We start from the raw sequence: 72,089 nt of genomic DNA on the forward strand, positions 1-72,089 counted from the left end.
GTTGTGCCACTTTACTAGGCCCCATCTCCAGCTGTTCAACTACCTTGACTTGCTCCACCAAGACCGAAAACTCCCTGATCCGGAGTGGTACTAGGAATCGACGTAGCTCATGTTTCAGTCAGCCCTCATATTTCCTGCACCTCAACTCCTCTGTGACAGCGGGCAAATATAATCTCGCAAAATACTCAAACTTGTGTGTGTATGCCTACACAGTCAGGTTCCCCTGCTGGAAAATGAGGAATTCAACTTCCCTCATGTTTGGCGTTATTAGGGAAGTATTTCTCCAAGAATTGTGTTCTGAAGTTAGCCCAGGTTACCTCCTCTGCCCGTGTCTGCATCAACTACTGCATCCCCACCAACCAGTACTAAGGATCCGCAACCAGCAAGAAGGTGATGAAGGTCAACTTCTGTGCATTAGTGCACTCTATAACTCGACAGATTTTCTTGCACTCCCTCAGCCATGCATATGCTTCGTAAGGGGTGGCCTTGCCTAAGAATTTGGCTGGTCTGTGCCTCATAAAATCCTCCATCATCACTGGCCGAGTAGGCGAAATCATGGCTCGAGGTTGTGCTGCCACCGGCTGCATGACATCAACCATCAAGTGGATAGCGTTAGCGATCTCGTTCGCTCCCGCATAATTCCTACGCCGCCTGTTAATCATAGCTTGAGAATGCCACATTTTCAGTTGTTGATACCAAAAAACTCCAGTAAAGACTTGCATAACCAAAACTTAACAATCAATAACAACAAAATAGTCTCATAAACGAAACACGATAAGCTCACTCCCCAAAAACCCCAAAATATTTTGAAAACAAAGTTCTGATACCAAATGTAACATTTCTTCTGAATATTACGAATTTAAATAATAAAATAAAGAAATAATAAATAAGCATCATTTATTGAAACATCATTTCCAAAAAACGCGGGAAATTAAACATTTATTACCTCAGAATTTATTCCAAAATTCATACTTATAAAAACTCAATTAAAATACCAAAGTCTAATAATATAAAAGTTTACAATTCAATTAAAAACCATAAACTTAAAAACATCGGATAAATCTTTTCTTCCATATAGCCTACGCTCCGGCTCTAAGCCTCACTAGATCCACCTGCAACATCATTTGCTCTCGTGTACTGCGTACACGATCATCACCAAACACAAGCAAATAGGATGAGCTAACAGTTAAACAAACACATATATAAAACATATATACATACAAACACACCAAAGGAATCCTATCCTTTGATTCCATATCACATGGCCATCACCATGTCACCTATGGTTTACTTCTTTAGATTAATATCTCAAGATGTCTTGTTGTCACACCTACAAGCCACAACTTGTAGAGCAGTGTGGGAAACCAGCTACAAACCATACTCTGTAACACCAGGTGGAGTTCCCAATACGAACATAGTTTGTAATGTCCCAAGACTACCAAACTCATCCGCCACATACTGAGGAGGGCAATCTATCTAGACCCATTCGTACGAGCCATAACTCGCACACTCACACCGGCAACACTCGTCAACCCGAGCCACAACTCAAGAGTTCCTCGTGTTCATCCGCCATCCTGATCCACAACTCAAGAGATGTCATTCTGAGCCATAACTCAAGGAATGCCACTACTTAACCCCTATCCCAAGCCACAACTCAAGGGATACGTTCTGAGCCACAACTCAAGGAATACCAGCAAGTCGACCTTCGAGACATCACTAAAGCCTTATAGACCACGTATATCCAAAGCAAGCAAAACACGAGCCTTGCCTCTACATTATCGTCTAGCGCTGCTCCTAAGCCGCCAAGCAAAATTCACTTCCAGACTGCTTGGCCAGGGACACATGCCACCAGGCGCCAAGCGCCTCAAAACCCACTAACGTTGCAGACATCGCCTAGCGGGACCACCCTCACCGTCAGGTGCTACGCGTTCCAGAACCCCAATGTGTTTGTAGCTACCGCCTTGCGTGTTAATTACCACCGCTAGGCACTACATCAGTACTTGCACAATACTGGTTTTGCACCCTTCCACAAAATTCCAGCACTTCACGTTTGCAATAACTCACATCCAGAATAATCTAGTGGCCCCTTGCAGGCATCGACACAATACTCTATCATTTGTTATGCATAAATCTTTATCGAGGATATCATCAATGTGCCTACTCCTATATTTTCACAATTTAGGCACCAACGACTCTTGAATTGGCCATCACCCAAATATTCACACCACTATCCTCTAAACAAATTCCAATTCAACAATGATATATCCCACGCCCACGTCCTATGTCAATTAATAGTCATAACTTCAATTTTCCCTTTTTGTAACTTATGTGTATATTAAAGCCCAAATCACCATCTTAAGCCACAACGACGAGCATTTAAGTTTCTAAAATTGCACAACATAGCCTATCCATATTTATAGTTCATGTAGTAGCAAGGTATATCCAAATTGTATTACATATTTTCGTTTTACTCCCAAGACCTCAATCCCTCCATGAAAATTCCATATTAATACCTAACATAATAATTCCAGTTTTATAATAAACCTCATGTATGATACAATCACCTAACATTATTGTCACCCTTATCGCCTGGCGACTCAAAGCTTGCTGTCAAGCGATGCATCAATTTCTAGAAAAAATTCTATAATTTATACTGCATTTGTGCGAACCCCCTTCCCCACAATTCATCCAGTCTTTCAATTGTCAAGGTCGACCGCCAGGCAGTTCCTCCTCAAGAACCAAAAAAACCCTCAAATTTCCAGAAACACGAAAATTACAGAATGGACAGAATATATGCATCCAATTAAACATACATTTCATACAATTGAGTGATATGAATTAAAAATAATTGTTCCATCTCCCCTAACTTGGTTTCCTTTCGCTTAAACTTGTGAGTTCTTGCTTTCTCCCTTGATCACTATGTCGCCTAGCACTTCCCCTCAATTCAACTTTGAGTTACACTCAATTCTCATAGTACACTCACTGAATTCTTTCTCTTCTTACTATACAACAATGCCAGCCACAAAACACTCTCTTTTTCCCTTAATCCTCACTAAATTTTTGTCTTAATTAGCAATGAAGGGAGGAAAACGAAAATGTGTACTAAGGCTGAACTTAATTGTCATTCAAAGTTCATTAGTGGTTGTTTTTCTAGCCCCTCTTGGCTACCCATTGTCAGCTAGGGTTTCTAACCTTTCACATTCATGCTAAAAGAAATTTTGGCAAAAAGAAATTTATTTTGCATAAGCCTAGGTTCGAACCCCAACCATAGAAATGTCAAATCAATGCACAACCATTCAACCAATTCATGTTTCATTATAATACCTATAATTCTAGGATTATATTATTACTTTACACGATCAATTATACTACTAAAATGCAAAATTAAAATAACACACAATTTGGCATACATAAGACTTGAACCCAATTCCTCTCATACAATCAAGTACTCTCCACCACTTAAGCTAGTAGTTTTTCATGTCACAATAATCAACATTTAATGCCATAAAGGCTTCCACTACCCGCATTTATTAATTAATTATTTATTTAATTAATTAAATTTTGCAGGTCTTACCGTGTGAATGTTGCAAAGTCTACTTTTCTTATTTCCATGACACTCATGACATATTGTTTCCTAGCCAACCTTGTTGCTCCTAATGTTGAAATCTCTCAACATGGGAATTTCATGGTCATCACCTATTTTCTTCTTGACATCTCCATTCTTCTTTTCTTCCTTTGATTATTTTTGTGATAAATGCTTACGTCACAAAAGTGGTTCAGACAATTCTTTAGTGATTCATCCATTCACTGTTTGATGTCAAATATGTTAGCCATTTCAGGGGGTTTTGCTCAATTTGTTGTGAATCGTTCCAAGAACATTTGTGGAAACACCTAAAATGACATGACTATGGTGTTAGGAATTGTTCTAAATCAATCCAACGCAGTTCTGATAATCATTCTAATAAACATTTTGCAATGGATGGCATCAATGCCCCCCTTGAAATCAACATTTGTGTCCTAAAAGCCTTTAAATGAACCTCGAGATCCAAATCTCCCAAAAAAGGCGGGACCTTTGGAACCAAGTTAGAGAGTAGCGGTTCGTCCATGATCTTCCTTGAGAATGGGTGACCTTCCTCTATTCCTCAATGGACAAGCGACAAATCACCACGTCTCCCAATGTTTCCATGGTTTTGTATCCATTGACACAACTTTTCATTACTTTTTTGTAATTGTTCTTATTGACGAAAGGCCTCCTCTAGACGACGACGTGATTCCTCAATTTCCTTTCTCAATCTCTCATGCTCCTCCTTGATTTCTCATCGTAATTGTTCTCATTCTTCTTCCGCTTGTCGTCGCATACGTTCACATTTTCTTTGACTTCTTGCTGCATTCTAACCCTCAAACCCTCATCTCGGGCCCTATCTTCCTTGTCCGTCCCCGCCATTGCTCCTAGTATTCCTAGTGGTCATAGATTCTTTGTTGAATGTAACTTGGGATCAAGTTTTAACAAGACCCACGGTGGACGCTAATTTTTCTAGTAAAAAACTAAATGCCTTTTATCGAAGACAAAAAATGATCAAAACCTATCTTGACTCAGTTTATGAATACCTTTAGGCCAAAATTAGTTTCATCCCGTGAGAGTTAACATTTTTTGTATAGACAAAATAATTACAAATGGTTTTTACTCTCCCAAAAAAAATAATATTTCAGTTACAAATATTAAGATAAAATCACAAAAATGATAATCCAAAAATTAACAAAAAATAATAACCCAATATTGCAAAAGATCTTAAGTAATGTTAATTCGAATCTCGTTTTTGTGTCCACTCCTGTACTTGGCCCATTGGCGATCTACTGTTGGATCTGTATAGATTTTCTGATTCGTCCTTCATAATTCGGTCCAAATCTTAGAAACTTTACTCAACCCATCTATGTGACATCGATTTTGGTGAATACGAGGAGGTCGACCACCTTTGGACAGTACAGATACATACCATATAAAGAACATCAACGACAAGTTTACCATTCTACTTAAGAAAAAACTATTTAATTTTGTAATTATATTAAAATTTATGTTTTAACTTAATTCAAACGTGCAAACTAATTTATAACATATCATTCATATATCTGTATATATATATATATATATACATATATATGTATACATATACATATATATATATATATATATATATATTGTAATTTTATCATATTTGAATATATGTTTGTTTTTTAAGTTAGTTAATATACAAAATTATGTCTATAGGGTTAGGATCCAGACTAAGTGATGGTTCACATTATGTGACTCTACGCATTTTTGTATTTTTGATTACACATCGGCAGTATAATAAAGTATAAAATGCAACTTGTATAAAAATATGCATGCACAAATATATCCTCAATTTTTATAAGCCATTTCCCTTATCATAACTTAACTTTCACATTAATAAATATAAATCCATTTACCTGAACAAAGGGATGATGCCTATATAGTTTTTGTTTTTAATTTTCATGCATGTTAAGTCATTACTTTGTCTGTGTTCGAGACAGGTGGTCTCTAACTGAAATAACTACAAGCAACTCGCAAGTTCAGGATCAATGAAATCATTGAACTCATTTGCCAACTTTGAGCATCTTCTCTCTTTTTATACAATTTCGTTGCTTCTGCATAACATACCTACTGGGTTCACCCAACAGAAAATGGGCCTTTGTCCAACTGTCAATGATACAAGAAACTAGTATAATATATAATCATCTCACCAATTCTCATTTTTTGTCGACATTTTTCAGAAGGGTACCCTTATTTAGTTGAGTTTCATGATTGAACTCTCTCTCTCTCTCTCTCTTTGCATGATAAATTAAACAATGTGAAGGGATCTGAGTTAATGATTGAATGCTTGAAAGGGTGTATGATATTAGACAATGGAAGTTGATGCATGTGAGTGTGTGGAAAGAAGACGAAATTGGGTCATTAAAGAAATAGAAGAAAGGTCAGATGTTATTGTTTTGTTTAAATTAATGAGGAGAAAACTAAGTATTATATGTACAATAGTAGAACGGCCAAATACAATGCATCAATCCTTATATAATGGTCGGCGAGCATTCTGTCTTAGGTTCCAATTCTTGACCATATACAACTGATGTAAAATCTGTAATTACTTTATAGGTTTACTCTGACTCCTTCAAAAGTTAATTAATGCTATTTGTTTATACTAGTTTTTTTTTTTTTTTTTTACATAATTTTCTTGACCATATACTATGCTTGATATGCAACGATTATCTTTGTATGTAGATGTAATGCATGGGAAAATGATACCAAGGATTGGTCTATTCCTGATCCTATATTGCAACATGCAGCATGTTGTTGTTTCAATTATGTATGCATACCAAGTTACACTATGAATATCCAAAATGGAATAAATCATCGATTATGTCTTCCAAGTGTTATTCTCTTTTTAAATAATTCTTAAAGTAGTAAAAATATATAACCTATAATTTGTTCTCTAAATTAATAGGTTAATGAAGAACCACTAATCTGAAAAATTTTATTTTTCTAAAGATTGTTTATTATGATTTTTAACTTTCGATTATCTATACATTTTTTCTTTACTTTAGGAATTACAAAGGCTCTTATCTCAAGTTGGTTAGTATTATTAGGGTTGCTGAGTTTCAAGTATTATTTGTTTTATTTCATGGTTTTGGCATGTCTTTTCATGAAAAGAAGAAGGGAAATTTTACATGGACACCAAAAAGTTTTTCTACACCTATAATATTAAGATAAAAATATAATTTTATTGGTAATGTGTAGGTGTAGACTAAAACTAGGAGTGTCCGTGTATCATCACTCAAAAAGAAAACAACTTAGTAAATAATATTTTACTATACCAACACAATATAGCATCTCAATTAAGACCAAGAGTCCAAGAGTTTATCAATCCTTCTTCGGGCTTAAATATTGTTTTTAGTATTAATGTCTAACTTCATGTTCTCTGTATTATTAAAGTTATCGTATTTATGATATAGTTTATTTTAATCTTTAATAATTTTGTCATGATTTTGCATTTATTAATGGCTGATGTGATTTAGTACCAAAAGCAATATAAAAAAATAATACGTTTCTTTATTTAGTGCCAAAAACAATATAAAAAGAAGAATACTTTTAAAGAAAATTGATGGTTTATTTATGCGAAATGTTGTTGATTAAAACTAAATAATAAGCAATAGTTGTTGAGTCGGCTACGATATGATTAAATATGTACTATATTCTAAACTTTCTCGTATGTTTAATAACTGAGTACAAACCTCTTTTTTACTATTACAATAAAAGTTATAGTATTTGATTTATTTTGGACTTACTGGATGGTTATAGAATTATAGTATATTAAATCTTAGTAAAAAAACAAACCTTTTAGGATGGTTGGAACTGTAATCTACAAGTCACTTATAGACTATTGTTATTGAAAAAACTTTAATCTATAAATGATAATAGGCTACAGTTATTAAGAGAACAGTAGCACTAGTGCAAAATCAGGTTTTTTAAGTGTGTTATTATAGACCTTTTAATCTATTTTTGAGTAGATTTAGATTCGACAAACATAAATTTTAAGTTTGTTGTTGACCAACAAACTTAAATTTTTAGTTTGATGTGGAGTAACAATTTAAATTTGAAGACTATTGCCAGTAAAACTCTATCGTTCAGTACATTAGTTGCCACTTCAATCAAACCAAACCAAGCTGCTCCATTTCTTCAAGACCCTGTTCACATTCACATACCTCAAAACAATGCATAAACACAAAAGCAAACGTAAAAGAAAGAGTTAAATACATCACTACAAAAAAATATCTCATTAGTAACCAATTTTAGTAACCAAAAGTTGTTAGTCAATATGATGTCTAATTTATATACTAATTTACAAAGTAAAAAATTATTGGTTATTAAAATGGTTACTATTATGAATAAAAAATTATAATTGGTCACCAAATTAGTTTTTAAAATTAGCTACCATGGTTTTGGCTACCAAAATAAATTTATCACTAAAAATTATCTACCTAGGTTTTGGTTACCAAAAAGACTTAGTTACTAAATTGGTCTTTAATTAATTAGTGACAAATTTAGTGACCAATTATAAGTTTTTATTTTGTAAATTGGCATCTAAATTGGTCACTATAGTGACTAACAACTTTTGGTCACTAAAATTGGTTACCAATAAGACATTTTCTTGTAGTGCATATGCCTGTAACGTCTACTCACCATCTTTGAGAGACAAATGGAAAGAGAAACAATAGCCTTTGGACCTGGCCCTAAGGGTTTTTTAAATCATATATACCCTTAGTTTCTAAAGCTCTAAAGCAGAGGAAAAGGGCCATGGAACTAACCATTGTGCGAAGTGCCTATTAGCTTCTTCGCACACAAACCATTTATCTTAGGAAGCTTTTAGTAGCAGCTACAACAGTTCTTGATGTTGAACCAAACAATATATTCCAACTAATTAGTTAACAAAAAAATAAGGATGTATAAGAACAAAATTTTACAATATTTTTACAAATTTAAGAAGTAAAACCATCTTTAAAAAAGTACTAACAGAAACTAATTTTGATAAAAAAAATACATTTTCAATGAACTCTAAAAAATTTATCCAAGAAAACATATCATATAAGAGAAAAATGAGTCCAAGTACTAAGCCATCAAATGCATCAGAGATCTTGGGGTCAACCAACTGGTCACCAAAGGTGTTGAAAATATCAATAGCATCCATAATTGTTGATGGATCTTGGTGGAGACATGAAGCTCCAAGTGCAGTGGAAATGATGGAGGAAGCATGGAAGAGTGGAAGGCAAGTTTGTAGGCTTTTGCTTGCAATGGATAGGTGAAAGGGTGAGTGATTTAGAGGTGGTTCTAGCCTAGGAAGGGGGCTAGAGGTAAAGAGAGTAAGCTCTCTAAAAGATGACTCTCAAGTGGCAATAGTGAGGAGTGTTCTCAACTCAAAGTGTCTATTGCACAAAAATATTCAAGAGTGTTTACAAATGAGTGAAATTTTGGCTTTTATATGAAGCCATTTACACATGAGAAAGGAGAGCCATTGGATGGAGTGGGCCTTGATCTTGGCCCTTAGATCAAGCATGGAGAAGGAGGCAACTTCCTAGCCTTTCGATGAAGGCTTGGAAAAGAAGACACTCTCTTAGCCCTTGGATGAAGGAGGCGCATGGGTGCAGTGTGGACTTGGCACCATGGGATGCATGATCCATGAGGTCTAGGAAGGAGTGTTGACTTCCACTTTGTCCACCTTGGACTTTTTGATAGCTCATGGCCACCCCTCCTATTGGGCTTAGTCAAGCCCAATTTTAGTAATTCAACTACACATTGTTTGACTTATTATTCTAGAAAGCAAGGCCTAAACAATGGGCCAATCTTTTGTTATTTTATTGCTCTTTGATACACCTCTTCAAATCTTCATATCTTCTTTGGCCAATGTGAAGAGTGTGAGAAGCCTATGTGGGTTTGGGTCATCTTGAATGAAGCCCTATTGGATCTTTTTTAACATGCCCCTTGTTATTGGGCCTCTTGATGAGCTTGGGCTTGAGATGCATGTGGGCCATGGATTGGGCCTTGAGCATGATTTGGGCCTAGGCGTTGGCCGAATGTTATGAGCCTTGTTGGGGTCACATCAATTGTGGTGTTGCAAAAGGCACTATAAGGGTTCTTCATTGACTTTGCCACCACCAATACAATATTTTCCTTACCCACAACATCATCTAATTAATTCCTTGAAACCAAAATGCCCCTAAAATCAAAGCTCAAAACTTTTAAAAAATATATAAATTTAACCAAAGGAAAAGAGCATAAAATATCCCTTGCAAAATAAGGAATAGAAGGGATGAGTGGAACATCGCAAATCGCATAACATTGTTTTGCGACTCAGAAACCTTGGTCCAATTTTTGAAATTCAAATCTTCAATCAAACTCTGCATTTCCAAACATTTTTATTTTTCAAATGCAATGCTTCAAAGATATTGAATTCCAAATCCTTAATCTCGCAACGAGAGAAAGAAGAACAAACACATACAAACTTGAATTTCAAATTTGGGATCCGACATGGGTTTAAGGTTTTCAGAGGAGACATAGTCAATAGTTTCCGGCTAGAGGGGAGACGGGGCTCACAAATTGTTGGAGGAGGAGAAAATGCAAATCATTGCAAATCGAGAAAAATGCACCGTATCATTATTCCATTGCCACTGGTTTGTTGGTACACTGTTGGAAATGGACATCACTAACTAGATGGGAGATGGGATGCAAATCGCTAGAGGGGAGATGGGATGCAAATCACAAATCGCGTGGGATGGAGAAAGTTGCAATCTATAGGTGGAACAACGAATGTGAGAGGTTAAAACATAAATTTAAGTCTATTGGAGAATTAGAAGACTTAAAAACATCAATTTAGTTTGTTGGGAAAGTGAAAAAATGCAAAATAAGTTTGTTCTTCTTTGAATTGACTTAAAACAAAAATTGATGTTTTTTTTTATCAAACTAACAAACTTAAAGTAATGACTTTTATTTACAAAATCGGCACTAGAAACTTTTTAAGTTTGTTCCCTTATGAATAGACTTAAAAGACTATTTTTGTGTTAGTGTAATCCACTATCACTTATAGGCTATGTGTTCTTTCAATAATCGTAGTTTATTATCCTTCAGAAAAAATATAAAATGATTTAAATAACACCTAATAATTCAAATAATAATAAAATTATTATCATAAACAAATTTTTTAAACGCATTAGAATAGGTGAAGAAAGGAATGAAAAAACAAGCTCAAACAAGAATGTGAGTAACACCAATCTGGGTAGGAACATAGCCACGCAACAGAGTAACAACAATGTGGTCATTGAGGCACAAAGAGCTAAACATGAACAATGGTTTAAGGTTTAGGGTAAGGCGAGAGGAGAAAAATAAAAGGAGGAGGAAGAAAATGAGAATAAAGGAGATGTGAAGCTGGAAAGAGGACAATTGTGGTACTAAGACAAAGTCAAAAGAAGAATAGAGGAAGAACTCATCTTTCATGGCGAAGGAGTAAAAGTTTGCATTCAATAGAGGTAGAGGCAATAATGGTTATCATGGGCAAAGTAAAAAGGTAGTAGGGTAAACTATTCATGGCAGTTTAGACTATGGTTCACATAAAATTGTATCCTATTCAGGGTAGTATATGTAACATCTCAATTCCAAGGTGTTCTTATTCTCAAATCAACCATACTTTATATCATTCCAAAGTTATTTTGAAAGTGAGTATATAATATGAAATGCGTTAATACAAAGTAAGTGATTGAAATCATTTTAACATTAAGTTCTTATACCATCACATAATGGTTATATTTCGCAACATAGTTGGAGTAAAGCATAGAGAATGAGAGACATATAGAGGAGAGCTAGTTCATAATTAGAACTTTAATATTCATTATATTCTTCCAATATATATTTTTTCAAATGAAATTGAAAAATCCAATGTAAACATTTTCTTGGAATAACATTGATCATCGCAAGAACACAAAAGTAACACAACAAAGGGCAAGAGTAAGCTAACAAAAATAATAATCAAACACACAGAATATAGAATGCTAAATTATTCCAAAGTGAATAACCAATTTAATAATTTAGTCCAGGTAGAAGGCAACAAACATCACATTCATGACTCATCTTTTAGAAGACTACATATATTGAAAGACAGTCTCAAAGATTTTACACCTATCAGTGAGAAAACCACACCTTATTCCACCATTAGTCTCCCATGGTACCATAAGCTCTACAAATCCCCGTCTTGATGTGACCCCAACAAGCCTAAGCTCAAGTGCATCAACAAGCCTAAGCTCAAGTGCATCAACAAGCCTAAGCCCACATCAAGGCCAAACTCACTAGAAGCATGATGAGAAAGATTCACATGGGCCTTTCACAAGATGATCAAGTCAATCATGGGCTTTTTACATTATTCACATGGGCTAAAGAAATCTCTAAAATATGAGATAATGCATGAAGGAAGTAGTCTAGATTTAAATTGGGCCATTGTTTAGGCTTTGCTTTCAATAAAAATCTACACTTTTGGATTAATTAAGCCGAGCCCAATTTGCTATCTTGGCCGAGAATCATTAGCTTCTCTACATTTGGATGTAAGCAAAGGATGAGCAAAGCAAGGAGCATGTGATGGTAGCATGGAGCGTGTGACTTTGGCAAGGAAAGTGTGACATGCCACTTAGCATCATCAAGACTCATCTACTACATCACATGGTCTCCTATCAAGCTTATCCTCCAAGCGACATTTGCATTTCATCTTTGTTGCATTTTCTTCTCATTTGGTCGGTTATGTGCTTATAAATAGAGTCATTCAACTATTGTAATGGTTACTCTTGAAATGCTAATAGATGCTAGTGTTGAGATCACTCCACACTTCTATTAATTTGAGAGCATACATGACCAATCTTCTCTTCATCTCCTCTAGCCACCTTCCACACCATAGCACTACTTCTACTCGTCATCTTTACTAAAAACTTCCATTGCCGAGAGCTCTTCCTGTTCATATCATCAATTCCACTGCACTTCATCTTCCTCTTAATGTTTTTCATGGATTTCCTTCCAATTCTCTACCAAGGATGTCCATCACATCTACCATAAATGATCTTGTTTCATATCATGCCTAGACCAGAAGACCACACTAACAGGGTTAACTTCAACAGGTCCCTAGAAGCATAATCCTTTTCCATACCATGTTTGTCTCCCGGAAGACTTCATCGACTCTCACCACCCAGCTCCTTTCTTATATGTTAATCCCATAGTTGAAAGAGTTTAGATTATCTCCTTACCAAGATCCTAAACTCAATACATACTTCAAGCACAAACAGAGTGAGTTCCTCCTTGGAACTAAATTAGAATTATTTATCTATGTGCATATGATCTAGTGAATCCTATCCCCATCATTGTTATTAACCTTTCTTGTCCAAGTCTCATACCACCGACATAATATTTTTTTTCAAGCCTCAATGCCACAACACTCCAATATCTACTACATACAGACATACATGTCTATCTTTATATGGCATTATTTCATATTCATCATCACAAATCTGACTTCCATGACCTCTAACTACAATTGCTTTTCTAACCATCCACTACCACAAGTACCTACTAGACGAACCCTCGTCTAATGATTTCTTAGACAACCTCGTATTCCATGACCTATTAGACAATCTCAGCCTCCAAGGACCCATTAGATGACCTCAATATCTCATGCTCATTAGACGACCTTAGGCTCCAATGACCCATTAGACAACCTTAACATTAATGCTCATTAAACAATCTCAGCCTCTAATGACCCATTAGATGACCTCATTGACTAATTCTCCTTAGATGACCTCAGCCTCGAAAGGTAATCTTATTGTACTTGTTGATTTATTTATATATGCACTTGAAAGATTAATCCAACCATTCCACGATCTTTTCAATACTCCCTAGGATATTCCGTGTTGTATTAATTGATTCTCATTAGTTATAATAAAAATGCAATTATCATAATTTCTTAGTATGAAGTAAGATTGATGACATAAAATCTAAAAATTAGTTAATCACAATAAGGACTTTAGGTTTCCTTTCATCTTATCGTGGTATCAATCACACAATTTAAAGAAAACATGGTTCATTATAAATTACATAATCCACAAAAAGTATCAAGCTACTCACAATGTCATTTCTCAAAATTACATAATGAATTTAATACTCATAACAAAATCACAAACATACATACAATCAAACAAGACACAAGCACAAGTTAACTTCCTTTACTTGGAAGTTAGCTCTACTACTACCAAGACTGTTAACAATCTTTCCACTTCCTATTGCCCGAATACAACAACTCCTTCTTCCCACAATTTCCTTTAAGCTTCCACAAGAAGGAGAAATCGATCACACTCTCAATTAGGAAGAAAAGAAGATAAGAGAACCCTAGCTTTTAGCACTCAAGGTTTTCTAAAAGAACATAATCTGATCAATCCTTGCTTATATAGAATGAAGACATGTAAACTCTAATTTGTTTTTGTGACACATCTTCCCCTTTATTGACACCTATTTTTCATTTATTGACTTCCTACACTCCGTAGATTCATCTTAATGCGTTTTAATTACCTTTCACATCAGGTGTCCACATTGCACTTGAATGTGTTTTCCTTGAGGGCACTTGTACTCCACTTTTTGAAGACTTCCCCACTACCACTTGAGGCATCTACCACTAATCCTTTACTTATTTCTTTTTTCATTCCTACTTGGCCATCTACCAGTTATACATAATTGGCTTTACTAAGTCGTCTACTCTCATCATCTACTTTGTAGATGACTCTATGACATTAGTCGTTTATGGTTCATCACTATATTACCTACTTTTTCTTAGACTTGTCTGTTTATTCTCAGTCACCAACCACCTTTCCACTTGACTACTCCCTGTTTACCCATAACTTTCACTATTCTAAGACATATATACACCAAACTCGTCTAATTTTATTCCTCATCTACATTTCCTAGTATGTTACTCGTTTAATAGTTTATTTTTAATCATTCATGATCAAACACGCCTAGTCCAATACTATATATAACTTTTGGGGTCTTATAGTATAGACTATGGTTCACATAAACTTTGTCAATAATTTTAAAAATGTTATGTTTTAGTATGTACTACCTTTTTAATGTTTTTTATATCAACACTACCTTTTTATGGTACCGTAGTCTATCTACGTAGTTATTTTATATATTTGTAGTAGTGCTTACAAGCTGATTTTATAGAATTAAAGGTTAAAATACCTTTTTGGTCCCACTTTTCGTCAAGTTTTTTCAAATAAGTCCTAATTTTGGTTTTGTGTTCAAATAGGTCCCAATTTTCGTCAATTATGTTCAATTGGGTCCTTTTTTGCTAAGACCGTTTAAATCATGAACGACCATGAATAGTGACTGCCACATGTCATTTCGTGGTTTTTTTGAATTTGTTTTTATTTTTATTTTAAATTTTAAATTTTTTTTTTTAAATTTTTTAAATTTTTTTTTAAATGTACATGTGTCAACCCGGGAGTGTGCCACGTGTCACTTTGTGGTTTTTTTTGAATTTTTTATTTTATTTTTTTGAATTTTTTTTGAATTATTTTTTAAATGTCCACGTGTCAATCTAGTAGTGTGCTACGTGTCAAAGTCAATATTCTATATTCAATTTGGTCCCTATATTTGTTATTTTTGTTCAATTAGGTCCTAATTTTTGTTAAGATTAACCAATTTGGTCCCTATAGAAGATGTGACCAAATTTAATTTTTATATCAAAGTTATAATGATGTGAATTTTAATATATTATATAAAGATATTTAATAAAAAATATGAATTTTAATATAAAAATTAAATTTGGTTTTAATTTGGAGAGGGACCAAATTGGTTAATGTTAACAAAAATTGGGACCTAATTGAACAAAAATAACAAATATAGGGACCAAATTGAATTTAGAATATTGACTTTGATACGTGGCACGCTACTGGGTTGACACATGGACATTTAAAAAAAATTAAACAAAAAATTAAAATTTTTTTAAAAACATTCAAAAAAAATTCAAAAAAACCACGAAGTGACACGTGGCACACTCCTAGGTTGACACGTGTACATTTAAAAAAAATTAACAAAATTTAAAAAAAAATTCAAAAAAATTCAAAAAAAATAAAAATAAAAATAAAAAAAATTCAAAAAAAAAAACACGAAGTGATACGTGGCAATCACTGTTCATGGTCGTTAATGATTTAAACGGTGTTAGCAAAAAAAGGACCCAATTGAACAAAATTGACAAAAATTGGGACCTATTTGAACACAAAACCAAAATTAGGACTTATTTGAAAAAACTTGACGAAAATTGGGACCAAAACGCCTAGTCCAATACTATATATAACTTTTGGAAGTCTTATAGTATAGACTATGGTTCACATCAACTTTGTCAATAATTTTAAAAATGTTATGTTTTAGTATGTACTACCTTTTTAATGTTTTTTTATCAACACTACCATTTTATTGTACCGTAGTCTATCTACATAGTTATTTTATAGATTTGTAGTAGTGCTTACGAGCTGATTTTATAGAATTAAATTAGACTTAAAGTTCATTTTTTTAATATGGTATCAAAATCATTTTAAAAAATTATCCTATTAAAATTTGTTTTTTGGGTCTATCTTACCATTCCCTGTCGGAGCACCCTTAAATATCTAATCTTATGTTTGGAATGTATATATCTCAAAAATGTATTAAAGATCTTATATTGATAAAAAATAAAATAAATTTATAATATTTAAGTAAAATTAGACTTAAAATTCACCTCTTAATATTTATTACTAGTATTAAATTTTATAATATAGTTAAATAAACTACCTAACAGAAAATAATGAAGATAAGATATTTTATAAGGGACAGACATATAGTTGGAGTTAGTTCGTTATGTCCTCAATTCCATGCTATTAATTGCTTTCACGTTGACATAGTTTTATTCATTTTGAAATGGGCCACACGAGTTTTGAAGAGTGGAAGGGACATTAACCATACTCTCACACGAGTCATACAGACACACATTGTGCAATGCCCATTTAGATCAAGCAAGAAAATCTTTGTGCCTTCCTGGGAGTGATGAATTGACATGTGCTTTTTGACGTATGATGAGATTTGTAGAGGGGTTTATTGGAATATGCTTTACAAAAATGGTTTTTTATTGAATATTGTTTAACCATTAAACATTGTCTTGGATACCAGTGAAGACTTTAACAAGTTGAACAATTAATGTGCATATCTTTCGAAAATAAAATGGGCAGGCCAAATGCACATGCATTTATATATTTGGTTAAACACGGATTTGTTTGTGATGTATTTTGACTATAAATGTTGAGCATGATACATGACTAAGAACAGATACTATTTATTATTCTTGGTACTGGGAAGAATGTGTTTGCATAGTAAGAATCTGATGTTTATAATGAACTGTTTGCATGTGTTCTGTTTTTAACAGTGATTTTTTGAATAAAAATTAATATCTTTTAGGTTCTTTTATGTATTTTTTTCTAGTTTGAAATTGAATATTGTCTTTTAAAGAAGTTATTAGGAATATTTCTAGATTTAGTAAGATTTGAACAAGCTCGTTATTCAGGTCATTAAAGGAAATTATATTAGATTAAATTAAATTTCAAGTTAATCTAACTCTATTCATCATTGAGTTGGATCGAGTTAATATAACGTCCCATTTAATCAACGAACATAATTAACGGAAACGTCGCACAAGATAACATAATAGCGCAGTCCTGGAGTTTTAAACTTAACTCCTTACAACTCAAAGCACACCACGGTGCCACAAGAAACAAGTTATAAAGTACAAGAGGGACATAAAGAAATTAAAAGTCAAACTGATACATGGGCCATAGCCCTAAAGAAAAGCCCAACAATAAACATCCAGTCCAACCCAAGTGGACTATGCAGCGGAATCCTCTCTCCCCTATTGACCACGGGTGTTCCTCGCATCTGCTCACATCAACAAGTTGATGATCATCGCAAAAGAGAGTACCACACAGCAGAACACACGACAATAACAGTAGGGTAAGCTAGAGTACAAAATAATTTCATCATGCAATCTGATACACTTTCACAGTCAACCATACACAAAACACTCAAGCATGCTATGACTCTCAAACCAATACACTAAGACTCGACTCGACTCATCCGGATACATACAATCTGGTCGGATTCAGCGGATGCTTACACTTGTGGTGGATACCTCTGCTCACCCCTGAGCTGCTCACCCCCGAGCTATGTGTTACAAGTGTTACAATGAATCAATTCTCTCACACACAAGGTTAGCCCTTAATGAGTTTCAGGCCTCCTACTACTCTCACCACAAGAGTCAGTCCGCTCTAAGTAAGACTAACTGACTCCTTAGAGTGTCAAGATGCAACCTTACCTTGAATCCTTATCAGACCATACAGATGGGGCACCACCATAGACACCCACTAACAGGGGCCATGGAATTACGTCCCGACCAGTAAAGCCTCACCTAGAGACTCCAAAGGATTACGTACTGACCACTTACCAGCATATATAAACATCCAAGAAATAAACACATACATCATGCATAGAAAACTCATACCAACATCCATAACCAACCCTCATTTATCACATATCGAACTAGTACCAACTTGTTATTACCAACCATGAGAAAAGTATCTCCTTTCATACCAATATCATGCCACGGAGTTACCAACCATCAATGTTCATCGTTGCTCTTGCCAGATTTGTGACCACACACACACACACACACACACACACACACACACACACACACATATATATATATATATATATATATATATATATATATATATATATATATATATATATATATATATATATATATCTAACCCCTCATCTATAATGCATATAAGATCATGCCAAACTCACCATTTACTACATGTAAACCTTCGCTAATCATATATACTCATCCCCATCATGCCATCATAAAGTAATCCCATTAATTATACGCCAACATCGAAGAATGTAAAGAAAAGCCAAACTGAATCGCACATTCTCGCCTAGCCATTCGCCTAGCCTCTCGCTCACTCTCGCCTAGTCTCTCGCTCAAGCAGAGGAGTCTCGCTCAAGCAAGAGGGTCTCTCGCTCACGCGAGCTCTCTTTGCCTAAGCGAAGGCTCGAAATCCCTGAACAGTGGCTTTTGCGCTGTCTCGCTTAGGCGAGACCCACCTTGCCTGGGCGAGATGCTTGCTTGCTCAAAATGAGCTGGTCGCCTGAGCGATCCCTCACGCGAGAAGACCTAGGCGAGCCTATGCTCATCTCGCCTAGGCGAGGCAAGCTCACTTGGGCGAGATTATCAGTTCCTACCCACTATTTAGTCGCATAACAGACAAAAACCAAGCCAAATAATGCAATAACACATTTCACAAACTCAGAGCAACATATAAACTATTAAATCACATGAATATCACATAAACAATCATGGATACCAACTATTTCGCAGAAACCCTAACTTCCTGTACCTGGAAAGTGTTGGCTAAGGCTTTGATACTCGAACAGTGAAGGACAATAGCTTAAGGAGTAGCTTAGCAAACTGAAAAACAGTGGGACAAGTTCAAAACGAGCTCACTAGAATAAGCTCTAACTAGGAACACAGGGAAAAGGCGAAAAGAACATAGAGCTTGAGTTGGGAGAGACTTACGCAAAGTGGAAGAATGAGACAAAGCTTGCTTGGCTATGGCGATTCCAAACCCTAGTAGAGGATGACGGCAGCTGCTCTAAGGGTGTGACAGATCTGTTTTACAAAAGTGGGCACAATGGTTAGGGTTAGGACACATTAGGTTTGATCCTTCCATCTTAGGTTAGGACAGATGAGGTCCTCTCTCATCTGTATATCCTCTACTTCCAATACATGAGTCGGATCGAACACATACTTCCTCAGTTGTGAGACGTGGAACACCGGATGAAGGTTTGCCAACTGAGGAGGCAAAGCTATTTCATACGCCACCGGTCCAATCCTTCTGGAGATCTGATAAGGACCAAGAAACTTGGGCGAAAGCTTTCTTGAGCGGAGAGCCCTTCCCATGCCCGTGGTTCGGGTCACCCTCAAGAACACATGGTCCCCAGCCGCAAACTCTAAAGGTCTCCTCCTACGGTCAGCGTAAGCCTTCTGCCTACTCTAAGAAGCCTGCATTTTGTTCCTCACCACCCTCACCTTCTCGATAGTTTGTTCTAACAATTATGGTCCGATAAGCACCGCTGCCCCATCTTGATACCAACATAGTGGAGTTCTACACTTCTACCATAAAGAGCCTCATATGGCGTCATGCCAATGCTCGCATGAAAGCTGTTGTTGTAGGTTAACTTGACCAAGGGTAACACCTCATCCCAAGCTCCCAAGTGATCCAATATACATGTCCATAATAAGTCCTCAAGTGACTGGATGGTTCTCTCGGATTGGCCATCAGTCTGGGGATGGTAGGCTGAGCTCATAGTCAAGTTGGTCCCCAAGGCCTCTTGTAAGGTTTGCCAAAACCGAGACGTGAACCGTGGATCCCTGTCTGATACAATGCTCGAAGGCACCCTATGCAGTCTTACAATTTCCTTGATGTACAATTGAGTCAACTTTGCCATGGACATCCTTAAGTTCATCGCCAAGAAATGGGCACTCTTGGTCAATCGATCCACTATCACCCAGATGGTGTCATGCCCTCTAAAAGTTCGTGGCAAATGGGTCACAAAGTCCATCGAGATGTTGTCCCATTTCCACATGGGTATCTCCGAGGGCTGTAGAATCTTACTGGGTCTCTAATGTTCCACCTTTGCCTTCTGACAGGTTAGACAAGCAGATACAAATTGTGCAACATCCTTCTTCATTCCTTGCCACCAGAAGGATTCCTTAAGACCCTGGTACATCTTAGTCATGCCAGGATGCAAACTAAGACGACTCTTATGTCCTTCCTCAAGAATTAACCATTTTATCTCAGCATCATCAGGTATACACACTCTACCTTGGAATCGCAGTATGCCATCATCACCCAAAGCAAAGTCCCTAGCCTCGTTTGACCCAAGTTGTTCTCTGACTCTATTCAGACTGGCATCCAACAACTTCCTCTCTCTAAGCGAGGTTAAGAAGTCATTAGATATAGTCAAGGTACTACATCTAATGAACTCAGGTCTCAACTCCACCTATAGCCTCATATCTCGGAATTTCTCTAGTATCTCCACTTCCTTAATCATGAGGTGTGCAATATGCACCGTCTTCCTGCTCAAGGCATCTGCCACTACGTTCGCCTTCCTCGGATGATATAGCAGTTCAAAATCATAGTCCTTCAGAAATTCCATCCATCTTCTCTGCCTCATGTTCAGCTCCTTCTGATGAAACAGATACTTGAGACTCTTATGGTTGCTGAACACACGAAACTGGGCACCATAGAGGTAATGCCTCCAGATCTTCAAAGCAAACACTATGGCCGCCAACTCCAAGTCATGAGTGGGATAGTTTCTCTCATGCACCTTGAGTTGTCTCGAAGCGTAGGCCACTGCCTTCTTCTCTTACATCAATACGCAACCCAATCTTAGATGAGAGGCATCACAATAAACCTCAAAGGGTTTTCCAACATCAAGAATCACTAGGATTGGAGCACTCGTCAACCTTCTCTTCAACTGTTGGAAACTTTCCTCACATTTATCCGTCCAGGTGAAAGGTTGGTCCTTCCGAGTAAGCAGTGTCAGAGGCGCCACTTGCTTGGAGAATCCCTCTATAAATCTCCTATAGTAGCCCGCTAACCCCACAAAGCTCCTGATCTCTGTGGCCGACTTAGAACTTTCCCACTTAACCACTGCCTCGACCTTCGCTGGATCCACTGCAATGCCTTGTGCGGATATCACATGGCCCAAACACTGTACCTCATCCATCCAGAACTCACACTTGGATAACTTGGCATACAACTGTTTCTCCCTCAAAACACCAAGCACTAACCTCAGGTGTTCAGCCTGCTCCTCCTAGGTCTTAGAATATATGAGAATGTCGTCTATGAAGACTACGACAAACTTATCTAGGAAGGGTCGAAAGATCTTGTTCATGTAATCCATAAACACTGTTGGAGCATTGATCACTCCGAAAGGCATAACCACATACTTATAGTGTCCATACCGAGACTTGAAGGTCGTCTTCTGTACATCATCAGCCTTTACCAATATCTGGTGGTATCCTGACCGTAGATCAATCTTCGAGAACACTGACGACCCATGCAATTGGTCCATCAAGTCGTCAATTCTCGGAAGAGGGTACTTATTCTTTATTGTCATCTTGTTTAGTTGCCTGTAGTCCACACACAAGCGTGAACTCCCATCCTTCTTCTTCACCAATAACATTGTTGCTCCCTAAGGCGAAGTGCTGGGTCGAATGAACTACTTCTCCATCAGCTCCTCTATCTGATTCTTGAGTTCCACTAACTCTGTCGGAGCCATGCGATATGGGGCAATCGACATCGGGTCTGTTCCTGGTACCAGATCAATAGAGAACTCCAGCTCTCTACTGGGAGGCAACCCTGGTACTTCCTCCGGGAATACGACTTCAAACTCATGCACCACAGGTACGACCGATGTTCCCTCCTCCTCCCCTACCTCCAAACGGGCGAAGATTATGAAGCATTGCGCGCCACTCTGAATCTCCTTCACCATTCCTTAAGGAGACACCAACTCAAGCTCCTTTAAGTCGGGGAACAACAATCTTTCCTCCCGACAATCTATCAGAATGCGATTGGCAGCCAATCCATCCCTAAGATTACTTCCAAGTCCTGTAGAGGTAAGGAGATCAGATTTACTTTGTACCTGCGTCCCTCTACCTCCACCGAAAGCCTAGCACACAAGGACGACGTCCTGACCAGACTTGATGCCAGGGTAGATACTGCAAGTTCACACTGCAGCTCGCGCACCAATAGACCCAGACGCTCTACATAAGCAATTGACACAAAAGAGTGTGTCGCTCTAGAATCATACAGTACACATAAAGATTCATCAGCTATCATGCATCGACCCATAACAAGATTACCTAAGCCTGCAACCTCTGCTCTGGTAATGACATACACCCTGCTTGTCGTCTGAGGCCTGTTGCCTCTGTCTCTCCGCTAGTGCTGGTGAGGGGTTTAAACTGGAGGGCGTGTCGCTGCTCTAGCAAGGTTGGGACAATCCTTTCCGAAGTGGACCTCCTTGCCACAATTGTTGCATCTGCGGTAACCCTCAACGCGTGGGCAAGCACTCCTCAGATAAGGACCCCCACATATGTAAAACTGCACTCGACCTTGCTGGGGAGCAAGACCCCTAGACCCTTGAGGCTGATGGTGAGGTCTGTCATATGGTCTCCTCCTCTCATCCTGTCTGAACTTGGACCCAGATGGTCCACCAACCCTCTAAGGCTGTTGAGGTCACTGACCCTCCACCTCATTCTTCATCTTTTCCATCACTCTGGCCTTCTCCACCAGTGCAGCAAAGTCCTTGATAGATAGAGGGGCTACCATCAAGCGGATATCTCCCCTGAGGTCGTTCTCAAATTTTCGGCACCTCCACTCCTCATCAAGGGGCAGTGTGTAGAAACGGCTGAGGTGCTTGAACTTCTCAGCAACTCTGTTACGGACTTCCCTCCCTGAGTGAGTTGGAGGAATTCTACCTCCTTGGCATATCTCACGGTGTCAGGGAAGTATTCTGAGAGGAACTTTCCCCGGAAGGCCTCCCAAGTCACATGCTCTCCTCGCTCCTCCATGATGGACTTCATGCTAATCCACCAGTGTTCAGCTTCTTCGGTCAACATATAGACTGCAAAAGCCAACCTATTACCTGTTGGGCACATCTTCGCATCGAAGATTCTCTCTAAGTCCTTCAACCATTGATCGGCTGCATCCGGGCTAGTTTTCCCGTTGAACTTCACTGGATGGTGTTTTAGGAAGTCTTCCAGACTCCACTCTCTGACTGGTGGTCGCGGCTTAGGGCAAACACAGGGGCAGTTGCCCTATTCTCCTCCAGTTGGCGGAGTGCCTCCATGTGCTGCCGGTGGGCATCCTCAGCACTTACCCTAGCAGCCTCCATCTGCTGCATCACCAATTGTTGCTGCTCAAGCGACGCTACCTGTCGCTGCATGAATGCTTCGTGTTGTTGCATCATCACCGTGCCTTGTTGTGTCATGGTTAGGGATATCAACGGGGCGGGTAGGGTACGGGTAGTAGCTCTCCCGTACCCTACCCGCTAGATAAATATCTGCCCCGTACCCGAACCCATATCCGTCGGGTATCCGTTATGCGAGTACCCGTCTATTTTTTTCATACCCGCGGATATCCACGGGTAGCCACGGGTATTTACAAAATTATTTAAAAAATAAATATTTAATCATAAATTCAAATAAAATAAAATAAAATACATCACTGTCATAAATTTTAAATAAATTTTAAACTAACTTAAGTCCAAATAAATATAAAAATAAATATAAAATGACGTTCAACACGATGGAAATTCTTTAATTAGTGTTTTGATTAACAAGTCCACTTTCTCCGATTGATTCCTGAAAAATAATCAAATAATAAACCTCAACTGTCACGTGCCAAATATTCTTATTTTGATTCCATCATTTGACAACAAGCATACCATAAACGTCACTATCTATATATGGTTTGATGTATATGCCCAATTTCAAAGAAGGAGAAGAGAAAATGTTAAGGGATGTACTTGAAAGAAGACAACGTACCAATACTTGAAGTTGGAAGAATGAAGACAGAAGACAAGATGTGCAACTTATAAAAAATTAGGACAAAATGTTTTTTACTAATATATATATATATATATATATAAGGGTATTTTTGTGAATTAAACTTTAGCGGGTACGGGTATCCATGGATACGGATACTATGATACCCGTACCCGCCCCGTTAACATGCGGGTATCAAAAATACCCGTACCCACGGGTAGCGGGTATCCATTTTTAATATCCATTTCTTATCCATTGCGGGTTTTATCCGCGAATACCCACGGGTATGGATATTTTTGAAATCCCTAGTCATGGTAGCTACCATTTCCTCAATTACTCTGGCGATATCTGGCACATCGCCCTGGGAGGATTGCGGAGTCCTACGAGAAGGTGCCATAGTTCACTGGCACACAGGAAATCACTTGGTTAGGCTTGATAAGATAAGAATTAAACTAAGAACACTTAGAAAGACACAAAGAAAGCTAAGCGGACGTCCAAGTCCACAGACCTAAGGAACAACGGCTCTAATAACATAAATGTAACGTCCCATTTAGTCAACGAACATAATTAACGGAAACGTCGCACAAGGTAACATAATAGCGCAATCCTGGAGTTTTAAACTTAACTCCTTACAACTCAAAGCACACCACGGTGCCACAGGAAACAAGTTATAAAGTTCAAGAGGGACATAAAGAAATTAAAAGTCAAACTGATACATGGGCCATAGCCCTAAAGAAAAGCCCAACAATAAACATCCAGTCCAACCCAAGTGGACTATGTAGTGAAATCTTCTCTCCCCTATTGACCACGGGTGTTCCTCGCATCTGCTCACATCAATAAGTTGATGATCATCGCAAAAGAGAGTACCACACAGTAGAACACACGACAATAAAAGTAGGGTAAGCTAGAGTACAAAATAATTTCATCATGCAATCTGATACACTTTCACAGTTAACCATACACAAAACACTCAAGCATGCTATGACTCTCAAACCAATACACTAAGACTCGACTCGACTCATTTGGATACATACAATCTGATCGGATTCAGCGGATGCTTGCACTTGTGGTGGATACCTCTGCTCACCGCCGACCTGCTCACCCCCGAGCTTTGTGTTACAAGTGTTACAATGAATCGATTCCCTCACACACAAGGTTAGTCCTTAATGAGTTTCAGGCCTTCTGCTACTCTCACAACAAGAGTCACTCTGCTCTAAGTGAGACTAACTAACTCCTTAGAGTTTCAGGATGCAAACCTACCTTGAATCCTTACCAGACCATACAGATGGGGCACCACCACAGACACCCACTAATAGGGGCCATGAAATTATGTCGCGACCACTAAAGCACGACCCTAAAGCCTAACCTAGAGACTCCAAGGGATTACGTACTGACCACTTACCAGCGTATATAAACAGCCAACAAATAAACACATACATCATGCATAGAAACCTTATACCAAAAGCCATAACCAGCCCTCATTTATCACATGTCGAACCAGTACCAACTTGTTATTACCAACCATGAGAAAAGTGTCTCCTCTCATACCAAAATCATGCCACGGAGTTACCAACCATCAATGTTCATCGTTGCTCATGCCAGATTTGTGACCACACACACACACACACACACACATATATATATATATATATGTATATATATATATATGTATATATATATATGTATATATATATATATATATATGTATATATACATATATATATATACATATATATATATACACATATATATATATATATATATATATATATATATATATATATATATATATATATATATATATATATATATCCAACCCCTCATGTATAATGCATATAAGATCATGCCAAACTCATCATTTACTACATGTAAACCTCCCCTAATCATGTATACTCATCCCCATCATGCCATCATAAAGTAATCCCGTTAATTATACGCCAACATCCAAGAACGGAAAAAAAGCCAAAATGAATCGCACACTCTCGCCTAGCCTCTCGCTCAGGCAGAGGAGTCTCGCTCAAGCGAGAGGGTCTCTCGCTCACGCGAGCTCTCTTCGCCTAGGCGTAGGCTTGGAATCCTGGAATAGTGGCTTCTGCACTGTCTCGCTTAGGCGAGACCTTTCTCGCCTGGTCGAGATGCTCGCTCACTCAAAATGAGCTGGTCGCCTGAGCAACCCCTCGCGCGAGAAGACCTAGGCGAGCCTCTGCTCATCTCGCGTAGGCGAGGCAAGCTCGTTTGGGCGAGATTATTAGTTCCCACCCACTGTTCACTCGCATAACAGATAAAAACCAAGCCAAACAATGCAATAGCATAATTCACAAACTCAAAGTAACATACAGACCATTAAATCACAGGAATATCACATAAACAATCATGGATACCAACTATTTTGCAGAAACCCTAACTTCCTGTACCTAGAAAGTGTTGGCTAAGGCTTTGATACTCGAACAGTGAAGGATAGTGGCTTAAGGAGTAGCTTAGCAAACTGAAAAACAGTGGGACAAGTTCAAAACGAGCTCACTAGAATAAGCTCTAACTGGGAACACAAGGAAAAGGCGAAAAGAACATCAAGCTTGAGTTGGGAGAGACTTACGCGGAGTGGAAGAATGAGACTAAGCTTGCTTGGCTGTGGCGATTCCAAACCCTAGCAGAAGATGACGGCGACTGCTCTAAGGGTTTGACAGATCTGTTTACGAAAGTGGGCACAATGGTTAGGGTTAGGGCACATTAGGTCTGATCCTTCCATCTTTGGACCAGCCCTTAGGCCCATTAGATTAAGGACAACTCTTAAAATATTAGAGCAGGAGAAACTAGGCCTTACAGTTAATCTATAATTTTTGAATTATTTTTTGTTAGAAATTGAAATTTTAAAGTATATTAATGTAATTATAAAAAATAACACAATTATTAAAAAAAACAAATTTAAGATTGCAGTAAACTAATAAATGAAGTTATAACAAGTTTATCCAAATTAAATTAACACAACTTGTCTATAATACAAATATAAGAATGAGTATAGAATTAGCTATCGAGTTAGTCATACAAACTTAATCACATTGGTAATTTTTGTTGACTTGATTGGGCCTCAGTTACGTCTATAAAAAAAGTAAAAGCTTACTATGGACATTGTTCTAGTCGACTACGTGCTGACCCCTGTCTAACGAGCTAACTTGTGACCCGAGGAGAATGGCATGCTAGATAGGTCTGAACATAAATTGTTTATCTAGTCACTTGTACTCGTCTCTTTCTCTCACTCTTTATCTATGAGGGGTGATCTTCCTTTTATACTCGCGTTTGGGTTAGCCGCCCTAGATCCTCGGCCGCCTAGCTGGGATAGCAGATGAAATGGTACCGATTAATTTATGCAAGATATGCTAGGTGACCGTTGGTGCTGCTGACATGGGGAAGGGTGACTTCTTATATGGGTCGAGTCCATTTCGTGAGTATCTATAGCGTGAAAAGGCCTACGTAGGCCTCTTATAAAAGATCTAAACGTCGGTATGGACTCAAAGTCGGTATGGGTTTGGGGGTGTGGGCATGTATAGACATAAATAAATATTGCAAGTAATGTAGTTGAGATTTTTTAACAAACATTTATTATAGGATAATGATATTCCAACAAAATTTTTTGACAAGGTTTTGACATAGCTTACGTGGCAGCAGTTTTTTTAATTTTTAATAACTGAAAATCTCTGTTCGCACGTGCAGCTGAGAGGGAAAGAAAAATGAGATTAAATGTCCTTTAGAGAGAGAAAGAGAAGAGAAAAAAGGGGGGGAAGTGAAGCTGGTCCGTTCCGTAGTGAGAAGTGAAGAGAGAGAAGGTGGAAATATCAACTTGCGGCCGGAGTTAGTGGTGAAGAGATAAAAGGGGGAAAGTGAGGCCTGGGTGGTTTCGAACTGAGAAAGTCAAGATAGAGAAGGGGGAAAGTGAGATTCCGGCAACCATTTGGGTTGGTGGTGGTGGTGGGTCGTTATCAGGCAATGCGAGAGTGAGAAGAAGTGGTCGACGACAAGGAATTCGTCAGCCCAAGCGTACAATCGACCCTTTGGCGGAGCCCATTTAATTTGTGTAAGGCAAAGGTAACGTTTTTCGGCCGTATTACGCAAAGGATGTGTATGTGGTTGTTTGGTGTTCTTTTCAGGGATATGTTTGGTTAATGAGCATTTGATGTTTGTGTTTGGTTGTCCGATCTGTGTATAGGGTGTTGACGTTGGGTAAATTTATTGTTGCCATTACATTTCATATTTTGTGATGCATGTGGTCTGTGTAATGTGTATGGCGTTGTAGGATTACAAGATGGACCACAATCGTGATGGACATGTTTATTTGTCGAAGGAGAAGAAGGTTTGTTAATCTGGAGTCATGTTGTTATAGTTGTGCAATTATAATGAATGACATTGACTTGTTTGTTATGTTATCCAGATTTTATTTGGTCATTTCTACAAAACGAAGTTTATCGGTGCTATAAACAATAGACTAAGTGTGCAACAGAAGAACTATATTGAAGGCACTCCATTTTGGTGGTTTCCCATGGTAACCGATTCGGTGAAGATTAGTAGGAAAATTTTGAGTCTGTTATGTTACAACTGGGTTGAGAGAAGGGGCGGTTTTCGTATTGGTGGGCAAGTCGTAGAATTTCATCTATTAGATGTTTGTTTAGGGTTAGGTTTGAGGGTTTTGGGTGAAAGAATTGATTTAAATGACACCATTTCGGATAGTGACAGTTTGAATATTTTTGGGGGTGAAACAGTTACTGTTAAGTTGATATACGACTATCTTTTGAAATATGATGATGATGTTGGTGGTGTAGAAGTCTTTTGCAGAATTTACATTTTGTTAGGGATATCAGAATTCTTATTGCCCAATAAAAAGGGTAGTGTGTTCCCCATAATTTTTAAGATAGTTGATGATATTGCCAACATCGGCAAATATAATTGGGGTACATTAGTGTATGAGTACTTGGTTACTAGCTTGTGCATTGCTTCATTGGGATTGAAGAACGTGTCAGCTGCAAAGCATTTTGATGTTGTGGGTTGTGTTTATTTGCTTCAGGTAAGTACAATATTGTTTTTAATTGTGTTGAAATAGTGATGTTGATTTGTGCTGAAGAAGCCGTTGTAATTTATTTTATTTGTTGCAGTTATGGTCATTTGATCATTTACTTGTGTGCAACACAAAGTTGACATGTCGGATGAACAAGTTCCCTCGACTTTTGCATTGGATAAATGTCAGAGTTGGTGACAAAGTTATAACGAGAGCATTTCATAAGAATATGGTGAGTAGAAGCTTTAAAATACGTTGTTTGTTTTAGTTTGATGTTACATACACGGAATTTGTTTATAATTATTTGTTTTATTGTACAGTGTGTTGTTGATGTGTCCGTATCAGATGAAGAACTTCATCACGATGTTGTTAAAGAAGCATTTAAACAATTTGGCACTGGCTATAGAAATGAAGAAAAAAAGGACAACGAAGAGGTTCTTCGTCTCCTGGAGTATGAAGAAGGTGAGATAGCTGGTATGGAACATTCAATTTCTGAATTAGAGGAAATGGTTGCAAAATGTACGAGTGAGGTTGGGAATGAAGACCCCCCAAATGATGGTTGTGCTGATGATGTCTTTGATGATGACGGTGATGGAGATGACGAAATGTTTGATGACCCTCCTGCTAAGCCGCATCAGGATGAAGAAGTTGTTGTCAACGATGACGGTGGTCAACATAGCAACATGTATGACCGTATGAAGGCCCAACCACGAAGGCGGTTGAAGAGTGTTGCGACAAGAACACCTTTTTCTGTTTATGGGAATAAGAGGAATGCGAAATTGAAATGACCAACATTGGGATGATGTAGTCATGAATTTACCTCTACTGTGGATGTTATTAATGTAATAGGATGTGTGGTGTGTATTTTCTTTATTTATTAGGTTTGAACAATCCGCAATGCATGTTATTTTATTTATGGCAGATATTATTTTACATTGTTATGATTAGTTTGTTGCCTTGTTGTTGAAGTTAAGCATTAATGCATGATCTGGATTGAGCATAGGTTCGTAGTAAAAGAAATCAAACCACCCAATTAATATTATGTTTAGACATTTGTACAAAGAAAAAGTGTATGGGGACATATCTGAATTACTGATTTGTCATTGGTGTGAATGTTAAGCAGTGCATGAATGATGGATAAAGGAATTTGTAAGTAAGTGATTTGATGAAGTTTAGTCTGCATTTTCGTACTATAGTTTCCATGTAACTCCCCATTTAGTTGTTCGTGACTCCCCAGTTATATTTTGAATTTTTCGTGGACATTGGGTTATGGTCAAGAATTTGTAAGTCGTTGAAATAAGGATAATGATTATAGTGCAATGATCCATATATGATTATAAACGACCTTCCATGAGGTCTACACTGACTATACAAAAAAGTTATTGTAACTCACCACATACGTTTGCCTTACTCCCCACTTAGCTGTGAAATCTGATAATTTGTTTGTGTTGTTTAACAAGACAATCCACTTCATGGAGGTTGCGTGCATGGAGAATACTTTCGATTGCCCTTAATTGATTGTAATAAAGTTTGCAAATTCAGTTTACAGATGAGCTTCAATTTAGTCACCCATGTACAGACGAAAAAATAGACCTAACTCCCCACATAGTTTGTCGTTACTCCCCACTTGGTTGTTATATGTAATATTTTTTGTGTTGTTTCAAAAACATCACATTCCAGTTGATGGCAGTTGCTTGCATGGACAATACTTTGGATTGCCTTTAATGATTGAAAATAAGTATGGAAATTGAGTATATAGATGACCTTCTCTTCAGTCAGCCATGTACAGACGAAAAACTATACGTTACTCCCCTCATGGGTTGTCGTTACTCCCCACGTATTTGTGATATGTGATATTTCTTTTTTGCTGTTGTTTGGAAAACATCACTATCCAGTTGATGGACGTTTCCTGCATGGAGAATAATTTGGATGGCCTTTAGTGATTGAAAAAAATTATGTAAATTGACCATGTATATGACCTTTGCTTCAGTCACCCATGTACAGACGAAAAAATATACGTCACTCCCCACAAAGGTTGTCCTTACTCCCCACTTATTTTTTATAAGTAATATTTCGTTTTTGTTGTATGAGAAACAGCCCATTCCAGTTGATGTAGGTTTTGCAGTTGATGGCCATTTCCTGCATGGAGAATAATTTGGATTGCCTTTAGTGATTGAAAAAAAATAATGGAATTTGAGCATGTGAATGAACTTCGCTTCAGTCAGCAATGTACAAGCGAAATAAAATCCTCACATGCCGCTCTACTGCGAGCATCTACCCAAAAAACATTGCATATACAGTTGTCTTCGTCCATGTCTATTTCAAAGAAAAAGTCGTTGTTTAATTCCCGCATTTTTGAAAAATGTCGTAGAAGGGCCTGCCCATCTCCATCCTTACACAGAGCTCGCCTTTGTTGACCAATGTAGTTGCGAACATCACGTTCTATGAAGTTAACGTGTTCATATCCACCTGCTTCAGACACAAGAGACCGGAAACTTTTGTTAATTCGGACACCAGCGTCATCGTTTGTCTCAACAGTTTGCCTTGAATGCATGTCAACTTTACGGTTGCCCCGTATTAGCTTTGACTTCTTCGGACTAATATCATGACTATGTTCAGTCACAACGGTCCTTATGAACCATTGTCCGTCTTTCTTTGCTGCGGTGATTGAAGCTTTACACTGTTTTGCTTTAGTGGGGACGGTCTTCAATTTTGGAGGAATAGCGGACACATAATTCCCCTCACGTGAACAAACCAACTTGACGTAGTTGATTTCATTGTCTTCGCCCCGTGTTGAAGTCTTTGTTCGAATACCAAAGTCGCTTCTAATTCCGTAACTTCTATAAAATTTTTTGACTTCATCCAAGCTATCAAAACACATGTGTACTTTGGGTGGAAAATCATCTGCAGAGTCATTTTCAGGCAGACCACTATTTACCTGTACTTGTTCAGGCTGCTGATGTGGTCTATGAATTTCAAAAAATGCTTAATGCAATTGGAGAAGTTTTCCCAAATACCAAACATAGATGGTGTCTATGGCACATAATGAAAAAAGTGCCAGAAAAATTGCAAGGTTACACAAACTACAAATCTATCAAGACTGAATTGAAAAGACTAGTGTATGATTCAATCATAGTGGCTGACTTTGAATTGGGATGGCAGACATTTATTGTAAAATATGATTTGACCACAAACGACTGGCTCACTACATTGTTTGACGAGAGACGTCGTTGGGTTCCTTGCTATCTAAAAAGTCAGTTTTGGGCTGGAATGTCGACCACCCAAAGGAGTGAAGGCCTGAACGCTTTTTTTGATGGGTTCATTAATTCGGGAACTACTTTGCAACAATTTGTTGTGCAATATGACAACGCACTACGACAAAAGGCAGAAAAAGAATTTGAAGCTGACTTTGCTTCATCCAATACCACTGCTGCATGTGGATCACAATCTCTTATTGAAAGGCAGTTTCAACTAGAGTACTCGCACGCCAAATTTGCTGAGGTACAGAACGAATTTAGGGGAAAGATTAATTGCTTCGTGAAAAGGGTGTTCCAAGATGGATGTCTGGTGAAGTATACCGTCAAGGAAGAGTGGTTATGGGAGGGCAAAAAATCCCACAGAATGCATGATGTTGTGCTTGACACGATGCCAACCAATATCCAATGTAGTTGTATGTTGTTTGAGTTTAGGGGCATCATGTGTCGTCACAACTTGTTGACTCTAGGACAAGAAGACATAGAGTGTGTGCCGGAAAAATATGTTCTCCGTCGATGGTCCAAAAATGTAAGGAGGAGGCATAGTTTGATAATAGCGGGATACAATAGAAGTAATGACGACCCACGCATGCAAAGATACAAAATGTTATGCAAGAGGTTTTACGATTTAGCGGAGGTGGCATGTGACTCAGACGCTTCATCCAGGATGTTGTGTAATGAGCTAAATTCTATTGCAAAAGGATTAGGTGTCCCTACCAAATCAAATCCCTTTATGCTTTCCCAACATGGTGACATTGAAGACAATGACGGTCAACATGCAGGTGTGACGAACTCCAGTATTGTTCGCAGCCCGGTACATGTTAAGAGGAAGGGGAGACCGAGAACTAACAGATTGCAATCAACAGTTGAAAAGCTATCAAAGAAAAAGAAAACAAGTGCGGCGAAAAACAAGTCACAAAGAAGTTCACAGGTTTGTATTCATGTAGGTGTATGATTAGACTTTATTTTGAATTCATTGGTTATGTATTCAAGTATCTTGTTTAGGATGATTAGCAGGAACCTATGGACGTGAATGTGCCCTTAGACTCACAATGTACCCAATTGACAGACGAAGCCAGCATTGGACCATACATTCCCAACAATGGGTTCATGTCGCTGCTGACATGTATGGAGGCAGAGATTGTTAACAGTCAAGTTGCTACCACAAGACTCATTTGACAAGGAAAAGGTGCTTAGGTTTGGGAGGATTAGTATGTGGGTTGATGAATTGTTTTTTGGTACGAACTCTATTTTGTGCGTCCTTTTTGTTTTCCAATTCCATGCGCACGGAATACACAAACATAATGACAATGGAAAGATTGTGTTTGGGTATTACATGTGCTTAATTGGTGTCCGACAGTGCCCACATTAACATTTTTGTTGTGTTTGGGTTTTGATGTTATAAACACATTAACTGCATAATTAAAAAGCATTATGAAGTTTGTGGTTGGTTTCATTGTTTAGTTGTTCATAAATCTCATTTCAAAATTTCAATAATTGATCTTAATTACATGTTAAACACAAAAACAAAGCAATTCATACTTTAACACAACGGTAGTACGGTGAGAATTGTAATTTTAATACATTGATGACTCATCCATAATTGATCGTTGAAAGGAATATGTATAACCCTTTCAAACCCCTGAGGTCTTCCCAATAAACGGACACGACTATTGATAACCCCCCACCCACCCTTATTTATTGTCGCACCCGAACCCTAATGGCATCAAAGGTGCGATTTCGTTTCGTTGTTAAGCAAAATTTAAGCACCATCGCATTCGCACCATGGTTGGCAATGTCAGTGCAACTATTGGGGACAACAATGATCCAACACAAGCATTTCCTGGGACGACGGTATTGTGGACGTTCACCACCATCAACATCGAAGGTCAGGTATGCCTTTGACTTATATTTGCCCATTTCATCAATCTGTTAAGGGTTAAAAATTATTTTGTAATGAGGTTCGAAGTTGTATTTGTGCATGTAGAACTTCGCCTATGTAGATCGACATTTTTCTGCTGCATTTGAAAACGAACTGGAGGACCGATGGACTTTAGTTGATAATTTTGGGAACATCTTTGTTGTGACCTACAACATGGATCCATTGAACCCAAAATTAACCAATGGATGGAAAGACATAGAGAACACATACACTGACCAATTAGTCGACTCATATGTTCAGCTTCGTTATGTTGGAGGCAGTCGCTTTCAAATAACATGTTTTGTGGGCCGATGCGAACCATACAATAAGGAGTCATTTTTATTAGGTGTTGTAACGCACCCTAGGACAGCCCTATATGCTGTGAAGTTGACGAAATCTCAGGCACAAGCTAGCCATCTGGTAGTATCTATTCCTGAACTGCGAATCTGTTGCTTTCAAAACTGTGACTGCAATTTGGATGTGACCTCATCTGACCCCGTGTATACTTGTGTAATTGGAATGTTTGCAGGACCTCAATGTTCGTTTTGGTGACATCATAAGAAGCCTACAAATGGATGTGGTTTACCTTTTGGCAAGAAGAAGCGGAGTAGAGTGCAAACTGTTGGTTTCCCGGAATAAGCGATCAACCAAGTTTGGACAAGGGTGCAGGCAGTTTTGTGTGGACAATCACCTGAAGGAAGGAGACAGAGTTGTGTTTGAGGTTGACCATGTTCAGAAACATTGCATAATTGAGGTTTTCATCAATGGATGCAATTGTGATGTGGCAAAGTCCATCAATTTAGAGTAATTTTATAATGTTGTATCTATCATTCTGTTGTTTCAACAATTATCTTATCAAATAAAGTTGATTACTTGTTCCCACCTATTGGATCCGTATATTTATGTAATTAGATTTATGTTACATACCTCATTCCTTATTGATTCATTTAGAGAATGATTAATTAACATTACCCATTTCCGATTGAAGTACTATTGCTTCAACAGATAGACCAATTCAAATACAATTAACGAAACTAAGTGGATTTAAAAAGTGTGGGTGGTAAGGACACTGTAACTGGGGAGTTGGACCACAGTTTATGAAAATAGCTGCATTACAACGAACTGAATAAACATCAGACGCCGATGTGGGGAGTAAGGATGGTGTGCGTGGGGAGTTCAACCAAAGTTTTCTCAACAAAAGTGCAGCATATACAAAAACAAGAAAATAAGCAAAGTTTTGTCAACAAAATTGCAGCAGATAGAAAGAGAAGAAAATAAAATGTGGTCAACCATTATTACTATTTCTTTTCTTAACACATAGATTCCTTGACGTGACTCAAGCGTTAGTCATTTTGAAATAATTTAATTTAATGTGACTGGACCCTCACAGAACCCCAAAGATAAACTGCATTCAAAAGAGGGGAGTTATGCGTACGTAAGTGGGGAGTAGAGTTTTACTTTTGCAACACTGCAACAACATGGAAGAAAAACTATTCTTAAGTAGCCTCTTGGAACACTTGACCATGTAGTTGATAAATCACGATGTCTAATTGCCCAATTTAAATTCAATGAACGGAATTAGGTGGATTTAATATGGCCAAACAACTGCATAAACAGCTGAGGCCGATGTGGGGAGTAAGGAACTAGTACGTGGGGAGTTGAAGCAAAGTTTTCTCAACAAAGGTGCAGCACATACAAAAAAACCTAAGTTAAATGTTATCAAGCCTTATTCCTATTTCATTCGTTAACAAATAAAGTCCTTGACGTCACTCAAGCGTTAGCCATTTTCAAATAATTTAATTTAAATATGACTGGACCCTCACAGAACCCCAAAGATAAACTGCATACAAAAGCGGGGAGTTATGCGTACCTAAGTGGGGAGTAGACTTTTACTTTTGCAATACTGATTGAACATTCACTAAACACTATTCTTAAGTCGCATTTTTGGGACCGTTGACCATGAAGTTGCTCAATCATGACGTCTAATGGACCAATTTAAATTTAAGAAACGGAAGTAGGTGGATTTAAAATGTACAGAAATGTACAAACAGATCAAGCGGATGTGGGGAGTATGCACGCTGTTAGTGGGGATTTGGAGCAAAGTTTTTTGACCGAACCTGCAGGACAGGACACTCCCCACAAAATTTTTTTCAATTTGGTAAATACCTCATTCACATTAATTAACATTGCATTCGTTTAATTTTGTGCATTGTCAACTACATAAACCGCTAAAAAACATTTCACGCATATATGGGCACTTATGCATACATATGTGGGGAGTAATGGCAAACTTTTTTAACAAAACTACAGAAAACGTTAACACAATGACTAATATGTGTAAACACATCATTTGTGTTTCATTTTTCCCAACAAATTCCCGTGTATTATCCATTCCAAATGAAGTAATTTGTTTGGATGTACACTTAGTACAAGCAACATTCAAACCTGTGATGGTAAGTGGGGAGTTAGGTGTAACTACTTGTGGAGTGGAGTTCAAATTAATCAGTAATGTACAATGAATTAAAAGTTGTTAAATACGTCTACAATATTGAATTCTGTCACACATATGCTGCATACATTAACTGGGGACTAAACCAGTACTATGTGGGGGACTAGTGCTACCTTTTCCTATTTGCATTACAATAACTAAAAAACATTTCAACCTGCTGTTGTAACCTGACATACAATTGTCATCCATACATTCCACAGTATAAAATTATTGGTAGCTCAACCATATAAATGTACTGACGTGGTTGGTTCTGGTCATCCCACAGTATAAACTACATATTAAAAAATATAAATTCTAACTTACACTTACACGAATCATAATATTTTGCTTGTCTTCTTCTCTCAACCTCCATTCCCCACATATCTAATCAAGACCCACACAAAAAAAAAATTTGCTATTTCAGAACAAAAAAAGTTTATATGAAAAACAACTCGTTGAACAGAAAAAATACTTTGCTCTCCTGGAACAACTTCTCAATCCGTCTTGACTTGAAGTGAACTTTCGGCCACGCCAATATTCGCGGAAATATTAACTGCAATTCTGGGCCACACAATGAAAGTTTTTCTACAGCCCAAATCTACACGAAACAACATGATACATTATTTCATTTTAAACATTCTACAAATCAAGATAATTTAGTAAATGAAGTTTAGTGTACCTGCAAAACTTGTGCTGCACCACTTAAGCAAAGCTCTCTCTGCCCAAGTGCCAGAAACCCACAACTTAAACTTTTAACTAAAAAACTATGAACTGCCTTACCCCAATTGTAATTGGACAGCCCATCTATATGATCTAAAACACTACAAGGTATGTTACTAATTGTTTTTGAATTCCTAGGAAAGTAAAACACAGCAAAACAAACAAATATGTACAAACGACAAACGTTATCAACTTCATTACAATCACTACCTACCAAACCCTTAATTATTTCAATAATGGTTTCAACGCTTCAATAACTCAAGCAAAAGAGGGTTACATATCTTTAATGGTTGTTGCATGTCCAAACACCATTTGAATGGTGTACCCTGAATTCTTTCGCGATGCCTATCTAAGATTATCCCATTCATTTGGCCAATCCACTTTGTGTGACAAAAAGTTCTCAATCGAGCCTAAAATTCAAAATATTTCAAAAAATTAATACTTCATTTAAATGTATACAACAAATTCTTGTCAACCCAGTCTACAAATTACAAAATATAAATACCTTCTCATTCAATCCACATTCACCAGCCATAACTTTGTGATGACCAACAACTCCGGCCACTACATTTTCATGGACAAAGGATCTTTCAATAACCTTCAAACTACCTGAACAGAAGATGATATTCAAAGGTTACACATAATATTTTTCTCTTCTTTTTTTGGTAATGACCAACAATTATGCTTATTTACTGGAAAAGTTTTATGAGAATAATCAAACTGGCCCACGAATGAGAACTCTGAAGTAACCAAACCAACATTATGGGGATGTAGTCACAAAGCAGAATATATTTCTTACACAACACGGAATACATGACATGGTTGATCAGCCTCACATTTTTAACCCCCCAGTAATGAAACCCTAGAAATCAAATACAAATGACGAAACTACCAAAAATTTAACATTACAGACAACAACAAACGAGGACACACATACGGACTTACAAAAGATGGGGTTTGTTCAAAATTTTCAAGCACCTAAACAGCTATAACAGACACCACCGAACGAAAAAAATGGGTTCTCAAAAATTCAATAACATTCACCCTAACACCACCAAATCACTTTTCCCCCAACAACATCAAGAACAAACATGTACAATACCAACTTGTTTGAAAAACAAAATAAAAAATCACGAAAAGGAGAAAAATTTCATCATCAACCAACACATTAAGCAAATGTGAAATGGGACCAAAAGAAACTTACAATGCAACGGACACGATCACCAAACGGTTGTCGCCGACCAAGCAGCGTCGATTCGGACTTCCAAATAAACTACCCAATCTTAAACCTTCGTCTTCTGGATGGTAGGTACCGTCTTTGGTTACCACTGACAACGAGCCTCCACCACCACCGGCGAAATGGTTGCCGGAATCCTTTTATCTCTTCACCACTAATTCCGGCCGCAAGTTGGTATTTCCACCTTCTCTCTCTTCACTTCTCACTGCGGAACGGACCGGCTTCACTTCCCCCCCTTTTTTCTCTTCTCTTTCTCTATCTAAAGGACATTTAATCTCATTTTTTTCCCTCTCAGCTGCACGTGCGAACAGAGATTTTCAGTTATTAAAAATTAAAAAAACTGCTGCCACGTAAGCTGTGTCAAAACCTTGTCAAAAAATTTTGTTGGAATATCATTATCCTTTATTATAAGAATAAAAACTAACTTAAACCTCAAAGTGCTTTGTGCATGTACCATTACAGAAGAGCTATACTACCTACAACACTGAATAGATAGAGAAGAACCACGAGGTAAGGGACTGTTCGACCTTGCAAGGTTAGCTAGTAAAATGCATTTAATTAATTAGCTTAAGATATGATATTATTCTGAGCGCAAACGACAGCAAAGTGGTTTCTATAAAGTATATACATTAATAGATATAGTACTCTGATGTCATTTGCCATTGTCCATGAATATAGTGTTTACCAAGTTTTTGTTTCAATTTATGGTTAATTTAGTGTCTCGGAAGTTTTTAGGTATTAATATATTGTGATAAACATATCAGTATAACCAATATTAGTTGTTTAATTGAAAACGTTAAAGAAGTAAATTATAGTCTTTGTATAATTTTTTTCTTTTCTCAATGTTATTTGCTTCCAAATTAAACCAATAATGGGTTTAATTTTAGTTCAAATTTATAAGCCCTAAAAGCTTTTTAGGAAATTCTTTTAAGGGATTGCTTCTCCAAATATTTATTATTATTCCATGCTCAAGGCATGAACTTGAGATCACTGGTTAAGTCTTCAATTAATTATTCTAATCACATATCTAAAACTACATCTCTTGAATTTGAGATTACTAAATATCAAGAATTTGAACACCATATAAATGACAAAATTAAAACTGTTCTAACACTAATTAATCTACGTGATTGGTAATATTAAGTAGAAGGGTGAAGTTCCATGACATATGCCAATTCTTTTATTGACTTTGAGGTTATCTTCTAAAATTCAAATCATTGTTTTGAAGTTGACATGGAATCAATGAACAGTTCTAGATTTTTGGCTTCCCCAGAAAGTTGTTCGCTTTGTATATGAATGCTTTTATTTACCTTTTGGTAGGCGGGGGCTATTAGTCAACATAATCCCCAAACTAATTAGATACAAGTACTACAACATCAATTGTGAGTTCTTCAAATAAATGATCTACACAATTAGTTTATATTCCTCAAATTTGGAGGGTATCCCTTAAAAACTTGGAGTTGACTAAATTGTGCTAGTGAGTAAGAACAAGGGAACATCGCCCATGCCCCTTCATTATTGTTTTCAATTGAATATTAACACTTTCTTAAATTTAACATTTCCTCATTAAAGAAGAGCAGTTGGATCTCTCTTATCACGAGGGATGGAGGCTCATAATTTTGGTGTAGCCTCCATTATTATTTAGCCAACACTAAATACCTAAGGAAAGTTGAACCCAATTATTTATTAATGATCTATGCATTCTAGCTTTTTCTAAGTAATATTAATGCATTAACAAATGGGAAAATTTGGAATAACGAATTGTGTAGGCGACAATGTAGGGCCATTGTTGACCACGTGGCAGACAGCATCACTAACACCTTTCTTTCAGGGTAGGTCCCAACCCCTTAAGAGCTTCAAGCCTTCAATTACCCCACCATCATGTCACATGGGACCATCTTCGCCACCCATTTTCCTTTTCCATTTATTACCTTAACCAAGATTTTATAATTAAGTCGGTGAAGTCAAGGGTATGGTAATTGAGCTTAATGCATGCATTACCTACCTTCCTATGTAACACCTTTTTCATTATCATGGACTATTTCACCAGAATTGTATATATATGATAAGATGTAAGAACTCCTTAAAGAAAAGAATGCATGACTGGATCAAATGTCATGTTCTTAGGGGAAGTAAAATATCACAATTGAGTCCATTTTTAAGGGCTGCTCACTACAGTTAACAAGATACCACCTCCAACATGACACCAACTCCTTATCTGCTCTAGCTATTATATATATTCATCTTTTCCAACAACGTTAAATAAATTTTTATCATGCACACACTATACAGCACCGTCCCTATTTTCTGGTAACATAGTCGTGGTTTGCCAAATGGCCAGCTTTAGCACCTTAGTATAGAACAACCATGCAATAAAAACACACATTTTCATTTTCCAATGAACCAACTCCGTTTATTGCTGCTCCCTACCTGCATGTATCTATCTATGAACACTGCATCACTGTCACCGTTTATACATTTAAAAACAATCAAGTCAAAAACCATTCTCTTTTTTCACACATTTATAACCGTATTCCCATTTAAGGACAAATTATAACATAATTCAAAGTTTTCATGATGATGATAATATTATAATAATGGTAATAATAATGTTAGTATAATAAGAATGATAAAAAGTGAAAAGAATAGAATATGTAAACTCCAGTTGGTCAACCTAACCTCTGCACCCGCAGCTCCAGTTGGGTCAACTTCTTGAACCTTCGGACCCACCTTCACTGTTCCCATCCTTTTATATATCAAAACGAAACCACCAACGTTAATGTCTCAAACAGAACTGCAATCTCCGTACCCACAACAACAGCCATGGAAGAACCTACATTATTGTTCCCAGACACAGACCTGGATCTCAGTTTTACCAGCACCACCACCGATCGCACCAGCGCCCGAACCAGCCTCGCCCGAACCAGCAGCCTCACACTCAGCTTCAACGATCGTATCTCAACTAGCGGGCCCTCTATCTCAGTCGTAAACCGTCGCCCCCACCGGAGCTCCGACCCCCACTGGTCCGCCATCCAGGCAGCCACCATGCTCTCCTCCGATGGCCGTCTCCACCTCCGCCATCTTAAGCTGCTCCGCCACCTCGGCTCCGGCAACCTCGGCCGCGTCTTCCTCTGCCGCCTGCGCGACTACGACGGCGCCAACTTCGCCCTCAAAGTCGTCGACAAAGACCTCCTCACCCCCAAAAAACTCTCCCACGCGGAAACCGAGGCCGAAATCCTCCAAGCACTCGACCATCCCTTCCTCCCCACGCTCTACGCCCGCATCGACGTCTCCCACTACACGTGCCTGCTCATCGACTACTGCCCCGCCGGCGACCTCCACTCCCTCCTCCGCAAACAGCCACAGCACCGCCTTCCCCTCTCGGTAGCGCGTTTCTTCGCCGCCGAGGTCCTCGTCGCCCTCGAGTATCTCCACGCGCTCGGAATCGTCTACCGCGACCTCAAACCGGAGAACGTTCTCCTGCGCGAAGACGGCCATGTCATGCTCTCGGATTTCGATCTCTGCTTCAAATCCGACGTGGCACCCAGTCTCACACTCCGGACCCACAACAAACCTCCTCGCGTGGACCCCACCAACGGTTGTTTCAGTTGTAACCGTCTCCCCTCCAGACAACACCACCAAACGTTCCTTGCGGAGTTCATTGCGGAACCCGTGGCGGCATTTTCACGGTCGTGCGTCGGGACGCACGAGTACCTCGCCCCTGAGCTCGTTTCGGGTAACGGTCACGGTAACGGCGTGGACTGGTGGGCTTTTGGAGTTTTCGTCTACGAGTTGCTGTACGGGACGACACCGTTTAAGGGATGCAACAAAGAGACCACACTGCGCAATATAGCGTCGTGTAAGGACGTGAGGTTCGTCCAGTTGTCGGAAGGAGAAGAGCCTGGGATGGCTGAGGCTAGGGATTTGATTGAGAAGTTGTTGGTGAAGGATCCAAGGAGGAGGCTAGGGTGCGCCAAGGGTGCCACTGATGTTAAACGACACCCGTTTTTTGACGGCATTAAGTGGCCCTTGATTCGAACTTACCGGCCACCGGAAGTGAAGGGGTTGGTGAGAAGGAACAGGTCGCACGTGAGTGGTCACGTGAGTTGCAGGAGGAAGAGGTGGTCGTGGAAGAAACTTTCTCATGTCCTTCGGAAATGTAATTTGATTTCAAACTATAGTAATAATAATAACAATTATTATCACTATGTTGATAGTTATAAGGTTAATTAGTTTGGTGAGATAGACATTGGAAGAAGATATGAATGATAGTGTGACCATATACTTTCAAATTTTGGTTGTGCAGTAAGTGTAGTTTTTCGAGACAGGTTTGCTGGTGTACATCAATTACATACAACATATACATATTCATTTCTTCCCTTCATTTTTTGTTATTTGATGAACAATTTTTTTACAAGAACTATATAATATAGTTTTCTTCATTTTTTTCACCCTTATGGTGGCACGAGTAAACTTGGTACAAAGATTTGATAAAACTAAGTGCATGAAGATCACATGTGATTGATGAACATCTATTTTGAAGATCATGTTTCTATAATACTAAATCTATAAATGATGTGTTAAATATAATAGTTACATGTTATACCATATTCGTAGGCTATATGACATAGGTTAGATGTCTTGTTAGTCTTAGTGTGTCCTTTTTAATATGTTAAAATGAGTTTTAACAGGTTAAAATGCTTGTTGTATATAATTTCTCATATGAGCATTCAATCAATTGAATAGTTTTTCAATCGACTGATTTCAGTTAAGTCAAGTGAAATCAACTAATTATATAGAAAATTCAACCGATTGATTTCACTTAAACCATACTATATAAGTTGTGTTTTCGAGAACAGAGGCACAATTATGAGTTTTTAAGTGTGAAAACCTGTTATTCATCATTGAAACTCTCTCTTTGCATTATACAACTGCAATGTGAAGATTGAAGATCTTGGAGGCATTTTGGCTTGAGATTAGCTTGAAGAAACTCGTGTATGGTTGGTGATGGACATTGTAGCACGAAAATGAAGAGGAGAAGGTCCATGACTGCAGTGGAAATGGAGTGAAATGGAGGAGTGGATTCAAGTTTGGAGGCTTTTGAAGCAATGAAGGTGAGACGGAGATGAAACCTATAAGAGAAATATATTCTAGGGAAGGAGGCTAGAGGAGTTCTTGGTAGAAACTAGTCTAGTAAAGTGACTCTAGATGCAATAGGTGTAGTACTCTTAACACTTAGTCTATTACCAATCCAAAGTAACCAAATACAAGCACAGGAAGCTCTCATTTATAGTAGATGAGCCTTACTTAATGCAATGAAAATGAGAAAGGAAATGAAATGCAAATGCATGGCTTGCTCTCTAAGTTACTCATGGGACCATTGGATGCAAAGGAGCTAGGATCTCACGCCAAGTGTCCTCCTTCACATGTCTCATGCATTGTTACAGTTGGCACTATGTGGAAGGAGTTTTTGGAGAGCAATTTTCGGCCAAGGCAGGATTGGCTTGAATTGGCCCAATTTGCAAGCTAATCAAAAAGTTTAAAAAAGCATGGCCTAACAAATGGCCTAAAATTAGAATCTATTCTTGTACTCTCCTCGCCTCCAGGTCGGAATCCGATCTAGTTTTTCGAGTAATACGCAGTTCATCAAAGATTTTCGTAATGGTAAGTCGGATAGTTCGTCCAATGGTAAGTCGGATAGCTCGTCCAATGGTAAGTGGGATAGCTCGTTGAATGGTAAGTCGGATAGCTCGTCAATGGTAAGCCAGATAGCTCGTCCAATGGTAAGTGGGATAGCTCGTCCAATGTTAAGTGGGATAGCTCGTCGAATGGTAAGTCGGATAGCTCGTCCAATGGAAGTCGGACCACTCCGCCAAACTGTTAAAACGTGCTTGTACACAGGCATATGGGCCAATGATATGGCCAACAACAACCCAAAAGAAGTAGCCCAAAAGGAAGAAACGTGGCATAGAAAGAATGCGTAAAATAAGTAGTAACTGACAAGCAAATATCCCTGAATTTTAGGAATAGCCCCTGACAAGATTTCGGGAGAGAATAATGGAGAAGTGGGTAGGTTGGTTAGCTAAAAATCTGGCAGTAAGGTAACGACTGGAATTCCATCAACGCTTGGAAGAATCCTTACGTCAGCAGGAGCAACTACGTAAGTGAAACGAAGACTTGTGCACCTGGATGAGAGACCGCAGTCATCTACATGATCGTAGTACTATGAAAAGGGGTATAGATCAGGAGGAGGGTCATCCATTCGCTAGAGGAATAATGGAGGAGATGATTCCCCCGCATTTCATCATCCCAAAGGTTCCACAATTCTTTAGGAAGGGCGACCCCAAAGCCCACCCCAAAGCCTTCCGAGCTTAGATGTTGATTTCTAGAGGGAGTGACGTCATCCGTTGCAAAATGTTTGTAGGGACAGTCACTGAAACAACTCTCAAATGGTTTCGTAAGCTTCCCAGTGCATCCATTACATCCTTCACTTCTTTCTCTCAGGTATTCTTGGAACGGTTCGTGGTAAATCGGCCAAAATAGCTACAGATTGCTGACATGTTTGACATAAAGCAACACCCAGAGGAGTCGTTGAAACAGTTCCTCAATTGCTTCTGTGATATAAGCATAGGACTCACTAACCCTAGCGAGGAGATGTTGGTAGGGGCTATTGTCAAAGGATTACGAGCAAATCCTTTCAGCAAATCCTTAATCAGATTGCCCGCGACGACGTTGGCAGAGGTAAGAGGCCGAGTTGTAGTACACATTGAAATGGAGGAAGCAATGCAAAAGAAGAGAGCGGAGGAAAAGGAAAAATGCCTGAATCCTGAATACAAGAACAAAGGTGAAGCCCCATGACTTCAAAGAAAATGATTTGTCTTAAGGAGGGCTCAGGCGATCGAGATAAAGGACAAACTCTCGCCAAAATGGGTAGGACCATTCGGAGTCCAAAAGGTCCTTCTCGGAGGGGCATACAAATTGGAGATGTTGGATGGAATGACCATTCCCAAGACATGGAACGTAGCAAGCCTACAGTTTTATTTTAGTTAAATATTTGTCTCTTATATTATTTCTTTCATTTTTTCTGATGTTAGAAAACTTATTTCATTTCTTAAATAAAATCCACACTCTTTTTCCCTTCCAACATCATTGGAAGGGTATTTTAACGAGGTGGGTTGTTCATAATTTGGTGTGTTTGTTAACACTCATATTTAAAGTTCCTTTTTCTTGATTTTTCTGAATCTCGGTCCGACCTCCCTACGCACTTGGTAAAAACCTCAGTACGTTGAGGGCTATCTCAGTTCAGCCTCACTAGGCGCTTGGGAAAAAACCTCAGTACGCTGAGGGCTATATCGGTCCGACCTCGCTACGCACTTGGGAAAAACCTCAGTACACTAAGGGCTATCTCGGTCCGACCTTGCTACGAGCTTGGTAAAAACTTCAAAACGCTGAGGGCTATCTCGGTTTGACCTTGCTACGCGCTTGGGAAAAAACCTCAGTACGTTGAGGGCTATCTCGGTCCGACCTCGCTATGCGCTTGGTAAAAACCTCAGTACGTTGAGGACTATCTCAGTCTGACCTCGCTATGCGCTTGGGAAAAAACCTCAGTACGCAGAGGGCTATCTTGGTCCGACCTCGCTACGCGCTTGTTAAAAACCTCAGTACGCTGAAGGCTATCTTGGTCCGACCTCGCTACACGCGTGGTAAAAACCTCAGTTTGCTGAGGGCTATCTCGCTTCGACCTACGATATGTTTTTCATTATGTGTTTAGTTAAATTTATAATATCCTATAATATCCTATAAATATCCTACACATACCATTAGCTCATTTCAGTAGTTAAAAACTAATCCCGTTATGTTTAACTTAAAGATCCTTTCTTTAAGTTATGAATATCATAGTTTTGTTTTTATGAAGCACATAAGGAAACAAGAAAAAGGGAAACAATTAGTGTAGTTTTAAACTTGAGTCGTTGGATATAAAGCAAATAAAATATTTGATGGCTGACACATGTTAGGGTAGGTGAGATATAATAAATGGAGGCAGAAGTGTTACGTGTAAGACCCGTGAAAATTAATTAATTAAATAAAAATTAATTAATAAATGTGGGTAGTGAGAGTCTTTATGACATTAAATATTGATTTATATAATGTGAAAAAGTATTAACTCAAGTGGTTGAGGGTACTTAATTGTGTAAGAGGGCTTGGGTTCAAGTCTTAGGTATGTCATTTGTGTGTTATTTAATTATTATTATTTTTTTTATAATATGCTAGAGCATGTTGAGTGATAATATAATCATAAAATTATATTAATAATCACAAAACATGATTGGTTGAATTGGTTATGCACTTGAATGGTGATTGAATGGTCATGGGTTCAAACCTTGGTAGGGTTAAATTAGACTTTCTTTTTGTCAATTTTGCTTTTGGCATGAATGTGAAAGTTTTGAGAAAACCCTAATGGAATGGGTAGCCAAGGGAGGCTGGAAAAAAACTTTCCATAATGAACCATTGAATGACAATTATTAGCCATTAAAACCAATTTCTCGTTTTTAGTCATTACCTAGCATTAAGGAACCATTTAAAGGCCAATTTTTTGTTAGAAGAAGGGTTTTGCAAGGTTGTCATTGTCCTTAGAAAACAGAATACAAAAATTGAGAGTTTCGTGAGGTTTGAGTGAGGAAAGGAGCTGCATTGAGAGAGTCAAAGGAAGATCATTGGTGATCAAGGGGGAACTCACAACAATTCCAAATAAACTAAGGAAACTAGGTTAGGGGAGCTGTCATTTCCTTTTTTAATGATATTGTATGCAACTGCATTATATATTGATGCATGAAAGCCTTCTCCTGAACCAAAATTCTTTTATCGTTTAACCTCTTAATGCCTATTGTATGTGATTTTAGAGAATGTATAGGTATGCTTGTGGTTTCAATTGTATTGAGTACTCTCTGTAACTCCACCACTACTATGATTATTATGATTCTTCTTCTTTTTTTATGATTTGCCGAGATGTTTAGAGTTTTTCTCCTAAATGCGGCACAATTATTATAATAATTATTTTTATTATTATTATTTATATATTGTTATTACTAGTTATTATTATTATAATTATTAATTTTATTTTTATTACTATTATTATTTATATATTATTATCACTAGTTATTATTATTATTATTATTATTTTTTATTACTATTATTACTATTATTTCATTTACTATTATTATTATTTTATTATTATTTTATTTTATTATTATTGTTCTTGTAAAGAACAAATAAGATGTCAAACACAAGCGCCACCTTACCCCAGTCCGCAATCTCGTCAGTAGGCTTCCTCCCGGCTGAAATATGTCGTCTGTGGATATCTTGGTGTGAATTGGTTTGGACCCGAGAGGGGTTACCTGCAGAAGAGACTCCGATGCTCAAGTCAGCAAAACCTCTTACAAAGTCAAATCTCGTAATTAGGGGAGTAATGAATGTGTACCTTTAATTGCTGGGGTCCATGCCTATTTATAGATTTATTAATTATGTCTTGCCACGTCATGGGTGGGCCCCTGGTTGGGCCATAGGTGGGCCTGGGTCATGATCCAGGCTTCTTAATTCGAATATTGTGGGCCCCAAGGGCCTTGCTGGTAGTGCCCTGAATATGCTAAGTTGTTGCTAAGTTCTTGTTTAATTATCCTCAATTATCGGCTTAGGCCGGTTACTTCTTTGGCGTTTTAGGCCAGGTACTATCATTCGTTTATACATGGTGATTATTTGCGTCCTTGGTGGTTACATAGATGGGTTTTATGGTTATAATTTGGCTAGGCTGGCTAGGTGTGGTACACTAGTCCCCCAGCCTTTGTCGGTATAGCTATAACAGTAAAGGATGAGAAGTGTTGGTATGTTTGGCTAGGTCGACTAGGTGTGGTACACCAGTTCCCCAACCTTTAAATGTGATGAACAATGTTAAGGCTTAAAATGTGAAGAGGTTTGTGGCAGGTGAAGGGCTGTCAGAAGTCTAATCCAAAGGGGTTTTGTGCCGTCATTTTTTATGTTCATGACCTTTGGTGTGCCTTGTGACGATTGGTATGGGTTGTGACTTTTGGCGGGAAGAAGTTGTAGCGTTTGGGATTCATGTTTATAAATGAAGATGTTGTTGAAAGTGTGTTCACGTTGCTTCATTTGTAAAAAATCTGAGATCAGTTACTTTGTGTGCATTAGAGTTGTCTGATATCTTTCTTATCTCCATCGTCATCCTAAAAAGAATCAGGTATGTCTAGTAGTAGTGATAGGATTTCCTTGTCGAGTTCGAGTAGTGAAAGCTCTGGGGAGCGGGAGTAGTCAGTTGGGTAGTAGTGATAGGGAGGAACCGAGAAATGTGGGGAGGATCCCTATGGATAGGATAGTTGAAGTTAGGGAGGATCCACATGAGGAGTTGGCGAAAAGTAGCTGGTCGGCGAAGACGGGATACAAGTGGATTGCAGCGGACGTGCAAACACAATAGTCAATATTCTGGTGGTCGCGATTGCTGAAGTCATGGCTGAACTGTACTCCTATCTTTGAGAAAGGTGCTCGAAGGGACATAGTGGTGCTAAAGAGGGTAACTACTGTAGAATGTGTCTGCCATGGCCGAGATGGAGCTGCTGAGGAGTTTTTTTACATGTACATGTGTCATTTCTCACAACTACACATTCGGTTCCCATTTGATGAGTTTACTATGGGAGTGTTGTGGTTGTTGAATGTTTCTCCCACTCAATTGCACCCAAAAAATTGGGCATACTTGCAGGCGTTTCGGCTGTTGTGTATGGCTTTGTATTTGCAACCTTCTCCGTGGGCGTTCCTCTACTTTTTTGATACAAGGCCGAGAAGTCCAATGACGTGGTTGTCGCTTATAAGCCGGCTTGGTTTTAACAAATTGGATGCTTTTACCCAATCTTTTAAACACTTTAAAGATGGGTTCTTTAAAGTGGTGATAAAGCAAGTTGGTCATTTGCATTTTTACACCGCTGATGGCAGTACTAAGTTCCCCTTTTTCTAGACCGGCAACCCTTAGAGGTATAAGGGGATGGCGGGGGAGGAGTTGTCGGTGGCCGACAAGGAGGTGGTGGATGCAGTGATGCTCTTTAGCGATAAGATGCCCACTAAGGGCTTAATTAGGATTTATAATTCGGTTCATCCAATTATAGATATTGAAGGTATCTTTTTATATTTTTAAGTGTTACTTTGTGTTTGAGCGTTCTGACGGTTGTATGTTGTGGGTTGCAAGTCATATGGCACAGATGGGAAAGAAGAATTTGACACTCTTCCAAACGTTGCGGAAGGAGAAGGTGGCTAGAGCTACAGCCGCTGGGAACACTGAGGTTCCTAACTTGCAAGAGTCACTTATAGACGTGCATGTGCACGGTGGAACTAAGAGGATGGCAGAGTTGCCGGCTAGGCCCGGTAAAGGAAAGGATGTGAAGAAAGTGTGGGCCGCCTTGATAGGGCCAGGGTCGTCTAGCGGAGGTAAAGGACCAGAGGCTGGCCTGATCGAGCTTCCGAAGACAACTATGCGAAAAGACATCGAGATCAATGTGCTGAAATCGCTAATTGATTCGATTGACAATATGGAGCCTAATGCTTTAGTGAATGCTATGGTTGAGTTTAGTAGCAAGACACTGATACTGGGGCGGCGGGTGGGGTCTTTATATCAGAGAGAGTTGAAGGAGGGAAACCGGGCAAAAGTTGAAGAGTTGCAAGGAAAGGTTGACAAGTATGCCGAGGAGAAAGAGGCCTGGAAAAAGGAGAAAGAAGAGTGGCAAGAAGAAAGGAAGAGGCTGACAACTTGGAAGGTGCGCTGCCTAGACTCGGAAGAAAAGTTGTAGGGCCGAATTGCGGATCTGGAGGCCGATTATGATGAGGTGAAAGAGAAATATGACGGGTTGGAGGTGGAGCTAGAAGATTTGAAAAGTTGTGTTATCCAAGAGCATATAAATGACTTTCAGAAGGGTTTGCGGCAAACGACCTTCTTCTATAAGGATGTTGATGTTAATGATGTGAAGTTTGATGTAAATAAGGATGTGGTTGATGGTGTGCTTGTGGATGAGGCGGAATCTAGGCCCGAGGAGGATGCGGGGAAGAGGGCGGAGGAGGTGGATGCGAACGTTGATGGCGCGGTTGCGAAGGATGCTGATCAAGAGGCGTCTAAGAATCGTTATTTTAATACTTCCAATTTGATGTTGATTCTAAGTTTGTAATAACCTGTACATTAACTACTTTTATGCTAATGTGACGAATGCTTTGTGTATGCTTTGTTGTTTGTTTGATACCGATAACTTGTGTTATAGTGGCGCGTTTATGGTGTGATTTAATCGTGAGTGTGAGTTTGATGTATGTAGTGTTCGCTTTAGAGTGTTTAATTCGATAAGAAGCGTTTTGGTTTGCAAATGCGATTTTACATTACGGGTGTTCGTCGCAGGCCGCTTACTTGTGGTAAGGGTGGAAAACTTAGATGATTACAAGTAAGTCAAGGGTGTTCGACCTAGGCCGCTTACTTATGGTAAAGGTGGGGAACTAAAAACGAATTAACATCAAGTTAAAGGTGTTCGACCTAGGCCGCTTACTTGTGGTAAGGGTGGGGAACTTAGACGATTAAAAAGTAAGTCAAGGGTGTTCGACCCAGGCTGCTTACTTGTGGTAAGGGTGGGGAACTAAAAACGAATTAACATCAAGTTAAGGAGTAGACGTGAGGTTAAGAACCCTTTGTTTTATGCAGAAAATTTGGGGTGCCTTGTTAAAACCTCCCTGGCCAAAACCCTCCTAAGGGAAAAAAGACCAGGTGAGGGAAAAGAGTACACCTAGGGTTACAAGTATATGCTACAATACATGTCTTTAACTAAAGTAAAACTTGAGATGGGACACATTCCATGTATTGGGTATTTCTTCCCCCCATAGTTGTTCAAGCCTATACGCTCCTCCTCCAACATCTTCACGTATCCGGTATGGGCCGTCCCAATTGGCGAAGAACTTGCCATCCTTCTTTCTTGCACTGCTGGCCATTCTCCAAACTAAGTCTCTCTTTGCGAACGATCTTGGGCATAGGTTCACATTATATTTTTTGGCCGTTCTCTGTTTAGCAACTAAGTTGTGTATCTGGGATTTTTCTTTTAACTCGGGTAGGATGTCGAGGTCGGTGCTCATGTTTTGATGATTTTGGATTGGGTCACATAGTTCTCTGCAAAGAGATGGTTCACCAATTGCAACTGGTATCACGGCGTCCACGCCGTATACTAGGCTGAATGGAGATTTGTTTGTTGCTGATTGAGGGGTACACCTGTAGGCCCATAGCACTTCCACTAATTCTTTTGGCCATCGGCCCTTGGCGTTGTCCAACCATTTACGCAGTTCTACTAGTATAACCTTGTTTGCTGCCTCGGCCTGTCCATTGGTCTGTGGGTGTTCAACAAAGCTGGTTACATGTTTGATGCCCAGGCTGATATAAAATTTAGTCAGTTCTTTGTCTATAAACTGTCGGCCATTGTCGGTGATGATTGTATGTGGGACGCCATACCGGCATATAATATCCTTCCAGACGAATTGTTGGACTTGTTGGGCTGTAATGGTGGCTAATGGTTTGGCTTCTATCCACTTGGTGAAGTAGTCGACAGCTACTATCAAGAATTTTACTTGGTCTTTTCTTGGGGAGAAAGGGTCGAGAATGTCCATTCCCCACTTTGCGAAGGGCCACGGGGATAGTATAGAATGGAGTTGTTCTTGTTTTTGATGGATGAGGTTGCCATGTTTCTGGCAGGGTATGCATCTTTTGACAAAATCGTGGCAATCGGCCTCCATGGTCTTCCAGAAGTAACCAGCGCGAAGGATTCTGGTAGTCATGGTGCGTGCATCGGAATGATAGCCACATATGCCTTCATGTAATTCTTTAATGATGTACTGAGCTTGTTCTGCAGTGACGCATTTGAGAAGTGGTTGGCCGTATCCTCGTTTGTACAGGTCATCGCCTATCATCGTGTACCTGTCAGCTTTAGTTAGCCAACTCCTGTCAGTGTCAGGTGGGGGGTTACTGGTTTGGAGGTATTGGATGTAGGGAGTTGTCCAATTGTCGTCTTGGTGTTGAGTTAGGGTGTGACAAGTGTTTGTGATGGAAGGGGCGGATAGCGTTTGCTATAAGAGTGATCGGTAGTGGCTTTTTAGCTTAGTGCTGGCTAGTTTGGATAATATGTTGGCTCTGATGTTTGCGGATCTGGGAATGTGTTGGACGCAGACTTGTTCGAAGGTAGATTGGATGACTTTTTGGACCAGGTGATAGTAATGTAGGAGGGTAGGGTCTTTGATCTCGAACTCGTCATTTAGATGGCCCACAGTAAGCTTGGAATCGGTTTTGCATGTGAGTGATTTGACACCAACTTCGCGGGCTTGGTTGTTGGACGTTCTGAAGGCGAAGTGGAGGGATTTTTCGACGAGGACGTCGTTGGGGCCTTCTAGGACGATGTCGGCACCTACCTCTTTTGGGTTTGACGAACCATCAACATAAAGTGTCCATTGGTCCTCTTTAGGGGTTCGTTGGAGATCGTTGACAAAGTCTAGGAGGCATTGAGCTTTGATGGGGCCGTGGGGTTCATAGCGGATGTTGAATTCGGATAATTCGACGGCCCAAGATGACATGCGACCCGCGAGGTCTGGTTTCTGCAGTATCTTCTGGATGGGGTAGTCGATTTTGACGATGATGTTCTGATTTTGAAAATAGGGACATAGGCGTCGTGTTGCATGTACTTGGGATAGGGCTAACTTCTCCACCATCTGGTATCTGGTTTTGAGATCTTGCAGGGTTCGACTGACGAAGCATACAGGGTGTTGAGTGCCATTGACATCTTGAACCAGCACGGCGCTTACGGTGTGATCCGTGGCGGTGATGTAAACGAGTAGGGGTTGATGGGTGTCTGACTTATGGAGGATGGGTGGTGAGGTGAGGGTGGTTTTTAGTTTTTGAAAGACTTGTTCACAATCGTCGTTCCACGTGAACTTGGCCGATTTTTTGAGCAGTTGAATGATGGGTTGGGTTTGTTCGGCTAACTAGGGAAGGAAGCGGGAGATGGCGGTTAGTTGGCCTATGAGACGTTGTACTTCTTTGACACTGTTGGAGCTTCGCATGTCAATAATTGCATTGCACTTTTCGGGGTTAGCCTCTATGTCACGTTGTGTAAGCATGACTCCGAGGAATTTACCACGGTCGACGCCGAAGACGCATTTTTTGGGGTTGAGGCGGAGGTTGTATTGTCTTAATGCAGAGAAGATGGTGGACAAGTCTTGAGCATGCTGGTGATGACTTCGGGATTTGACGACCATATCGTCAACGTATACCTTGACACACTTGCCCATTATATGGCTGAAGACCTTATCCATTAGTTACTGATATGTTGCTTTTACGTTTTTGAGGCCGAACGGCATGACCTTGTAGAAGTAGTTGGCATCGTTTGTAATGAAGGCGGTTTTGTTCATGTTGGATGTGGCCATGGGAATCTGGTTGTAACCAGAGTATGCATCAAGAAAACTGAGAACTTTGTTACCGACTGTACCGTCGACATGCCGGTCAATGTTGGGTAAGGGGTAGGCATCCCTAGAACAGGCTTTATTGAGATCCGTGTAATCAACGCACATCCGCCACTTGCCATTAGCTTTCTTGACTAAAACCACGTTGGAGAGCCAAGTGGTGTAGTGGGCTTCTTCGATAAACCCTACATTGAGCAACTTGTCGACTTCGGCCTTGGTCGCTAATCGACGTTCTTCGCCAAGTTTGCATTTTTTCTGGGACACATATCGGGCATCCTTGTAAATGGATAATTTGTGGGATGCGACTTGAGGGTTAACGCCGGGTAAGTCAGCAGCTGACCAAGCAAAGAGGTCTGTGTTGTTGATGAGGGTGGGTGTAAGGATGTCGCGCTATTCAGGTTGTAATCTAGTGTTGAGTTTGATGACGCGTCAATTAGTGAGTTCTAGTGGTATGGTTTCTTCGACCGACTCGAGGCGGGCATCTTAGCCTACTCTGGGGTTTAGATCATCGCCAGATAAGGCTATGTCAGAGTCGGGTGGTTGTTCAATATGATTGGTCTGAAGGATGGGAAGCTGCGGGCGTAGGCTGGCCATGTAGCATTCGCGTGCGAGCCGTTGGTCGCCATGAATGGTAAGGATGTCGCCAGATGGGGATGGAAATTTCATGGCCAGATGAGGTGTGGAGACGACAACGCCAAAAGTGTTAAGTGAAGGTCGGCCGAGGAGGACATTATAGGATGTGGGCGCATCGATGACGAGGAATCGGATAGGTACTGTCTTGCATTATATATTGATGCATGAAAGCCTTCTCCTGAACCAAAATTCTTTTATCGTTTTACCTTTTAATGTCTGTTGTATGTGATTTTAGAAAAGGTATATGTATGTTTGTGGTTTCAATTGTATTGAGTACTCTCTATGACTCCATCACTATTATGATTATTATGATTCTTCTTCTTTTTTTTATAATTTGCCGAGATGTTTAGAGTTTTTCTCCTAAATGTGGCACAATTATTATAATAATTATTTTTATTATTATTATTTATATATTGTTATTACTAGTTATTATTATTATAATTATTAATTTTATTTTTTTATTATTATCACTAGTTATTATTATTATTAGGTTAAAATACCTTTTTGGTCCCAATTTTCGTCAAGTCTTTTCAAATAAGTCCTAATTTTGGTTTTGTGTTCAAATAGGTCCCAATTTTCGTCAATTTTGTTCAATTGGGTCCTTTTTTGCTAACACCGTTTAAATCATTAACGACCATGAACAGTGACTGTCACGTGTCACTTCGTGATTTTTTTCAATTTTTTTAATTTTTTTTAAATTTTTAAAAATTTTTTTAAATGTACACGTGTCAACCCAAGAGTGTGCCATGTATCACTTCGTGGTTTTTGAATTTTTTTTGAATTTTTTTTTTGAATTTTTTTTGAATTTTTATAAAATTTTTTATAAAACTTTTTTAAATTTTTTTAAATTTTTTTAAATGTCCACGTGTCAATCCAATTGCGTGCCACGTGTCAAAGTCAATGTTCTAAATTCAATTTGGTCCCTATATTTGTTATTTTTGTTCAATTAGATCCCAATTTTTGTTAACATTATTAAAACCAAATTTAATTTTTATATTAAAATTCACATTTTTTATTAAATATTTTTATATAATATATTAAAATTCACATCATTATGACTTTGATATAAAAATTAAATTTGGTCACATCTTCGATAAGGACCAAATTGGTTAATTTTAACAAAAATTGGGACCTAATTGAACAAAAATAACAAATATAGGGACCAAACTGAATATAGAATATTGACTTTGACACGTGGCACACTATGAGGTTGACACGTGGACATTTAAAAAAAATGTAAAAAAAATTTAAAAAAATTCCAAAAAAAAAAAAAAATTCCAAAAAACCACGAAGTGACCCATGGCACGCTCTTGGGTTGACACGTGTACATTTAAAAAATATATTAAAAAAATTTTAAAAAAAAATTAAAAAAAATAAAAATAAAAATAAAAAAATTGAAAAAAACCACGAAGTGACACGTGACAGTCACTGTTCATGGCCGTTAATGATTTAAACTGTGTTAACAAAAAAGGACCCAATTGAACAAAATTGACGAAAATTGGGACCTATTTGAACACAAAACCAAAATTAGGACTTATTTGAAAAAACTTGACGAAAATTGAGACCAAAAAGATATTTTAACCTTATTATTATTATTATTATTATTTATTTTTATTACTTTTATTACTATTATTTCATTTATTATTATTATTATTTTATTTTATTATTATTTTATTATTAGTACTATTATTATTATAGTTATTATAATTATTATTATTTATATATTATTATTAGATTTTATTATTATTATTTTTATTTATATTATTATTACTATTATTATTATTATTATTATTATTATTATTACTTTATGTACTATTATTATTGATATTTTATTAATATTATTTTATTATTATTTTTAATATTATTATTATTATTATTTATATATTATTATTACTAGTTATTATTATTATAATAATTATTTTATTTTTACTATTATTATTATTATTATTATTTATATATTATTATTACTAGTTATTATTATTACTATTATTATTTTTATTATTAGTACTATTATTATTATTTTATTTACTATTATTGTTAATATTTTATTATTATTATTATTATTATTATTATTATTATTTTACTATTATTATTATTAAAATGATTATTTATTATTATTATTATTATTTATATATTATTATTATTATTATTAGTTATTACTATTATTATTTTTATTGTTATTACTATTATTGTTATTATTATTATTTTATTTTGCAATTATTATTAATATTTTATTTTATTATTATTGTAAAGCCCTCTTATTTCAACCCCAATCTTTAAGGGCTGCCCTAAGGTCTAATGGGCCTATGGGTTGGTCCATAGGGAGCTAAATGACCCAAGACCTGCCCTAACCCACTCATTGGTATCATTTCAGAAAAATAGTTCTCCCTTACTTCCTCTTTGAGCAGTTATGAAGCTCTACTAGGGTTCAGCCATTGTTTCTCATCAAGTGAACTCAGACCAGTTCTCTACTCTTCGTAAGTCAGCTTCCAACTCATGCTCTTGCTCCATTCTGTTCATTCTTCGTAGTTCCAACTAGGGTTGTCTTAAAATAACATGTTATTTTATGGTTTGACCGGTTGTATCGTCGATTAGATGTCTGTACCTTGAGAAATGTGTCATGCATTACTGTAGTGATTTTTGGTTTTGTGATAATAAATTTTCTTAGGAATTTTGGTGTAAGAATTATGGTTGTGGGTTGTTCTTGATTGTATGAAATTGCAGGTACTTAAATGTTGGCACTCATTTATTTGGGATGGATACTATTTTATGATATATGTATGTCTTGGTATGCATTTATAAAGTGTGAGATGAATGAGTTTGCAGGAGTGATGTGATTCATGGATTGTGAATGATGAACTTGGATAAATCGTGGCATGCGATTTCAATGATATTGGTATGAAGTACAATTTTATATTCATGGATTGGGAAGGATGAGTTGGAATAGATTCAACATGGAATATGAATGTGGATTTGGTTATAAAGGTTGGCATGAGAGTTATGTGCATGATAAATAATACTTGATTGATTGAGTATGATTGGTCTGTGTCAATGCGTAATTCCATGAGCCTCTAGGTGAGACCTCATGGTGGTGCTTCAGTGGTCAGGACGTAATTCCATGACCCTTGTTAGTGGGAGTTCATGGTGGTGCCCCCATCTATATAATTTGGTAAGGATTCAAGTTAAGGTTGGATCCTGACACTCTAAGGAGTCAGTTAGTCTCACTTAGAGCGGACTGGCTCTTGTGGTGAGAGTAGCAGGAGGCCTGAAACTCATTAAGGGCCAACCTTGTCTGTGGGGGATTGAGACATTGTACCTTAACTCGGGGGTGAGCAAAAATATCCACCACAAGTGCAAGCATCCACTGAATCCGACTAGATTATATGTAATCCGGATGAGTCGAGTCTGAGTTTAGTGTATTGTTTGAGAAGTCATAACATGACTGATTGATAAATACTGTTTAGATTGTGTGATAACATGTGACTACATGATAAACTGTTTCTACTCTAGCTTACCTTGTTGCTTGTTTGGTTGTCTTGTATATGGTTCTTCTCCTTTTGCAATGATCATCAATATATTGATGTGATCAGATGCGAGTGGCACTCGAGGTCAATATGGAAGGGATGATTCTGCTACGTAGTCCGCCTGGACTGGATTCTACTGCTCAGGGCTTCGTTATAGGGCTATGGCCCATGTATTTGCTTGGCCTTTAATTTTAAATTGGAGTATCATTGAACTTTGTATCTTATTTGGCTTTTGCCATCGTGGTGTGCCTTGAGTATTGGAAGGAGTTATACTTATGTTCTAAGACCACGTTGCTATGTTATCGTGTGTGACGTTTCCTTTAATTAGGGTTATCGATTAAATGGGACGTTACAATTATTATTATTATTTATTATTATTATTATTATTATTACTATTATTATTATTATTTTTATTTTTATTTTATTTTACTATTATTTTATTATTAGAATTTTTTTTATATTTTATGATTTTAGTATCATTATTGTTTTATTATTATTGCTTTATTTTGTTATTATTATTATTAGTTTGCTATTATTGTTTTAATTTATTAGTATTATTGTTTTATTATTATTGTTTCCTTTTATTTCATTTTATTATTGTTTTCATTATTATTATTGTTTTGTTTTATTTGTATTATTATTATTATTGTTGTTGTTGTTGTTAGTTTTATTATTATTATTATTATTATTATTATTGTTTTATTGTCCGTGCGATATTTTGGGACAATAGTTATGTATTCTTCTTGCTTTTGTATATTGTTTGGCTGTTCAACATTGTGTTGGACTATGATCCAGTCATGTGATTATGACTGGATAAGCATATTTCATGTTATGGATTGTATGTATGGTCTTTTGGGTTCTTTGGAGTCCAAAAACTAGTGTGGCACCTAACGACTTGGGGTGTGCTGCCTAGCGGCTTAGGGTGTGCTGCCAGGTGATAAAGGAAAACCAGATAGGCTTGGACCGCATGGCGCCTGCGGAAAATGTGATCTCGCAAAGCGGAAAAGATCTGGTAGAGGCTCTGGAAAGCGCGTGGCGCTTGGTGGTGAGGAGTGTGCCGCTAGGCGATAATTGCAGGCATGAGCATTAGAGGTGCGTTTGTGCCTAGCGGTACGCGTCCCTCGCCAGGCGGTCTGCAAGTGGGCCGTGCCTGGCGCCTTATGAGCAGCACCAAGCGATTTTTGTTGTAACAGATTTGGGTTGTGCTTACGTTGATGTGCGTAGTCTACAATGCTTCTAGGATATCTCAAAGGTTGACTTGCTGGTGTTCTTTGAGTTGTGGCTCGGAACGTATCCCTTGAGTTATGGCTCGGGATAGGGGTTAAGCATGTGGTATTCCTTGAATTGTGGATCTGAATAGCAGCTCTTGAGGTTTGGCTCGGGGTGGCGGATGAACACGAGGAACTCTTGAGTTGTGGATCGGGTTGGTGAGTGTTACAGGTGAGAGTGTGCTGGTTGTGGCCAGTACGGATGGGTCCAAATAGATTGCCCTCCTTAGTAATTGGTTGACGAGTTTGGTATTCTTGGGACGTTACGAACTATGTTCGTATTGGGAACTCGACCCGGCGTTACGGTGTGTGATCTGTAGCATGGTTTCCCGCACGTGCTCTATCGGTTGTGGTCGATAGGTATGGCAACAAGACATCTTGAGGTAATTCCTAGAAGACGTAGAACACGGTTCACATGGTTGTGGCCATGTGGTGTGAAATCAAAGGATGGAAGTCCTTTGTTGTGATTGATTGATATATATAAATGTGTTGTGTATGTATATGGTTTATTCTGTTAGCTCACCCTATCTGCTTGTGTTTGGCGATGATCGTGTACGCGGTACATGGGAGCAGATGATGTTGCAGGTGGATTCAGTGAGGCTTGGCGACGGAGCGGGAATAGCTTGGGAGTCTTTATGATTTATGGCTTTGAAATAAATTGTAAACACTATGGATGTTTTATACTATTTTGAGTTTTATAAATTATGGAATTTTGGACTATTCATAGATTTAATAAAGTTTTAAATTTCCCGCGGTTTTGGGAAATGATGCTTTAATAAATGAAACTGTCATAATATTTCTTTACTTTTTATTTAAAATCTGTAATATCCTGACAGGATGTTACATTACGTCATATATGTCACATCATATAGATATAATTGTTATGCAGGAGAGGGAACAACTCTTCATGGTGCTAGCACGATTAAGAATTGGAGGGCTATGTACTCTCCTCGCGTTTAGGTCGAAATTCGATCAAGTTTTCCGAGTAATACACAGTTCATCAAAGATTTTCATAATGGTAAGTGGGATAGTTCGTCCAATGGTAAGTCGGATTGCTCGTCCAATGGTAAGTTGGATAGTTCGTCCAATGGTAAGTCAGATAGTTCGTCCAATGGTAAGTCAGATAGCTCGTCCAATGGTAAGTCAGATCGCTCGTCTAGTGGTGAGTCGGATGGTTCGTCGAATGGAAGTTGGACAACTCGGCCAAACTGTAAAAACGAGTTTGTACACAGGCAGGTGGCTTAGTGATATGGCCCAACGACAACCCAAAAGAAGTAGGTGATATCGCTGTCGTTAGGCGATCAAATTACCACTACTTAACTTTAGCAACTTCAGTATTGCATGGTTAGTAGTGAACAAACTAGTTAGGGTTAAGATAACCCTGGGTCATCTCATAACAAATACAGAATTGATCTCAAATATTTGATTCTTATAGAAATGCAATTAAAACTAGTAACTATAAAAATATGGGGTTTTGATATGCAAAGAATGAATGTCAGACAAATAAAGGATTGTAAACATAGTAATAGAAACTAGGTCAATTCCACTGCTTTTTCAAAATAGGATTTTTCATCGGTTATCTAGAGATTATTGTTAAATTAATTATTGTTGTTGATTTACAAATCATTCAATGTAAAGTCTCAATTCATTTGTTGGCATTCTCACTTTTAATCAAAGTACATTCTCATTTAAAAGTGAGAATTTTTAGATTATCCATAGTAAATTCAACCAAAGTACAGTCTCAATTAAATTTTGCTATGCCTAATCATGTCTATTCCTTTGTTTCTTCACTAAATAGAAAACTTAATTAATCAAAGTAAAGTCTTGACTCATTTTAGTTAAAGTAATTATCTCTAATCAAAGTACAGTCTCAATAATTGGCAAAAAACAAATTTAATCAAATCAAAGTTTTTAAATAAAATCAAAGAAAAGTCTCAATTGAATTTAAAAACCTTTTAACTCATATGATTAGCATGCATGTAGATTTAAAATCATTATTTTCTATTCGATTAAGAAGCAAAGGACATAGATAAACAAGAACCACAACAATAATAAAAATAACAAATACATAAATCCATCTAAGAATCCAATTAAGAAATTACAGTGGAATCAACCCTAAAAGCTTAGCCCTCCATGGCTTTGATGGAAGACATGATAATATGATGAAGGAAAGAAAGTAAAATGAAAGGAAGAATGAGAGATGTGGTCAATGACAGTATCTGCCAAAACCCGAGAGTTTCTAAGTAAGTGTCCTCCTTCTGCTCCCTTAAGCCTCTTTATATAGGATTCAATCGGACTTGGACTTTATCTGTTTGGTTGCTAAAATTTTTTATCTTTATTTAATTAATTAGCAACATAATTTCTGTCCAATTTCGAATTCTGCCTCTCTTGTTTAACCATTTTTGCAATTTTGACCAGAGTTAACTGCTGGCTTTGATCATTTGACCAGTGTTGACAAGTTTTGACCAGTTTAACTGCCTATCAGATGCTGACATGTGACAGTGCACTTTCTCTCTCCAAAATTAGGGTTTTTGTAGATTGCAATGGAAGAATGAGCTTTGACAGCTGCTGCATTGGTGGACTCCGACGCGGAGCTACTGCGACAGAGGCTCGAACAGGTGCTTCATTCACGGTGCAGATGCGTGGTGAACTGCTGCTCCGATCTGGCTCGCAGGTGCATATGCGGTTGTGCGCGAATCTGAAGGTGTTCGCTGCCATGGACGTGATTTCCGCTGCTGTTGCGGACGGTGATTGAACGCTGCATTTTGGTGAGAAGGATGCTGGATGTGCGGAGATGCGACGCGGCCTTGGGTTGCTGCTGCAGAGATGGTGTGCTGTCGTTGACGCTCCAGATCTATGGTGTGTGTGCAGCTCGCGATTTGAAGTGCTGGACTATTGTTGTGTGATGATGAACGAGGGTGTTGCAGTGATGGTGATTCTGGTCCACGGGAAGAAGGGTAGAGGCTGCCATGGCTTGCGTTTCGCGCATGATGAACGAAGAGCTAGTGCTGGTTCAATGCTTCCATGCGAGATGAAGCTTCTACAATGGTGATTGGCAAGCTGTCACGGTGGCTACGGTGGTACAGAAGGTTGAAGATGGTGGATGCGTGAACTGCCTTGGAGGCCGGCGCAGCTGCTGCTGGAATTTCCGGCGTCAAGGCTGCGCGAATCTTCTGGGATAGTCACGGTGTGCAGGTGGTGCGTGAAGCTGCATCGTTCTTCTTCTGCAGGTTTGTGGTGGAGCGTTAATGGTGGATTCGAACTCACAGTGGTGCAGAAGGTTGAAGATGGTGGCTAATTTGTGGTGCTGTACTAGCTCGCGGTGGTCGGAAAGTTTGCTGCCGGCAAGGGTGGCGGCTGCCATGGTGATGGAAGGAGATGATGAAAATTATGGTTAGGGTTTCATTTTGGGAGATGGTGATGTGACAAGCTCTGATTGCTCAATTTGGTGAGTGGAGGATTATGACACGTGTCATCATGTGGTTGGACAGATTTAGAAGGTGAGGATTACTAGATGGCATAATCTGGTTGAGATGAGTTTAAGTGGTAGGAAGGGTGCAACTTACTAAAAACTGGGGGTCTATAACAGGTTTTTGTGGTCCACTTGCAAGAGGAGTGTGTAAATAAAAATCGGGGGGGGGGGTGCATTTAGCTCCTGAATTATTCTTTTCTAGGATTTTCTGATTTTGGACTTTTGTAACTTTAAATATTTCAAATCCAAACTTTTAATGACCCAAATTAAATTCCAGCTGCATTAACAAACGTTAGAATATCCAATAATATTTTATGTGTGAAATCCAATTATTTCCCCTTTCTTCTCTCCACTGCCCAAACTGAAAACACTCTCTTAAAATACTCACACTCTGCATCAACCTTCATAATTTTTCCAATCCTCTCCAACCAGAAAACTCAAAATTCTCATTCTGATCCACCCTCTCTTCTTGTTGCAGCCAGCAACACTGAATTTGGAGCTGAACTTCTCCCTCAAGTTGTTCTTCCCTCCCATTCTTGTAAGTTCACTTCAAGTTTTTCCCTTTTCTCTGCAAATTCAGATGATGGAGCATCTCCTTCTTTAAAATCCTAATTGAAGTCCTATTCTCACTTTAAATTCTACATTCCAGCTTCCTAGGTTGTGCAATTAAGGGGTTCCTTTGTTGAAAACGTTTTGCTTCTTGGGGATTTCAATAAGGTAAGGGAAACTAGCCAATTTTCTCTAATTCTTGCATAGAAGTATTTCTAATGGTCTGAAAGTTCATGATTTAGTGTTGTATGAAGGTTTGATCGGTGTGATTGAATGTATGAGTCGATTGTGCAAAATCTTGTGTTGTTGCATGTTGAAATAGATTGGGAACCTGGTATTTTCGCCTAGGTGAGTAGCTCTCGCCTGAGCAAAAACGCCAGGAATTTACCCCTGGAACTGCACGAGGTCTTGCCTAGGCGAGCTGGGTTCGCCTGAGCGAGAGAGACGCTCTAGTCTAAGCGAAACAGCTTAGCCTGAGCGAGAATTCGCCCAGTTTTAGAGTTGCCCACTAGTCTCACTCAGGCGAGAGTGACTCGCCTAAGCAAGGGTGACCCTCTCGCCTAGGCGAGACCTTCTAGCTTGAGCGAGTTCCTTTGCAGAATTGTGATTGTTTTCCTCTGTTTTAAATTATTGAATGCTATCATGAATAATATATTGTGATGTTTGTTGTACTATGCTTGAATTCCGGTGATTTGTAGAACATGTAGTAGGATTGTATGAAATCAGATTATCGGAGGGTGTGGTAGCACTAGAATTCAATGGAAATTCTAGAGAGTAAGTTATTGTATGTAAGGACATGAGGACTCCTAAATTGGTTGGTATCCTGAAATTCCAATAATCATTCGCGCTCAGATAGAGCAGAATGAATTATTTTGTGAGGAGTAGTAGGGGTCATAGTCTCTAGACTTGATCGAGTCTTAGACGCGAATGGGACTTACCTTATGAGAGGTTGGGTGATAGCCCCATGTGTCCATACTCTGCAGAGTTTGGGAACCGTTACAGGTGCAAGCCACCAAGAGCTCCAATGTTCCTTACATAATCCGGATATTAAGTCTAGAGTCGTGTGTATGTATTATGAGAGTCTACTTAATTATGACAGATGTGAAAATTTCTAATTTATGCTTATTATCAATTTGTATGATTTCTCTTAATTAAGTTAGCTTACCATTTCTTGCCTATGTTTGTTTCCTCTGTGTTTTTTTCTCTTTTGCTATGATCGCCTTTTTGGTGTGAGCAGACACAAGTGCAGGCGAAGATACTCCTCTTCTTGATAGGAGTTGATCTGTGGTCGTGGATATCTAGTAGTAGTGGCTATTCTATGTTTTGTTGAACTTTGGTGTTTTGTTAACCCTTTTCTTAGTATCAACTGTAATTATACCTAGTCCAGTTATAATTTAATTTTGGATGACTGTATTGGTATTATACTCATAGATCAGCTCCCCTTTCTTACTATCTACTTTGGGTTATCATGATATGATATTTTATTTAGTAATGCAAAAGCTATTAAATGGGATGTTACATTATGCAACTAAAATCAATTTTTACGCCATTTTTACCTTACGTACTCAATAAATCCAATAATCACAAATCCTAATTTAATAAATCCTTAAGCACACAAATTCTATTAAAGCCTCAAATTTAAACATTAAATGAGGGCAAAAATTTGAACTCATCAGTAGCCCAAAAGGAGGAAACGTGGCACAGAAAGAATGCGTAAAATAAGTAGTAACTGACAAGCAAATATCCCTGGATTTTAGGAACAACCCTTGGAAAGATTTCAAGAGAGAATAATGGAGAAGTTGGTAGGTTGGTTAGCTAAAAATCTGGCAATAAGGTAACGACTAGAGATTGAAAGACCCTATATATACATGAGAGATTAAGCAAAAGGGGTGAATTTTTTTTGGGAGGAGCAAAAAATAGAGAAGAGAAAGTCGAGGGAGTTCCTTTACAGGAATTAATTATCATAGTTCTGATTTTGATCCTTAATTCCAGATCGGAACAATTCTAATACTCCAATCATGCATCCTCTTGTTATTAGGCCTCTTGGTGGGCTTTGGGCTTGAAATGCATGTGGGTCATGGATTGGGCCTTGAGCATGATTTGGGCCTAGGCGTTTGCCCAACCTATAAGTCTTGTTGGGATCACATCAGTTGATTAGGGAGAGTCACCATCAGGTTTTTTAGTTCTTATGCCTTTGGCTGTTTACCTGGTGTGATTCTAGGTCTGTGAGTGTGATTCTTGCAAGGCTATAGGCTACATTTGTTTGTGAGTCAAAAATCTTGGTGTGTTTCTTTGTTATAAAGTGTAATCTTAGTGTGTGATTTGTAAAACTTTTGAATATAGCAGAAACCAGGTTCAAGTTGTCCTGGTAAATTGGATGTAGCTCTGTAATAGAGTGAACAAGTATAAAAACATTTGTGCCATTCTCTTACCCTTCATCTCACTCACTTTAATTCACTTTAAAATCTCAAGAAAACCAAGTAAATCATTCTTCGTTGTGTGTAATTGTGTTTCTGTATAATCAGATAGTGCATACTTGTTAGAAATACTGTTTGGAACAATCTTGAGTGTAAAAGTTTGTTGTTTGAGTTAAATCTGCAAAGTCTGCATTCTGCAATTTCTCAAGATTTTAGTCGATTGATTTGAAATTTTAATTAACTAATTCATAAGCTTAAGAACAAATTAATCTGTTGTTTTATTTTTTTGACCAATTGAAAGTGTAATGTTCTATAACTTTTGCATTCAAATTTTATGATCTATTTGATTCAATCAAAAGGGATTTTAAGCTTTCGAAAAAGTTTTAAACAACGAATTCAACACCCCTGCCCTTCTTGGCTTAAATCACCATTTCAATCTAACAATTGGTATATAAAGCAAGGTTCCTTAAGGTTATTCAAGTTTGATAAAAAAAATCTTTTGAAATGGCTTAAAAGAAACTTCCTTTTACAGAAGGTGTTTCCATTCATATGTTACCTATGTTTAGAGTTATAAACTATCAGTTTTGGAAAATTAGAATCAAAATTTTCATTGAATCAATATACCAAGGTATTTAGGATGCTATTGTGAATGGACCTTACACTCCTAAATGTGTTGTTGAAAATAAGCAGGTGGACAGGCCTTGGACTAAATGGACAGAGGAAGAAAGGAGAAGAGCTCAATATGATTGCAATGCAGAAAACATCCTCACATCATCTTTGAACATGGATGAGTTCTTTAGGCTCTCCCAATGCAAGAGTGCAAAGGAAATGTGGGATGTACTTGAAGTCACACGAGAGAGGACGAATGATGTGAAGAGACACAAAAGCCAAAAACATTAAAAGTTATGATATGCCTTTTTCTTCAATTCTCAATGTCCTTTTATGTCGATGGTCTCTCGACCTCTTTCATTCCCTTCTATTACCCGATAACCCCCTATTAATTGTTGCCATTAAGTGTCTCACTACAAGAAAACTTCTAAATATTGACCAATTTTAGTGTCTAATAATGATTAGTAACTATAGTAACCAATTTAGATACTAATTTACAAAACTAAAAATTATTGGTTACTGTATTGTCGAAGAAATGGCCAACCTCAACATGATCATTTTGATTCCGACCCAGTAAAGATATGTCACGGGCCGAGGTAATCTCCTAGAATTCGGACCAACCTTTGACCAACCTTGAGGAAGGATATTGACCGACTTTGTGATGGAACACCCTTAACTAAGGGTCCAATCACAAGAAGCATGGCTAAGCAAACTCAAGAAGAGTTAGCAACATCTAGTCAAGGTGAAGGTAAACTCCTTTTCACTTAGGCAATCATGGAGCATTTTTAGACCTTGTATTACGGGTCGTGTAGTGTAGGTTTTCCTTTGAAGCCCTTGTATTTAAAGGCCATGTAATGTAGGGTTTTAAAAACAATCTTGGTTAAGTAGGAAGCATTATATGCGCCTAGCTTAAGCAACTCTTTTATATTTAATCATGTGTCATTGTTCTATTGGACAAACTTTTCATAAAGTAGCTTTCCACATAACAACACATGAGTGGTTTGTTTTGTGAGAACGAGGATTGCCACATGTTAAACTCTCCTCCACCAAGATAGCATTTTTAGGTTTTTGGTGCATGTTAGCATTTTAGGGTTTGAGAATGATAATGTTATGCTGCCAAAATTATTTTTGAGTCATATTTCTTCTCTTAGTCACTCGATAGAGCATCCTAAGAGGTCCCTCTAGCACCCTTTTCTCTAGAGTTCTCCTAACCTCTCAAACAGCTCCACAAACAACCTTCATTCCACCATTAAATCACCAAAACCAAGAGCCATTTTCTCTCAACACCAAGCTTTCGCGAATTCATCATCCACCATAGTCACCATTTCGAGCGTTGGCCCAACCTAGCTTGAGGAGAAGGCTATAATTTGGTATGAAGAGCTAAGTTTCTTGTTCCTTACCTATGTTATTATTATTTTTTGTGTTCATGTGTTTTTCTTTCTTGTCTTGTTTCCAAATCAAGTTCTTTTCCACACAAAAAATGTGCTGGCAACAATGTGGGGTATTTTTTAAAAACTACTACAGTTAGCTCAGTGGTCCAAAAAGTGCTCTCTTTATATCAAAATAAAGCACTTTGAGTATAGTTTCTAAAAAAAAAAAGAGAATGAACACATTTGGAGTTCTATGGAGAGATTTATGAGCAAAATAGTCAAGAAAGGTCAGATTTGCCAACATTAGCGTTTTTCATGCGTTTTTATGCTTAGGCTACCATATTTTGTTTTGTTTGTGTGTTTTTATATTTTTTGAGTCTTGTTTCATATTACCATTTGGTCATCTCATGTTTGTTGGGTCATTTGTTATTTTCAAATCTATCCATGTTGTCAAGAGTCATGTTTAATCCTTTTAATGTCATTTTCTCATAATTTTGAGCTTTCAAAAATCACAAAAATATATGTTCTTCTTTGTTTTCAAAACTGCACCATATACCACCTTTTGAGTGCTTTTTGTTTACATATTTGAGTTCATATTTGTCATTAAACCATTGACAAATTCCTAGAGTTAAGTTTCCTTTATGTTTGTTTAAGTTTCATGTCCTATTTTGATTCTAGTAGATTTTTCTTCTATTTTGGATTCTTGAACCTTTGAGCTACCAAAAGTGTTTTCAAAATCATATTTAGTGTGGTAGTGGGGTGTGTGTTGGTACTGGAAATGTGAAAAGAAAGAGAAAAAAAAGGAATAACAACATTGGGTACATCAAAATCAATAAAAAGTAGAAAAACAAAAGCAAAAATTGAAAAGTAAAAGTAGAAAAGGGGACCACTACCACTAAAAGTCGTGTAAGTACTATAATGTTGATTTAGTGGGCTGATTTACTTAATACATGTGCTCTGTCCAACAGCCAAGCTTCATGTATTTGATGCAAGCAAAAGAGTGTCAATAATACACCTTTGGTTTAAGGCTTGTAAAGACAAAAAAATATCATTTCTACTCTAGTAGTTTTTGGTTTTTGTGATCTATTCTAAAGCTTTTCTTTAGGTGTATTTCTTTTGTGTGCCTAACCTTTGTTCTTAGCCTTTATTTTCTTATTTTCTCCTTCCTAACTCACGGTTTTGTCATCCTAAGATTCCTTTTGAAGAGTTTTATTTATTATTTGCCTTTATTTGCTTTATTCTTGGCATTCTACTCTCGATTTTTGAATTGTAATGTGGTGTAGTAAGTTTTGAGATTTAGGAGGAGCTTAGGATACTTAATGCAAAACAAGTTAAAGTTCAAGAAAAGTTGAGACAAAGCAAAAGTAGGAGTAAGAGTGTGAGCAACTCAAGGAGAAGCTCTGAACATAATACACAACTCACACACTATGAGGAGGGTAGTAGGATTTTGAGCCAATACTATCAACCTCCTCCACCTAGAAGGCCAAGAAGGGAGCATGAACACCAAAAGCCTAGAGAAGTTAAGGTTGACCTTCCTCATTTCCATGGGAAGGAAAATGTAGAGGCATACTGTTAGCATTCCATTTTGTAGTGTTTTTCCTTTCTAAAAGTTTAGTTTTAGTTTAAATAAATGTGTTTGTGTCTTTAATTAATTAGTTTTTGTTGATTGTCTAGAAAAATAGTGTTTTTATTAAAATGTGTTTAAAAGGTTACCTTTAATAGTGTAACGTCCTAGCCGAAAATTACTTATAAAAAAAAGGAAGAAATAAGATTTATAAAACATCACATTTATTATCGCAATTTCCAGTACTCTCAGCCATTTGAACTAGTACTTTTCCACATCATAAAGGTTAACATTAATTGTCATAAAGGCTTCCACTACCCGCATTTATTAAATAATTATTTATTTAATTATTTAAATTCTTCGGGTCTTACAAATAGCATTTTGATTCATTTAGTTTGTCCTTTAAAGTTCCCCTTTTAGAATAAATTAGCTTTGTTTGCAAGGAAGTCCTTCTTAATTGGCTTAATTACATGAGAACCCTTTAACCCAATTTTTGTTTTGAGAGGCCCCTGGTCAACACAAATGCAATCTTGACAAGTGTTCCCCTAAACGAGTGTTTCACTAAAGCTAATCAAGGGAGACACAACATTCCATCATGAGGTGAAAACTTGATAAAGGTTTCTAAAAAAAATATGATGCTACAACCTTGATCTAAGAGAGGCACGAACACCCTAAAGCTTCCATCTTGAAGGGGAACTTGATGCATGAAGATTTGATCGAGAGAAAGACTCGTAGCAGAATCGAGATGGAGGAACGAGAGAAGATTGAAGCAGATCAAGGGTGCCACGATTGGGGTTCAAGGTTTGCGATTCTGATTCCAGATGTAAGGAATCATGTTCTCTTTTTTGATTTTTCGTTTGGGGTTTAAAAAGGGCAGCGATTAGGTTAACAGAGAGAGCCTTAGCTGTGCGCAAGAGAGAAATTCTGGGAGGCTAGGGTTCGAGAGAGGTTCTGGCGCAAGAGTGAGAAGAGTGCAATATAATAGGGTTCCTCCTTCTTTGATGAGCACAAAACGGCCTTTAGAGATTGAGGTTTTCTCTAATGCGTCGGCTAGTCTCATTTAGCCAATCACGAGCACAAAGTGGTCGAGATTGTGCTAATTTAACTTCCTTTTGCCATTTTAATTTTAATACTTTGCTCTATCTCGTGTAATTTTCTTTTGATTTGCAATGAAATATCTTGTTTCAACTTCAATTCTTGTTTTACAGCTTGTGCTTTTTTGCTTGTTTATGATTATTCACTTGTAGTTTATGTTTTCAGCATTTAAATTATGAACTGCTTTTACATTTCTATATTGTTTTTAGTTTTTATTCCTATTCTGGTTTTTAATTCAGTGATTGGATTTTGGGGAAAATTTGCACACCTCAATGGTTCCTTTTAGGAACTATGTGTCCCCAAAGTGGACTCAAAATGCAGATTTGAGTTTTAAACTAGGAATAATGCACAGGATTGATCAAGACAGGTTCTAAATGATTATGCAAACATACTCAATGCTGCAGATGTCATGAAAACATGCAAGAACATGAAAAAGATGATTAAAGCACAAGTTCTTTAAACTTTAAAATGAAAATGCAAGAGAGAAAGGTTAGAGAAGAGAGGAGACCATGAGATTTTTATACTGGTTCACTCAAACCTGAGCTACATCCAGTTTGTCATGACAACCTGAGCTTGACTTTGCACTATTTCAAAAGATTTACAAAGTATCCACCCTTACACTTTCAAAATATGCAAAAACCACACAAAAGACTCTTGAATCACACAAGAATCACACCAACACAGCAAGAACCCTTTTGCAGACCTGGAAAACCACCAGGCACACACACAAAGATTGAGAAAGATCAAACCTCAGTGGTAGCACAACCCAGCCTACCACAAACCACTTTCTCCAAGCTTCAAACCAAGCCAAAAGCTCTAAGAATTGATCCAGAATCAATCTTCAACTACTGCAAACTGTATGATCACGAAAGAGAGAGTTTCCATGAGTTTCTAGAGCAATTTCACGTTCAAAACTGATTAACAGACATCTTTTTCAAAAATCACAGTTTTTATAGTCAAACTGTTACAAAACTCAACAGGTTAATTTTCAAATCAATGGTTGATTTCACTTGACTTAAGTGAAATCAGTCGATTAAAAACTAAATCAACTGATTGAATTTGGTGTAGTTTAAGACTACTGCAGCTAACCCTTTAACCTGTTAAAA

General features: G+C 38.0%; 3 protein-coding genes and 1 pseudogene across 3 annotated transcripts; 2 read left to right on the forward strand and 2 right to left on the reverse strand.

Moving 5' to 3' along the window:
- Positions 1-7,627: 7,627 nt before the first annotated feature.
- LOC114188362 (uncharacterized) lies at positions 7,628-12,519 on the reverse strand (annotated as a pseudogene).
- Positions 12,520-31,558: 19,039 nt separating this feature from the next.
- LOC146888712 (protein FAR-RED IMPAIRED RESPONSE 1-like) lies at positions 31,559-32,218 on the reverse strand. The gene has a single exon (XM_085665905.1). The coding sequence runs from the start codon at positions 32,216-32,218 to the stop codon at positions 31,559-31,561; it is 660 nt and encodes a 219-aa protein (XP_085522031.1).
- A 164-nt stretch (positions 32,219-32,382) lies between these two features.
- Positions 32,383-33,770, forward strand: LOC114188376 (protein FAR1-RELATED SEQUENCE 5-like). Its single transcript, XM_028076969.2, has 2 exons — positions 32,383-33,522; positions 33,609-33,770. The coding sequence occupies exons 1-2, from the start codon at positions 32,383-32,385 to the stop codon at positions 33,768-33,770; spliced, it is 1,302 nt and encodes a 433-aa protein (XP_027932770.2).
- A 7,794-nt stretch (positions 33,771-41,564) lies between these two features.
- Positions 41,565-43,339, forward strand: WAG1 (WAG 1). The gene has a single exon (XM_028086044.2). The coding sequence runs from the start codon at positions 41,781-41,783 to the stop codon at positions 43,188-43,190; it is 1,410 nt and encodes a 469-aa protein (XP_027941845.1). The 5' UTR covers positions 41,565-41,780; the 3' UTR covers positions 43,191-43,339.
- Positions 43,340-72,089: the final 28,750 nt, after the last annotated feature.

Source organism: Vigna unguiculata, chromosome 1, assembly GCF_037176805.1.
Source record: "Vigna unguiculata cultivar grain cowpea cultivar isolate G323 ecotype 2 chromosome 1, ASM3717680v1, whole genome shotgun sequence".
NCBI lineage: Eukaryota > Viridiplantae > Streptophyta > Magnoliopsida > Fabales > Fabaceae > Vigna > Vigna unguiculata.

What these genes read in the sequence shown, in the direction of transcription:
- LOC146888712 (XM_085665905.1), bottom strand. Translation starts at nt 32,218, where the DNA reads ATGTGTTTTGATAGCTTGGATGAAGTCAAAAAATTTTATAGAAGTTAC.
- LOC114188376 (XM_028076969.2), top strand. Translation starts at nt 32,383, where the DNA reads ATGAAAAAAGTGCCAGAAAAATTGCAAGGTTACACAAACTACAAATCT. An exon ending in AGTCACAAAGAAGTTCACAG is followed by an intron (nt 33,523 to 33,608) that starts GTTTGTATTCAT and finishes GATGATTAGCAG; the next exon opens with GAACCTATGGACGTGAATGT.
- WAG1 (XM_028086044.2), top strand. Translation starts at nt 41,781, where the DNA reads ATGGAAGAACCTACATTATTGTTCCCAGACACAGACCTGGATCTCAGT.